Source organism: Parus major, chromosome 3, assembly GCF_001522545.3.
Source record: "Parus major isolate Abel chromosome 3, Parus_major1.1, whole genome shotgun sequence".
Classification (NCBI taxonomy): domain Eukaryota; kingdom Metazoa; phylum Chordata; class Aves; order Passeriformes; family Paridae; genus Parus; species Parus major.
The window spans coordinates 99,998,793-100,070,881 of record NC_031770.1 but is presented as its reverse complement, the minus strand read 5'-3'; the positions used below and the strand labels follow the sequence as shown (position 1 = coordinate 100,070,881).

The following is a 72,089-nucleotide window of genomic DNA, read 5'->3' as shown; positions in this document are numbered from 1 at the left end:
TCTTCCTCTAGCATGGGTTGAAATACTGATAACTTTGTAAAATGGCCTTACATGAAGGCAAAAAACAAATATCTAAGGGACATTGAGCATCATTTGGAGCATCAAGAAGACATTGGCCACTAAGATAAATATAAACTACTATAAATTCTTTGCCCCTTTGTGCAACACAACATATTTGAGAACTATGTTGAAAAAATGTTATACATTAGTAAATTGCTTAGATACTAACATCTCTTTGGAGATTTATAAATGAACAAACTACCTTAATTGTGTGGAATTTTCAACGTGTTCTGCCAGCATATTTCTAGTTAAAATGAAGAAACATGTACTCCTATAGTAATTTAATGGAAAGGATAGCAGGGATGACAATCTAAGAGAAAATATTATATAATCTGTGAAATATCAGTCTTCTAGGAAGAATAATATAAACATCATAGTCTCTTGGTAAAATAGTAGAAATCTTTCCATAGGCTAAGTAAGCATTACAAAGAAACTTATGCCTTCACAAACTTGTTCTGTTAAAAAAGTATGTTTGGTGTTTACATGGATTTGATTAGAAAGCAAAAACAACCATTTGCTGCTGAGGGAGATTTATCTTTCAGTGTTAGTAAACTGTTTGTTTGTCTCCAGCACAAGAAAGCAAGATAAAACATGGGGGTTTCGTTCTTTCTTTCCTTTTTTTTTTAAGCATCTCTTTAAACACTCCAATGATATGTATGTTATAAATACCGTGCATTTCCACTCTTCTGCTGCTACAAGCACTGTCTCCTGACTAGTAACTGAACTGATAAAAGTGGCAAAACCCCTGAGTGTCAGAGAGGTTATTGCATTCTTCTGTCACTCACAGCTTTATACTTCCAAGAATTTATTATTGTTACTTTATTTATAGATTTGCTTGTATAACCAGATTCAGAGACATAAACAATGGCTTTTGCCTTATTAGGAATAAATATTTTTAATTATATTTTTCTCTGTCAAACATGACTGGAAATCACTACTTTTGATAAGAAGTTGATGAAAAATACTATTATGTCCTTCCTCATGGTGTTATGGTTAAACTTAAGTCCTGGTTCAAAAGGAGATATTTACTGCTTTGAGCAGTCATAAAGCATGGTCATAAAGAAACATTAAAAAAAAATAAGCTTCAGTTAGCTCATCAGATTTGTTTAATAAAACTTGTGACATGAAGACCAAATTACCTGGGCTATGTTGACATCATCAATTTTGCAAGATCCAAGAATTTTGCACAATCCAAGAATTTAACAAAGCTTCGTTTGAGTTCCCTTAGGACTTAAATTCTGTTTTTTTCAAATACCCAGAAGCATTTCAGTCCTGTTTGTGGGCTAGCTGCTCAACAGATTCCTCACATTAAGGACTTTTCTGGATCCACAAATCACAAGTTTTCAATGGGATTCTTGTGGATGACAGCACTGAATTCTTCCTGTCAAAGCAAGATTTACCTAAACGTCCTTGGCATGAGTGACGAGTGAGCTGTTGCTGCACCATTAAATACAGGTTGGAACCAGGAGCTGGAAGACTAAGGTGATTAAGGTTTACTCCCAGCTGTGTCTGAAGCTTTCTAATCTGCTCCTTACACCTACCAAAAGTGCCCTAACTCCTAGTTTATAGACTTAGGGGAAAAGTAGAGACAGGTTTCTCTGCACCACTTCTACTGGAGCTGTTTCCTTCTGATTAGAATAACAGAAAAATTAATAGATCAAGAAAATGAGAGAATGTGTTTATCAAGTCTGTTGATGAGATCACTGCTGTGGTTTAGGAATGGTACTCCCCAATTGAGTGCACCCACCGAGACTCTCCCAAACCACATGCTGCTCTCACTCACTCCCTCTAACCCATGCCCTTCTTGCTTTGGCAGGATTTGGGAGCACAAGAGGCAAAAATCAAGGGTTGAGACAAGAACAATTTACTGGAAACAGCAGTGAAATTAGAAAACAACCAGTGACAGCCACAATATTAATAACTAAAGGAGAGAATTAGTCACGTGCAAAAATGCTCACTGCGGAGCCTGCAACAATAAATGTCTTTCCCCAAAACACTTTTTCTTGACTGAAAGGAGCCCCTGGTCCTTGGAAGGGAGAGTCCCTTTCCCCCACACCTGGTAGTGACTGTGAGGAAGTACTGAAAATCCATCAGGTCCTGGCCATAGACTCTCAGGGTACTGCAAAAACTTAACCCAGTCTTGGTCAGAACCAAGACAATCCCTTAATAGATCTGAAGTTGGTCTCTTCTTCTCAGGCTGTTTTCACTTGGCTATAGAAAATTAAGTGGTGTCTTGGAATAAACACTGAAAGACTAGAGGAAGGCAAGAATCATTGAATCCAGACCCCTTTTACTGTGGGAAGTGCCATCATATACCTCTGCTGGTATAACATAAAGATAATTACCAATGATAGAATCATAGAACTAGGGCCTGGGGAGAGGAACAACTTTCACTAGTCCAGATTGCTCAGAGTTCCATGCAGCCTGATCTTGAACACTTCCAGGGATGGGTCATCCTCAGCTCTTCTGGGAAGCCTGTTCCACTACTTCATCACACTCAGTAAAGAACTTTTTCCTAATATTTCATTTAATCCTACTCTCTTTCAGTTTTAATCCATTCACCTTTATCCTGTCATTACATGTTCTTGTGAATAGTCTCTCTCCGTCTTCCTTGTAGGCTGTCTTCAGGTAGTGGAAGGCTGCAATTAGGTCACCCCAAAATCTTGTCTTCTCCAGGATGAACAAACACAATTCTCTCAATCTTTTCTTCACAGGAGAGGGGGTCCTTCCCTATGATCATCTTGGTGGCCTCCTCTGGACTTCCTTCATCAAGTCCACGTCCCACCTGAGCTGGAGACCCCAGAGCTGGACACGGTACGCCAGGTGGAGTCTCACAGTCAGTCAAAATCCTAACCAAGTTTGGACAGTACAGTCATTAAACTTTTAGGTTTCCTCTTGAAAGTCACTTCAAATGAAAAAAGCAGCACCAGCTGAACTGCGTGTCTGTAGAAACAGAAAAGTTTGATTCAAAGGCTCTTGTTTCTTCTGATGTGCATAAATCATCTGATACCACTGAACAGATCACAAAAAATGTCATACTCTGATGGCAGGAATCTTTTCAGACTGCAATAAAAAGATCCGTGTGGCCATTATAAATTTATGTGGTATATTCCTCTTCAGTAAGATTTTGGACATCAGTCTCTATGAATTATGAATTTCAGGTAAAAACCCAGTTATACTAAAGCAAAGTCCTCTTAATCAGATATACATTGGTACAAATAATTGCTCCCCATGTGGTACTAAGCCTCAATATGTTAACATTTTTACTGGAGTTTCAAGTAGGGTTTATGTATACAAAAATTTAGAAACAAAATATATCATCTTCAAGAATGTAAACATGAAAGAATATCCCTTATATACAATAGTATTTAAACAACATGTGGAACTTCCAATGCCATATGGATTTCTTGAGATGCCTCATGCCTTTTCATGTAATATTCCACTCTGTCTTCAATCATTTATTCATCAATGAATACCTCCTATGCGTGTGGCTCTGCCTAGTGAATTGGTGGGAACCAGATATTACTTTTCTATTTATTTCAAACTAAAATAAACCTACTTTCTGGTTTGTCCTGTGAATTGATAACCTTATATCCTTACATAGAAATTATTTAGGTATTTTCTGTGGGCGATGTGGGTATAAGACAGGTGGTCAATATTTCGCCAATGCACAGGGTATGGATTGAAGTATTTATTTGCCAATCTGCTTGAGAAAAAGTTGTATTTGTCAATTGAACATGAATAGAAGCACATTTTTTGGACAAGGAAGATAACAGTATTCACTTGATCAAGAATATAAGTTTTTGTGTGCTTGCACACTTTGCTTTCTAGTCTTCATTTATTTGACAACCAATAGGACTGTGCACAACATGCACTATAATTCTTTAGAAACCCCATATGAAGTTTAATTCCAACTCCAAATGAGGCATTGATCATTTCAGCAGGAGGCAGATATGAGGAATACAGGTGTCTTGGCTAGCAATCTGCCCACATGGAATGCTAAATTAAAATTCCATTCTTAGTGAACCTTAATAGCAGTAGACATTATTTCCAGAGGTAGGTTTTCCTCTGGGACTTGACAATCGCTTGCCTCTGTTTGCTGACTAGAAAAGAAGGTTGCCACATAGCATACAGAGTGACTGCTTTACAAACCCCTACCACTGAGGGAAAAAGGTAGATAATACTAATTACATCTCATACTGACAAACTAACTTTTCAGAGAGCAAAGAGATAATGACAGAGCATTAGCTGCATTTTGTTACACCTGAGAGTGATTCGAAAATCAAAAATGGAGATTAATTGGACTAAATTTTTACCTAAAAGTAATGAAGGTAGATGAGGAGCTATCAAAGAACATCTCATCACAGGCTAAACTTAACTACTTTTTGCACATACTTTTACTGTATTTTTACTTTAGCACATCAACAAGATGTGGTAACTAACATACAAGTTAAAACATTCATTTTGAAATTTGAATAATAAATTCTCCTATCCCTGGTTCCTTCTCTGTTTTCCACCACATTATGATTTTTCTGCTCAGATTTGTTTGAAGAATAGAAATGTGTGGCAGAAAATTTCCTGTAAGACTTGCCCATGTACAGAAGAAGCCTTTGCACAAAAATATCTGTGAAGTGAATCAACAGAAAATTCTCTTGTGCACCTGAGACTGAATTTTGCATAATATTTGATGCAAAAAGAACAGGGAATGCTAATGGCAAATAGTAAATTCTGATCACTATAAATTTCACCTGAGAAGTTGCAAATAAGTCTTCCAGTTCTTATGTTTTAAGAAAGAATGTGTTCACTAAAGATCTGAACTGGTAACACAAGGGCTAGAGAAGCAAACTTGCTTTCTTTAAACAACTTCAGATTAATCCTGGCATAACTTTAGGGGGGAAAAGATTACTATGTATGCTGCAACTTAATATTTACTCCACTTTTATGTTAAAGCAAAAGCATTTATAAAATTGTTAATTTCTTTAATGCTCAATTAATTTAATTCATTTCTATCAATTAAATTTGATAAGGACAGGGATATAATTATATTATATAATATTTCATTGAAATCCTTTTCACTTTAGAATTTAATGTTTGAATGCTTAAATGGAAAAAATAAATACTGTGTCCTTATTACCATATTTTCACCATTTTAACAAAAATACTAACAAATTTCTCACAAATTTATAATTAGAAATCTCCAGGATCTGAGCCTGAAAGATTTTGAAGAAACAGCAGAAGGTTTTCCCTATAATTGGTGTATCTTCAGAAACATGACCTGACATGCAGTATATCTGCAGATATCCATAAATATATATTTGAGAAAAATCATTGATACTACAGTTAAACCCGAACACTGTTTCAAAGTTATCCATTTCGCTGATAATTTGCCTCAAATGTATTCATAATCAGGACTGCATCAATGGCTGCTGGTATAAATAAGCCAAATTGACTGTCATCATCACTTTGTGAAAGTAATTCTTATTTTTTTCTAATTATACTCCAGAGAAATAAGAATTAAACTTTATTGTCACTGAGATACTGCATGGAAATGCTAATGAAGTGGATCCTTGATGTATTTTATATTTTTATTGAAGCACCTTAAGAGAAAGAACAACCACTTTTTCTGAAAAGTTAAATAATTAAAATGTCAATATGATAGCTGTCTTCACTGAACATCAGACATTAACACTTCCTCAACATGAGAAGCAGCAGCTCACAAATCTCTTTTCAACTGAAATCACAGACATTCCTTCATTTTATGATCTCAAGGCTCTCATTTGCAAGAACAAGAGGTAGCAGCAAAGAAGGGATGTCAGCATGTGCATCTTTATTTTTACCTTGGGTGCTGGATGTTTTTGTCAGATCCAAGATACCAGAGCACCTTGATTAGACACATCACCTCTTAGGAAACCCCACAGCAATTCATACAGTTGTTTCTGCCTTGACCAGCGCAAGATCCCTTTATTGTATTATTCAAATTATAAATAAAGACAGTGTTGGTGACATTCCATAGTAAGTCTCAAAACAGTGCAAATGGGCCTTTCAGAACTGAGACAGAAAACTATTTTAAAATCTCATTGATGTGTCACTTATTCCTATTACAGAAAAGTTAGTCTAAATTCTTCACTGCTGGTAATACTTGGGAGTATCAAAAATCTTGTTGTTTTCAAAATGTTTACTTAATAAACATTGCTTTTCATAAAATTAAATCAGAGTGGCTTGGTTTTATTTTTTTCTAGTATATTTTAAAATAAAAACACAACAGCAGTCTGTCATTAATCTCTTGTCATGGCTAAGGTCCTCTGCTAAAGTATCAGACAATGACTATAAAGTTTTATACTTCAAACTTTTTATGCAGTGACATATGGCTAATTTATCATAGTTATATTTTTATTTATAAATAGCTTATGTATCTATTCTCTTATCACACTGTGAGGGGATATATTTAGTGTTATATCTTTGCAGCCATTTACTTTCTAAATTAAAATCTGAGAATTCCACATCAGGCCTCTCCCACATGAAATAGAGTTCATGTTTCCAAGAATCAATAAGTATACTGCAAAAAATATCAGTGTATAGAAAAGATAAAATTTTCTTAAAGATCTCTTTGTTTTCCAGAGTCCAATATTCACTTAATGAGGTTAGGTAATGCTACTTGTTGGAATAAAAATAATCTAGTGATGAAGATGATAATGACGTTAATAATATTTCCTCCAAATGCAGCTGTCCTTATAAAGTTTTATGGTACATCATTCTGAAGATTTTGATATTGGAAACTTGTGGCAATGAGCATTAGACATGAAAGTAAATTTAACTTTGTAAACATTCTATCTTTTAAATTTTTGTTATAAATATTTTCCCTTTCAGTGCACATCATAGCTATGGGTTACAACTATTAAAATAATTTGATCTTCTTTTTATATTTGGGTTTTGTTTTTCTCTTTCATTGTATGCCCTCAAGTGCAACAGAGCCTGGAAAATTCATCTTACAAACCTTAAGCAGTTATGCCAGTGGTTTGAGAAGAAACATAAGTTTAACTGTCCATGTGAATAGCACACTTATCTCTAACAGGACAGTGAAAGCCCTTACACATGCACATGTAGATATGTACTTTCAGGGGTGATGCCCAGCTAAAGGAAGATGTGAATAGACTGTGTGATGGCTGGAGGTCACAACCCATGTGAACAGTTCACAAACCAGCTGATTCACTCTATGTGTAGGCTCATTTTTTAAGTGCTTAATGAATTTAGAAATTATATCTCTAATTCTTATCTCAGAACAAGCAATATATATTCATGGAAAAAGTAAAAGGCAAGATTTTTCTTCCTAGGGCACTAATCTTTATAGGATGCTTTGCTGGTTATTACATTAAGGCAGAATACACACCTTTCCAAACAGCCAGTATTCAGTGCATGCATAATGTCTGAGATTACAGACAGAGTCAAAGATTAAAGAATGTACTAACACAGTTTCATTATACTGAACATCAAAATATTAACAAAAAAAATAAGCAGCTGTGGAAGAAGGAATGTCAAAGTTATAAAGCCCCAAGTGGCAAACACTAGATTTAGAGACTTAGCTTTTAAAAAAGAGATGTCAATAAAATGTAACTAAATAAATAACTAAATAAAATGTAACATTAGAACTCACCTGTGTTAGCAGTTGTCATCTGTCCTTTGTGCAAAAGCTGCACTGGTCTCAGAGTCCCCAGAAAACAAGACAAATTTATGGTGAGGTCTTGAACCACATGGATTTGTGAATGCTACAATTAATTCCAAACTCTTCATAGAATAATTGCCACAATTCCCATGCAGGACTCATAAGAAAGAAACTCTACTGGTATCTCCTGAGGGTTTCTGGAAAAAGTGAGCCTACCTGGAGTCAGCACCTTTCATAATGGCAAGACTTTCTCATTAACTGCAATTGTGTCTGTTGAAGTAATGCATTATTTCAGACAGGAGTTACATTTTTTAACAAAAATGTACTGTATGTGTATTACAAAAACATAATATCATCCGAGTTGTCTTCCTGAAGTGATTTTATAGGAATCTAAGAAGGAATGGAAGGCAAAAGGCATGTTAAAAAGTTTTAGTTGCTTTCTCAATCCACTGGGGGACCTGGTTGAATTTTGTGTCCTTGCCAAAATTCTCTGAAGCAAAACTACTGAAACAAAGAGAAAGGACTTAACTCATGCTTGTGGTGTAAGGCTCCAATCAATTAGCTAAAAGAGTTTTGAAAGTGGTTACATTGGTTCTAACACTCTGGTTAAAAATGCAGTGGGGAAATACTGACCAAGTATTTATTCTCAGCAGGTCAAAACAAGACAAAAATAAAGTTTGTAAAGTTTACTGCCAAGCTTTATAAAAATCAGGAAATTTTGGAAAAAGATTCAGTACAACATCCAATCAACACAAAACACTTTCCTCAGCACTAATGTGGCTCATTCAGCTTAGCAAGCTTTGAACCCGTTTGATGCTAAGTTACTCAAAATGTTCCAAGAAGAGAGAAAGACAGACAGACGGAAAAGATACAGAAAAGCACACATACAGCTACCAACTCCTGGGTTTCAGTGGTGTCCACATAGCAACTTCAAGAGGAAGGTAGGATCAAGACATGTGCTGTCCTCATGCTCAGCCTTAAATACCCCTTGGTCCTCAAGGGTACTTCTCCTAGGTGGGAACTCCCATCATTTGGCCACTCTGAGCTGGGTTAGGCAAGAGTGAAGCACTGCCTCTGGTGTGCCATGACTGGCAGCTCTGCCAGGCTGGAATATTGCCTCTGGGATGGGGGATGTGGGGCAGCTCACTGTCTCACCAGGGCAAGGCCCAACCTGCCCCCTCTCCCACACCCCAAAATGCCTGGAGACATCAAGGCTTTCAGTCTCAGACACATGGTTTATCATCAAGTTACATGTATGCACATTACTAACAATCAAGAATATTTTAAAGACATTTTAAAAAAAGATCTATTTATTTTGTAGAAGGGAACATAAACTATATCATGGAAACAACTGCAATAGAAGGTTAATAATAAACACCATTTCTGGTGTCCCTTCTCCAATTAATTTCCACTTTGAGTGTTGACCTTTTCAAAGTATTTATCTGCAAACATTATGGTTTTGTAACTATTGTTTTTCAACCTGGACTATTTATAATTACTTTTACAACTGAAAATTTTATTACAAGTAATATTTGTTGCTTTGCCTGGTTTTTGCATAAGGAATAATTTAAAAACAGATCCTATTTTTTTTTCTTTTTTTGTAGTTTTTTAGTATTAGATGAAGATCTGCATAAATAATTTCCAGACTATGGTTTATAATTAAATTATTTATTCTGACTGTGGTTTAACTGTTCTATATTCCTTTTTGCAATTTCTATAGTTTGGTTGTTAACCTAAGTGAGATAGCTTATGAGTAACTGAGCATTTTTAAATAGGAGAATGATAAAACCAAAGCCAAATAATGCACCAGTGGGATGACTTTTCATGTTAAATCTTATGAAATGTTTTGATTTTCTATTTCTGCATGAATTCCCAGTACCCATACAAAGGCTTCAAAATAAACAAATAAGTAACACTACCTGTACATCAGAGAACAAAATTCAACCAAATTTTTTTTTGTCTTTTCAAAGTATAAAAGTAATTCTTTGGAAACTTAACTTATAGTTAGATCTGTTATATATATATGTATATGTTCAATGTTGATGTTTTACTTATAGAATAAGACAGCAAAAATGTCTAGTGTTTCTTTAATGCTAGATATATTAGTAATAAACCACACAAATACATTATAAAATGTTTTATAATGCTAAAAATATTTCTCAAGCTAAAGCAACTGCTCTTAGAGAAAAGGTTAGATAAAACTTTTCATAGGTTACAGAATACAATATTATATATCAGTTAGCATAGGCCTCTTCATGGATATGTCTGTTAGCCCTTCTAGATGTATTTCTATATATATTCCTATGAATAACAAACATAATGTCACTTAACTTTTATTATCACTAGACAAAAAATGAAATTAAACTATTTAATCTAAAGTCAACACTACTCAACTACTTATATTTTCTTAAGTTTGCTTGCTTTAAGGCTTTTTATTTCATTTTTATGTGTTTATTTTTATGCAGACATGAATTTTCCTAAAAATCCCCAAAATCTAGAAACTAGAGGAAAAATATGGATTTGAACCAAGTCTGATCTAAATCCCAGGCAAACCCAGAACAATCTCACAGCCAGTCATGGTATGTATGAGAAACTTAACAATACCTACAAGTATTACTGGACAGTCCCAAGATGTGGAGGTCAGTCACACAGCAGATACGAGTTCTGATTTTGCAGTGCAAATCTACTTCTTGTTGGCAGCACAATAGTGATTGCTTCACACCTACTTCATTTTATCCTACATACTTGGAAATATTTTAATTCTTATCTACCCAAATAGTTAAAGTGTGCCTATGTGACTCAGGCAGAAAGGTCACAAGTCTCCTGCTCTATAAACAGGATCCCTCAGAACCTCAAAGTGCACGGATCTTGCCCTTCGACATATTTTTATGAGGAAGAGAGATGTCTGCCCTTCAAAGAGAAACGTTTGCCATGATTGTTAGGATAACTTTATCAGTTTCATGATACCTTCAAGCATAATTTCATAACTTTGTCCATGCTTGAGCTGCTTTAGTTGTTTCTGACGGAATGGGTTTCTGTACAGGATACCCACTTTGTGTGTTTACATTCCAAATTCCATTGAGCCTGACTTTGAAAGCTTACATTATATTTTTTCTTTCTGAAATCCCCAGGATGAACATATTATAGAACCTAGATTTATTTTTAAGCTTTTCCACTTTGTTATTTAGTTCCTTGTTATCTTTCAGTAGCACATTACAGTAAACATTTTGTGTTTTATCTGCTTAGATAAATTTCTACCTCCATACTGTTATTTATGTGTCATGTTTAATCAGCTGTGTTTCCTTCCCATCAGTACATTGTCTTAGTGGATTTGTTTAGACATTAGTTTATTTAGCATTCCATCATGTGTGACCCCAACATAGCAGAACCTAAAATGATATTAACATGTTCTGTGGGGGCTCTTAAGAATTCTGGAGTAGAGTCTGAAATGATGTTTTTTTCTCCAGAAGGAGAAGTGCATATTTTTTCTTTCTATTTCATTCAAATTAATTCAAAGGCTCTTCAGAGGGATCTGAACAGGCTGGAAGAGCCAAAGCAATCATGTGAGGCTCAACAAGGCCAAGTGCTGAGTCCCAAGCTTGAGTCACAGCAGCTCCTGCAGTGCTACAGGCTGGGGAAGTGGCTTTTCTGGAGCCACTTTCCAAAGTGGTCTCCAGAAAAGGACTCGGGTGTAGATAATATTTTAACAGAAGGTGAGCATGATATATTAGTAAAAGCCTGTCTGCACAAACCAGCCTTTGGAATAAGGTGATATTAAAGACTAAAGTCCCTGGAACTTTCCTGCAGGAGAGAGAATAAGGCAAAACAACATCCTTGTGTAGAGGATTAAAAATGTAAACCTGTGTGTATTAGCCAATGGTAACTTGCTTAACCCGCAGACCCTGTAGAACCCTATAAAAGGTGTGCTAAAGATAGAAATAAATGGCATTCACTTTTACTTCTGTGAAGGCTGGTGAATAAGCTGGTGGTCTCTTGGTCACTCAGGTGTTTTGTTCAACAGCAGCTGAACATGAGCCAGGTGTGCTCAAGAGGGCCAATGGCATCCTGGCTTGTATTAGCAATAGTGGGGCCAGTGGAGCAGGACAGTGATTATCACCCTGGGCTGGGCTCTGGTGAGGCTGCACCTTGAGTGCTGTGTCCAGTTCTGAGCCCCTCACTGCAAGAAAAAGTTTGAGGGGCTGGAGCGAGTCCAGAGAAAGGCAGTGGAGCTGGCAAAAGGTCTGAGGCACAAGTCTGATGAGGAGCAGCTGGAAGAGTTTAGCCTGGAGAAAAGGAGACTCAGGGGAGACCTTCTCACTCTTTAAAACTGCCTGAAAGGAGGTTGTAACTGGGGACAGGGGGGTGGGTCTGTTTCTCTCTCAAGTGAAAAGTGGTAGGACAAGAGTAAATGGTCTCAAACTTCCAGGGTAGATTGGATGTTAGGAAAGATTTCTTCACTGAAAGGGCTGTCAGGCATTGGGACAGGCTGCCCAGGTGAGTGGTTGAGTCATCATCCCCAGAGGTATTTGAAAGACCTGTAGATGTGACATTTGAGGACATAGTTTAGTTGAGAACCTGGCAGTGCTGGGTTAATTTTTTGGACTTGATGATCTTAGAGGTCTTTTCCAACTTAAAAGATTCTATGATTTTGTGATGCTATTTGTCATGCTTCTGGAGAAAACTTTTCATACTTTGGAAATACAGATTGATTTAGGTTGTTCTAGACTTTGTGTTTGACTTTTAGGCATTAGAATAATCTTGTAATCTTTTTTAAGCTTATTTCTAAGAAGAAGGTAATACTTTAAAGTCCATCTGAAAAGGAAAAGCAACAACTGCAAGCATATTCAGACCTTTTTGTCATTAGGAAAAAAAAAAGAACCATTGAAAACCCCAGAATCAGGAAGAAGGACTCCCAAATGAGAAGTGAGATAGAATGAACCTCTCAGGAGTCCAAGAAGTCCAAGGTCTACAGTTGACTGGAAGTTTATTAGATCTTTACCTATCATATAATTTCAGAAGATTTTTACACTGAACAGGTAACATAGAGATTTAATTTACTTTTATTAATAAGTAATATCATAGTTATGATCACAGTTCAAAAATTATCTCAGAGGTAGATGCATTCCATGGGCACAACAATAAAACATCATGATGTCTAGTTTGAAAGATGTCAAAGTGAACTTTATAGAAAGTAAGCAGTATGACAGAGAATCAATAAAATAAATTTACTGGTGCTTAGCAGGAGCTAAAAAGCACTATTCCATTTTTGCCTTCCAAATGTCAGGTCACCTTGAGCAAGGCATTCTCTGGGGCTGGGCTTTTAAACTGCCTGGGAATGGTACTCTAGTCTCTTACGCCTATGACAAAGATGACTATTCCAAAAGAAGTCATTATCCCCTTGAGAAATTCAAAAAAAGGACACCAGAATTTCAAAACTTGTCAGAATACAGCAATTCTCATTCAGCACCTAAATTGTTCAACTATTTTAAATAGATGTTGCACTTTTATATCTAAGATCTCCTCCAAATATAGATATTCATCCTGAAAACTGACAATTTGATAAAGTCAAGCAGGTTTTTTTTTTAACACGTACCCATTCAGCACAGAACATTTTTATCCTGCAGACTTTCTTCTGATATGCAATTGATAGGAAAAAAGGATGAGGTCTAATTTTTAGACTTAGAAAAATAATTGTATTGTTACAGTCCCAATCTCCCATTTTGAAACCTGGAATACTTAATTATACCAATATTAAAAAGGAATATATTGTTCTTTCTCATTCCTAAGCAATACACATGTATGAAAAATTGTACTGCAGAAGTGAAAACAAGTATAGAGCACAAACACAGCAATTTTAGATGCCAGAACAATTGGTAATATAAAAAACTCTATAGCTTGTGGTATGCTGTCAATAAGCTTGCTTTCTCCTTCTCCTACAATGGTGTTTTTCGAGATAGCTGGCCCTACCAGTCTCCAACTTTGTTAAACCCCAAAGAGTATTTATTTTTAGAATTGGAGACATCCAGTAAAGCTCATAGTTTTGATGACATCTTTTAAGAGCTGAATTTAATTTAATATTGATATTAATGAACAATATGATGGAAGAGTAAGTATAATTATTGAAATTTAAGAGCAAAACAGTGTTATAATTAAAATTATCTTGACAAACAGTAATAATGGCCTAAGAAAAATATGGTGAAATTAATCATTGACAGGTATATATTTTAGTTAGGCAATGTGAAATGGGAAGACCTGGCTAGGAAGCAGAAGTAGGAAAAGAGAGAGAACTATTGTGTTTCAGATTCTACACTGCAGTAGAAGAATGTTGTGGTGGAGAAATAAAAGTTACATTCAGATGGATGAACTGGTGTCTCATGTGGAAGACACCTAAATAAAGTTTGTTCTCTTCCCTCTCTCTCTCCCCACCTCCAGCTCCTCCCACCCCTCCTGTCCCTCCTGAAAGAGTTATTTCTGTTCATGCCATTCACTATTTTGTACTGGACTTACAATTTAAGGGTCTTTTGAGTACTTGAAAATTGGTCTTTTCAGGTGCTGTAAAGATCTTCTCAGCTGCTACAGACTGCAATTTTATAATGAATCTCTGACACACATCCATACAGATTAGACATTAGCATTGCACAGCTAACAGTTTGGAATAGAATTTAATAAGAGAGGGCAGACTATGAACTAATGATGTGCAGGACAATCTGACCAGCTGCTGGCTTGCACCCAGGTGAACTCTTCTATAGCCATTCTCTCTAGTCATTCAGGCTTGTACTTCCCTTTCCTTATCTTTGGCCCTTCCTCTAAAAATCGCTTAATAGATTTTGCAGAACTCCACATGACCTCTCAAAAATCACATAAATATGAGGATGCTTTCCAGTGAGACCCATGAGCGTCTTGTTTTGCTTGTCTTATCAGCTACAAAGTTAAGGTTGAATGTCATCAAGCCTATCCATGAATGAATGTGTTCCTCAATAGCCCAGAATTCAACAACACAAAACATTTCACCTTTCTTATTATCTATTATCTTCAGCCATTAGGATTTTATTTATTATTTTTCTTTACTGTTTTTTTTTGTCTTTTATTTCTGGTTTGTTTTTTTTTTTTAATGTTGATTCCTCACTAAGCAGAAATCCTTACAAACTCGATATCCTCAGGTTATAACAGTTGTTTCCTATTCCCTGGTAAGGATGCAATTCAGATTTTATTGATGTAGACAGATCCTCCTTAATTAGATGGGGTTTGAATAATTTCTGCAGTAACTGTCTATCAGGTTCCCTTTTAGTTACTATCTTTGAAGGTGATCAAAATGTCTGAGCATACTGATCTAATTGCACTTTCTTTGAGCAAAGGATGGAGTAGATGACTTCCTGATCAACCTTTCTACTAAATTAGTGTATGATTGAATTTATTTGTTTATTTTACAGTCTTGATTTTAGACATCTGTTATTTCTGCTGAGAAATGACTGTGTTTTTTATTGCCTCATGAACACTGCAATGAGGATCTCTCTCTCCAAAACAGCAGGTGTTTTTCCTTCCTTTCTTCCTTCTTTCCTGCCTTCCTCTTTTTCTTTTCTCTTCCATATAGCACAAATAATACTGAATAAAGTGTCTACAGTGTTGTTGTCTGATATAAGGTCCATTTCAATCTGTAATATTACTAATGCATGTATCTTAACCACACAAACAGATTCTGCATCCCAGTAACTTTTCAGCCAATCTGACTTATTCCAGAGCTGAATTTCCCTTCAGTAGGTGGAAATGTTTATGAATGTGCAGGCACAGAGAGCTGGTAACAACCTCATGACTGAATATTGTCTGCTTGCATCGTATAATCCCTTCCAGCAGACTCAATTTGCCTATGTGCAGCATTTGATGACACAGCCATGCTGTTTCTAAGCCCAGAGCTAATATGTTTTCTTTATATAGAACTCTATCAGGTAAACATATAAGATGACTAATTTAGTGCTGCTTTACTAGTGTGACTCAGCATTTACCAGGCAAGAAATTCTCATTAAAGCATTTAAACATTGTTTTATATGTGTGTGTGTGTGTGTATATATACATACATATTTAGATATATGACACAGTACCAATTAACTATCTATGCTTTTAAATAGAAGGATCCCTTTTTTGTTATTTAATACAAGAAAGATGCCTTTGCCAATAAGTAATGAAACACCAACACCCTCTTTTGGAACTTAAAAGGGTTTAGTCATATGAATTTCATAACTGGAAAAATAAAAGGTGGCTAGTTTTTTTGTGTATTAGTACAGATGTAATTGACTGTGTGCTCAGTACTGACTGTCTCCATCTCCAGGTGCACATAGCAACGTTAACAGTCTGAGTAATGACTGATATATAAATGTACACAAGCATTTTCACCTAACATTCATACTGCATAGCAGCATTGCAAAAAGAAAAACAAAAAACCAAAACAAACAAAAAAGACCTGTTGTTGCTGTAGGACACGAAATGATTCACACAGACACCACTTAATGTATGATAAGGAAAAAAGGGCAATTTATTCTGTGGCTTTAATATTTATGGATTCTTGACAATGACCAGGGATTGGATAGTTAGGTTACCACCTTCTCAATCATGCTGGTCGTGAGAAACATCCATCAAAAGATGTTTCTTTAATGGAATGTATAAGCATCTATGTTTATAGTTACTTTTCTGGGAAAATGGTTAGAAACTATGAAAACAAAACCAAAAAGTTTAATTTTCAGAGTGACAGATGTACAAGTCCTGGCAGATAATAAAGTGATCATGAGCCAGCAGTGTGCTACTGCAGCCGTGGAGGCCATCAGCATCCTGGGCTGCACCAGGCAGAGTCAGCAGTCTGAGAGAAGGGATTCTTCCCCTCTACTCAGCTCTGGTGACATACATGTGGAGTACTGTGTTCAGTTCTTGGTCTTCCAGTTCAGTAGTGACACAAAAATCCTGGAGTATGTCCAGCAAAACGTTAGGGAGATGACCAAGGGACTGAGGCATCTGACATATGAGAGGCTGGTAGAGCTGAGGTTGTTGAGCCAGGAGAAGAGAAGGCTCAGTGTGCACAAACAGCTAAGAAGGAAGATAAGAAGATGGAGCCAGGCTCCCAGTAGTATCCAGTGACAGGACAAATGGCAGTGGACAGAAACTGGAATACACAAAATTCTATTTAAAGAAAGGGGAAAAAAATAAAAAAAATCCCATGGTAGTGGTCAGACACTCAAACAACTTACCCAGAGGTTTCAGTGTCTGTTCTCAGGAATAATCAATGCCCATGAACAACTTGCTGTAGCTGACCCTACTCCCCTACTCTAAACAGCAGGGATTAATTAGATGATCTCTAGAGTCTTTTCAAGCCTTGACTGTTCTGCAAGTCTCATATACAAGTACATGCACAAGCATGCACTTTTTGCATATTCTCCATATAAATAAATATTATAGTAATGATCTCTCAGTGTGACTATAATGTTGCCAAACATTTTAGACATATATTTTATATTATTTTTATGAAAATTGCATGTCGTATTTGTCTACACAATGTTCTGACTAACAGGCATACACAAGGACAACATTTTCCAGGAGTAAGAACTTCCAGTACTTTCAAGTAAACAAAACTCATTGTCTGCTTTCAGGGCAGATAGAGGACACTGCTGGTGTCCTAGATTTACCTTACAGTTCTCAAATCTCCACAAAAACACACAAAAAGTATAGTCCACTGGGAAAAAAAAAAAAAAAAAGTGACAAATTCATTCTTTTATAAAAAAATAATGAAATCAGATATCTTTGCTCAGTGTTAGAAGTGGCCCCTAACACCAATCAGAGAGAAGAAAACACAAATAAACACCAGTCTCTCTCTCTCTCTCCTGCACCGTTCTTTATTTTACTTCAAAGACTATGGAGAAAATGGAATAAATCAGAGCCTGATGTTCAGCTTCTGACACTCTACTAGAATTTTCCTCCGCCTTCTAAGCTAGAGAATTTTATTTTTGTTAGGCAAGGTATTGCCACAACACAGTAGTAGCTTATACATGTTTCTTAATCTTGTAGGAAAGAGTAAATATCCTCTTGTACTCAAAATGTTAGGTCGTTTATCTGAATTTCTCTTTGCTTGCCTACATCACATTAGAGACATGTGGGCAGATGAAAGATTTTATTTTTCTTTTTTTCCAGGTTCTCTTCCCACATGGCTTTTCCTTCAAAAAAATTCCCTTTATATGTTGGAGCAAAAAGATAAATTGCTATAATTAAGCATCTCCTCTTCAGATTTTTCCCTCTTCTTTAATACATAATATGATTTTTATTCAGTGAAAGGATTTTCTTCAAAGACAAAAATCCAATGATGGGATATCACAAAGGCAGTGTGGCATTTTCCATGAGTAAAAATCAAGAATATATCCTTAAGCACTGTTAGCTTTTCTTTCTTTGGAAGAGTCCTTTCCTTAGGGGCAAGAAATAAGTTAATTGGATTTGTTCTATTCAGAACAGTGACAGTGCATTAAAGCCCAGTGGTTAAGATTTTCACTAAGAAAACAGAAGATATGGTTTACCTCAGGAGTGAGATCTCACCTCTTGTTTGTCAAAAGAAATACTCTGACCTGTAAACTACAGGATGAGGAACAGAAAGGGCAAGCAGAAGTGTTACCTGCTGTGTCTTATTTCTCCAGCTACAACTGAATTATTTGAGAATGATGACTGTGAGAGTCAGAGGATGGGTGACATGGGACAAATGACAGTGATTCCTATAGCTTAGTGAGCAAAACATTCAGCAGGGACATGACAGATCACAGCTGTAGGTTTTGCTCCTTGTATTACTGGTATGGTGCATTTCATTGCTTATTTTTATTATTATTTTTTGACAGAATGGCAAATGACAAAGCTAATGCCTCATTCCACAAACAGTAGTGTGGAGGTCAGGATGGCAGTGCACTGTATAATGCTATTGTGTTCACGTTTCAGGATCAAAAACTGTGTGAGGAAGCTGTTTCTAAAGATCAGATGTTAAAAGTTTACCCTCTCTGTTTGCCTGCTCTTTCAAAGTCTGCTGGATCATCCCTACTATTCAGATTTTTGTTTTATTAAGCTCTGCATTCACTGAAAGTTGTATTAAATCTAGATGAGTTGGTTTCTTCTCTGTTTGTTAAAGTACAGAATTGTTCCTTTAAATACATTTTGAAACTGCTGCATCTATTCCCATCCAGTGTTTCACAGGACTGTTGAGGTTGAAATGGACTTGAGGAGACCTTCCAGTCCAACCCCCTTAATCCAACAGGATCACTTAGAGCAGGTGACTCCGGACTACCCAGTGGGCTTTGAATATCCCCAAGGATAGAGATTCCACAACCTCTCTGGAAAACCTCTCCCAGTGCTCGGTCACTCCCACAGGCAAAAGAAAAGTGACTGTGATTGGGTTAAATCTCATGGGATTTTTTTTAATTTGCGTCTGTTTTATCTGGTCCTGTCAGTGGATAGCAGTGAGAAGAGCCTAGTTTCTGCATCTTCTTTCTCTCCTGCTGGTTATTTTCTTTAGCCTTCACTTATTCAGGTTAAACTATCACAGTTCTCTCAGCCTTTCCTTATAGGAGAGGTGCTCTCATACCTTTGTGACCTTTGTGGTCCTGCACTGGAACCACTTCAATAAGAACATATCTACTTTTACTGGGGAGCCAAGAACTGGACCCAGAACTCACCAGTGCTGAGCAGAGTGCAAGAATCACTTTCCTCTGCTGTCAGCATTCCACCTTCCAAGGGCTTGAGGTGAAAGACTCCTGGATCTTCCTTCTTCCAACAGCCACAGTTTCTTTCTTATATAACATATTATCTTGTATTATTTTCTCTATACTACAATTCAGAGGTAGAAACACAGGCAGAAAAGAGCATTATAAAAATAAATTTGTCTGTTTATGTGAACTCCTGACCTTTCTATTTGCCTGAGGAGACAGACCCTGTCACTTTGCATCAGTGATTATGTCTATACTGCTATTTTAACAGTGCCTGGGAGTGTGCATAGGCACTGGAAAATCCCTGTTATATCACTACTTCTTCAGGATGGATGTGGTACTGTCTAGGCCACCTTGTACTCTCCCAAACATTGTCCAGGCAGAATTCAAGTGGAAAAGAACAGTGTACGACCATTCTCATTACTTGGTTTACATACAGCTTAACTTCTTTTAGGGCTAAAAAAAATTGATAATAGAAAATGTAAGTTTAATGACAAAGAATTGTCTAATCACTTTTAATTTACTAATTGAGATATAGCCAATGTTTTGTTTGTTTGTTTCCAAACAAGTTTTTGGAAACAAAATCATAAAGGTCAGGGTGAAAAAATAAAAACAGAGTTTCACTCACATTTTACCCTTTTCAATACAAAATGTTACAGGATTGGCCAAAGTTTGGCATAATTCAACAATCTTGTTATCACCTGCAAGGTCAAAGACGTTGTAACCAGTCTAAATATTGACATACAATAAACTGCAAATGACTGGTGGTTTCTGCACCTGCTTCACTTGTAATAATTATTTTCTTTAAAGAAGCATAGTTAAAAACATACCAGAACAAAGAAATTAAAATTGTAAACCAAAATAAACACCATTTTTTATGCTCTTCTATATGCCTAGAATGTTTTTGCATAAAAGACTTGATCTTAAGTATATATTTGCCTAGAATATTATGGAAATAAACTAAAAATATAGGGAATATTTATATACAGCAAAAGAGAAACTTAGTCTGGGATGTTTATCACCATGTAAACTCTTCAGAAAGGGAATGTGAAGCCTCTGAGATTTGAAAAGATGTGAATATACCAAAAAAATACTTCTGATCGATATCAAGTTTATCAACTTGCCTCTGAACTTTTTCTGGTGTCTCAGTATTTAGCAATAATTCTTCTTAATCTCTTGGAACAGATGAAAATGGAAAGGTAATTGCTTCAAATAACAAAAATAAAAAGAATTCTGATGTAAACTTGTGTTTTCAGCTAGGTCTGCCTTAGCCATACACATTTCTTCATTCCATTAGGAAATTACTGGTTTTGCAAGTTTGTTCCTTTTCAAATTTCTCTTTAGTATGTCAGAGAGAACTTATGAGAATGTGTAGGGCACCAGTGAATCCATATTTCAGACTTTTTCTGATAATGCACTCACAATACTCCCTAGAATTTCAAAGCAACACAAACTACAGATTTCCATGAGAGATGGAAAACATTCAATAGTTTTATTTGCCAAACACAGCAAGCACATGCTCTTGTGTAGACCAGAGGGTAAATCAAAAATTATATAATGGACAGAGATAAAGATTTGAGTTTGTTTTATTCCCTCTGTCATTTACATATAAATCTATGTCTATGTAAAAGAATGCTTAAGTCACTGCTGAATATAGAAAAATACGATTACACAAGTGTGAGCTATATAACATCCATCTAACAGGAAAAGGTAAAAACACTGGCCAGAGAAAGCAGTTCTCTTTTCTTGAAGTGATTTGGCTCTGCAGAACTTGTATCCATATGAATAAACTATTACACTTCAAAGTATCATGGCATCAGACAGCAAGTGGCAATTGTTCCTGGCTCACAGAAACTCCGAGGGCATTCTAGGGTCTGCAGGTGAGAAAAATAGCTGTCTTCAGAAAAACAAACAAAAAAAAAAAAAAAACAAAAAAAAAACTACCTCAAAAGTACACAGAGTTTATGGTGTAAAGGAGAATTTGTTATAACAGTGTATTGGAAAATGGTCTGAGGGAATAGTGGAAATTGTCAGGCATCCTTACTTAGCAGATCATGGGAATCATAGAGAAGCATTTGAGTAAACTGTCCTCTTGAGAAGAAGTTTCCTCGTTGGTTTCCAAAGAGAAAGAAATCTGTCTTCTGAATTCCTTAACAGATGGTACAAAAACCTCTGAGTATCAAGCCCAAACACCTAAACTTCCTATCTATAAACTTCCTATACCTAAACTTCCCATCCACTGTTTTTCTAGGACCTGTACTATACTACTGATGTAGTAATTATCCAAGGAACATGCATTTCATTTCAGGAGACAAGGAGCAGCTCCCAAAACGATTTCATTAATGTCCTGTATCAAACTGAACTATACATGGTAGCTTTGTCTCAAATTCCATCTAGATAAGCAAATCAGTTTATATGTTTCCCTTTCCTATTAAAGTGATGAAATCAAAAATAGGGTTTCTTTTTTATATTTTATATCAGTAATAGCCTTTTGATGATACTTGTCATCCTGCAGTGAAGTGTAAACACAATAAATTTAAATGTAGTGTGAAGATAATCTAAACAAAAAGTGAAATAATATTCTCTTCTTCCATATCATCAGAAAGTCTATTGTTGCATGAGACAGGAATGCAATAACATCCCATACAATATTAAATATATGTATTTTAATATAGCTCAGAAGTTTACACAAATTGCATTTTTTGGTGATATAAAGCATGAACTCTTTGAGAAAATAATCATATTACTGAGAGAAGTTGTTTCGGGGGTGAATTTTCTGCAAAAATATTTTCCTTGCTAAAACATAAAACACTAAAGAAATGCAGGAATAATGAAAATTCTTTTTTCTGTCCTGTCAACTTCATGATACAATCCAATGTTCCAATGAAAGAAAATAGATGACTTCAGAATAATAAAGCAATGTTTAAAGCCCTAATCTATTAACAGTGGAAGTAGAAATCTATAAAAATCTAAAACATGGACTAGGAAAGGAATAAGGAGAAAGATGCATATAGGTATCTTGGGGACAAAAGATCACCTATTTCAGCTATTTGAATCTGCATATTTACATGTGTCACAACTCCTAAATAATTTTTTATTCCTTTCTACAAGAATGTCCTGGACTCTTCCTGAGCAAGACTTCTCTCTTTCTAACAACAGGGTATGCAAACTACGTTGTGTATTTGTGATTTGTAAGACATAAAAGTGAAATTACAATCTATTAAGCCAAATATTCATTTGCTATGCAAATCCTCATTTTCTTATGTGTTGATACAAAATACTTTTTTTTCCAGTTTCTTGACAATCACTCTTTTGCTGCTGCTGTTCTGTATCTTAACTTCATTTTACCTTCTTCTAAACATGTTTACCCATAGCTTGGAAAAATGTCAAATAGGAGTTTCAGTGCTTTCTCATCAGGTATTGAAAGAGTAAATTCAATTCCTAGGGACAGTGGCCACTGTTGAGTGGGAGCTAACAGTGTATCCACCCACTATATATTCTTTATTCAGATAACTTCCAGCTTTTTTTATAAGCCCTGAAAGAGCAATGCAACACTGACAGCAATCAAAATGGAACTTAACCTTCAATTCACAACTGTAAGGAAGAGTCAGGGATACTGTGGAATCAGTACAGTAAGGGAACTACAGGAACTGTGGGAAATATCAGTGTGTTTCTTGATGAATTCTCCTTGAATATGAATAATGTTGGTGATACCCCACAGCAAAATTGTTCCAATGATACGCCAACTCAAATGTGTAGTCAGCCATTCTTCCTAAGGAGAAGTGGATTGCCCAGGCTTCATCACTAATTCATTTCATTTTGCTCACAGACATAGAAAATCTTTCAAGTCTGCTATTCCAAAAGATCTGCATTACCCCATGTGTAGCTACAAACTCAAACTAAGAAATCTTTTCAGCTCTTTCTTCCCTTGTGTTAGCAATTTGTCTTTATGTACTCTGTCTTACTTTACTTTTTCCAACTTTAAACTATTTTATTAATATTAGTAGCCACATAATGCAATTTTGTTGATCTGCATAGAGTATATTTTCTTTGTCTCAAACAGGTGTACTACAGAATTTATTATATTTTATTTTGGTTATTTTTGCCTAAAAGATTTAGAGACAGAGTTGTATTATGTTTCTGCCTATATAGCTCATAATGTTTGCTTTCCTAAAACTAATGAATTCAAGAGAAGAACTGCATTTTTTCTACATTCTGATGTTTAATTTACATTTGATTTGTATAGTCCTTCAGCATCAAAGAGTGCACCAATACTTGCAATGTGTCACCTTAGCCATATAAATTTATCTTATTAGAATTGTAATACAGGTTAGTTTCTGTTGCAGCCTCGTACAACTATTGCTTTTTGCTCTTTCATTTCAAGATGCTCACAGCCAATGATCAGATTCATTCTGGTATATTGCTGAGGGATTTTTATGAGTTTTACATTAGGATTACAAAGAAATGATCAATTTCAAGACCAAGAGATGAATGGGGAATAAAGGATGATTTCTTTTACTCTCAAGTATTTGAGGAGAACAAAAAATCAGTTTTGGTAATACAATTCTGTTTGAGATATTTAGATATCTGGATACATGTAAGCAGGCACATAAGGATCTGGATTACCATTGCAGCCACAAAACTTGATTCAATGTTTTTAGTATCTATAATTGTCTGAGAAGACCCACAGTATCTCACTTGGCTTGCATGCAGATCCAGAAGGATGCAGGATACAGGATATCCTGTAGTTCTTGTCTCATGCTGTCATACATGTCAGCTATCACACGTTTCTGATTCTCTATGGCCCCCCAGCTGATGTTACAGGCCCAAGTTCAGGTGAGTCAATAGGATTTTACAGCAGGATCAAGACGAGCAGTTGTCCCTAGAATACAGGTCTGCAATCAACCACCAAGAACGGAACTCAATTGCTTGCATACAAGAATTTATGCCCTAAAGTAGCCAAGGTACACGGATACTGCAGTTTTGACAAAGGACTTAAAGAAGACTCAGGCTCTTGTGTCAGCTGGAGTCCTGGGAAATTGTTACAGGGTGTCACAAGGGTCACTGAATATTTACAGTTAGGCAAGGATTTGTGCCTCATATTGAACTGGGCTGAATTTCCTAAGTATAGTTCTTAACTCCTACTTTGAGCATAATTAGCAGGGTAATGTTGGATATTATGAATGACCCATTCTGGACTGCCCCTGGTCTCAATTCAGTTTTCTACACACAATTTTCTGGTGCTATTTGACTCATGCTCAGGAGTCTAATATGTATGCACAGAGGTAGTAGACATGACATGAGAAATACAGGGACATTGGTCCTCTCTCTAGGCATACAGCAGAGTCTAGGACATCTTAAATGACATTTAAGATGCCTCTTAAATACATTAGATGAAACCTGTTCATTGGTAGTGAGAATATTACTGAAATGGAAGAGAAAAAACAATCATTGTGCAAAGCTTCAACAGAAACTAACTACAATTCCAGAAAGGTAAATTCAAATAGCTAAGGTGGAATTAATGGCCAGCATTGTCACCAGTCTGGGAAATTGAAAGGAATTTTCTGCACCTGCAACACCTGAAAATTAGTTTTATTACTCTATAACTTTATATATAGAGGAAAAAAAAATTATAAGTCAAAGATGTTTGGATCAAATTCAGAATTCCAAGTATGATTAAGAAAGTGTACTGTATTGTGATTTTAATATCACTGCAGAAATTCGACATTATGAAAAAGGAAGCAGGTACAGAATTACAATCACTATTAAAGTCACATAGAATGGTTTCTCATATCCTGTAATAATAACATCTTAGTAAAATCTAAAAGTAATCTAAGTAAAAATTAGAATTTAATGTGGATTCATCTTCATTCAAATTGATTAATCAATTTGAAGAATTCTGAGAATTGTCAGGGCACCTTTCTGAAAACATGTAAGTTATGATTACTGATTAAAAAAAAGAATAAATAAATAAAGACTCATTGATTAAAACTAAAACATGCTTCTTTGTACAGATATTCCTTGGGTTTTGTTGGGAAAGCACATAGAGGCCATGTCTCATGACAGAAAGTGTACATTATTTTTTTAAAAATTCATATATTTGCACTCTCAATCCTGAAATTTATTCATCAAATATCTGCTTGGAAATACTTCCAGTTTTTAGATTAGTTGAAATTTAGGTCAGATTCTGTGGTGTGTTCTGTGTGAAAAACAGGGTAGTTTTAGATATCCCTTTCATTTTGAATGTCTGCTGTTGTGAGGTGCCTCAGGGAGGCAAAAATTTAGTTTCAGAGAAGCATTGTTAAAGTGAGAGGCATGGCTGTTAGCCAAGCTAGTGTGAATTTTGACCTCCTGTGCTGGACATGTGAGCCCTGGATGAAGTTACCCCACCACAAACCCCTTGGGAGGAGTGGCCCAGGAGTTCTGACTGGGTTTGAGTCCCTGGAGTTTCCCCCTTGTGTTTCTAGCGGTCCCTGACCCTGAACTCCACCCTCAAAGGTGGAGACCCTCAAAGGGTTCTGTCCCTCAAAACCCATCACCCTGCCTTTGTTCAGGGCTCTCTGTCTCTGGAGGACAGTTTGTTCCCATGCTGAATAAATGGTTTCATGAACAGAGGCCCCTCTGGTTTGTATTACATGCTGGTTCCCAGAAACTCTGGCTTCCCTGGACTTGATCCTGCAGTTGCAGATTGCAGCAGTCTGCCTACATGCCTGAGAAATCTGCAGTGCTTGCTGCTATTACACATCTTGGCTAACATTTCCAGGACTAAGAATGTGGTAAGTTTCTTAGAATACTCCTAAGGAGTCACCACATTAAAGTTCTCAGTATTTTTTCTCCATGCCTGACATTCTGCAGACCTCACACAGCACCATTGAGAATGAAAAACTCAAAGGGGAATCACAATTTGAAAATAAGACTACCAATTTAATTCCTCAGTAAATAGAGGAAGCAAGTCTCTATGACTATTACCTACTGTAAGTGGAACTTTCTTTCCTTAAAAAAAATAAAATAATTAAATTTGTTGTCTAGAGGTTGTGTGGACAATGTTTTAGAAATATGATTTGACCTACTTTTGCTCATATTAGAAATAGAAGTCAACATTACAGTGGTTCTTGATGAGGATTTGGAGAAGACAGAGTGAAGAGCTGGGCTTAGTCATCATATTGAATTCAATTCCACAATCTAACACATTCAAGCTATTGATAGAAGGCACCAAATACACAAGAAAAAGCAAAAATTATTTTTCCTAGGTGACATTTGAATGTAATCTCTTATTAATATAAATCTTAAAATATAGCTGGGTCATTAAATGAAAATTTAATAAAAAAATAATTATTCTTGTCTGTAACATAAAGCACATTTCTAAGGCAATTAGTTTATCTTTTTAGAGTTGCTACAGATAATTATTTTTATCCAATAATATTTAGCAAATTTTGGTTTTTGGGGGGTTTTTTTTTGCTTTTTTTGTTTGTTGTTTATAATTTTTGGAAGATCTCTTATTTTAGTATGTCTAGGTTTGGTCTTGTCTCTCCTTTTTCTGGCAATTTTCTCTCAACTCTCACTAGATTTCTTGACTTTTGGCTTTTTGTAAAGTAAGGCACCAGTGTTTCAGATTATGAAAAAAAATATTATTATATCATAATTTTTTTTTAAAAAAAAGCCTGTAGAGAAAACTACAGGTTCTTGGAGCATCTTCTTAGAACTGAATTACCTGTTAAAGACCTTTAGCTTCTTTGAGACCAGACCCAATGAAAGTGTTCATAAGACTCAAACCTTCTTGCTTTTCACTTCAGCTGCAAGCTATACTTCTCTGAAGTTACTTTTACTGGCCTAGATGTAAAAGAAAATGAACATATGAAAAATTAAAACACAAAGCTGTATCAAAACACTGAAATGTTAATATTGACAGAAAGTGAGATGGAGAGGGATAGGACTGCATCTGACAGACAGTCAGCTCGCTGCTTAGTGCTTCCAGGATCTGAGGGGGTGCTGCAGTCTGAACTAGAGCTACAATCAAGTAGCAAACTTGATTGAGTTTAAAAGAGTCTCATCATTAAACCAAACTACAAGAGCTGCATCATGAAGACACACATCCCTAAAGGGGAGAAGATATTGTCACGAAAAAAGAAGTGGCTGATGTGCTTTCAATTAAATAAAAATAAAAATAAAAAATAACCCCAAAATAAAACAACAAACAAACAAAAACAAACAAACAAAAACCTTAGGGGAATAGTCCACAAATGTAACAACATAATTATCAAATATAATACTGATGCCACCCGTGAGATTCACAGCAGCTTTGACATCTTTAATTTTGCTTGTGTTTTTAGTGCACTTCTGAGAACATCTGTATTTGTTTTTTATTCCCAATATAAAGTCCATCAGATATCCCACAACAACCTCTGTGCCCAGTTTCAATTACAATGAAAACCTGAAGACACTGTAATCTTATATTCTTTGCTCGAGAAATTTGGTGGAAAACGCTTTGACTTAAAGAGTAATTATATATTAGGGCCTACATTACTTTTCAGCTACAATATGGAGATTTTTTCCACCATCAAACATGAAGTGCTATACAACACATGGAATTTTAGGACTCAAATTACCAGCATTGTGGAGCAGAACACTGGTGTGTCTTATATTTTAAAAAAAATATAATTTATTACCTTTATACCATGAGGTTTTTCTGTTAGGCATTTATGGAATCTGTCTTCCTACTTACCTTTAGTTATCAGCACCACAAATAGAATCAAAATTAAATATTCTTACCATAATTTCATATAATTACATACTGAAGCAAATATAAAGATATGTATTTTTTAAAATAATCTGTTGTTCTCCCCACTAAGGCTCTCAACCAACTGTAGGAACTGGTACTGAGAGCTACACTGAACTAATCTGAAACATGGGATTCTTGGTGTTTGGGTTTTTTTCTATGTTTAGGCCTAAACAAGCCATGATGACTATAGAGAACAAGTGTATTAAATAGCAGTGCCTACACTGAGGAACATGTAGCTTTAATTTAAACATGAGAATGTTCATGTTTCATAAACTAACTTCAAGATGCACTCATAGGAAAAAAAAACCACCCATTTTAAATATTTGCTTTGAGTGAATAGACATAATTGAGTAGACAAAGCTTGGAGAAAAAGGCTTTCAGGTGTTACTGATACTACAGGCAAGTACAAACTCCCTCTTGCAGCTTACAGTTTATCAGTTACAGTTATCACCTTACTGCTTTATAGCAGTCCTCAGGCTCCACATCACTGGAAGCGAACCCAGGAGCAGCTCACATTAGTGGGGGAGAACTGAACCCTGAGTGCACCTTTCCCCACAGGACCTCACTCCATCCAGAACAAATGTGCATGATTCTTTGGAAAAAAACTAAACATGCTGTACCTTTTCCTCTCAGCAGTATCCCAGAATGTGAACTACATCCCACGTATTAAAAGGATTTTATCCTTTATAGACTCTATTAATGCCTTACTAAGAAAAAGATTTGATTAACTTGTGGTAAAGGACAAGCTTAAACAAAAAAGACAAAGAGGCAAGACTGTTCTGCTCTGAAACCTCAGATAAACTAATTTCCCTCTCAGCTTCTGAAAAATAGAATGGGAGTGATAATCAATAATGTTTCATGACCTTACAGAGATACTGTGTGCATCAATGCATGGCAATATGATGGAATCAAGTCTGTGAAGAAACTCCTAATGTCCTTATTTCTGAACTCTGCAGGAGTTTCATGGTCATAACTATCCTGAAAATTTCCATATCAAAATTACCATAAAGTTGTTGTGGTTGCTCTTGCTGTAGGCAGAGAAGGAGAAAAAAACTGAGGAAAAAAACATTGAAAGGCAATTTTCTGAGCCACTATCTCCCATTGCTATGCACTCAAGAAAGACTTCAAAAGGCTTGTGAATTAAGCACTCCATCCTCATGTTTTTGTAAGACATGTGCCTCCTAGGTCTGGGCCTTGCCCCATATGATGAAATTGCAGTGCCACAGTGATTCAACTTTGCAACTTTTACCGTGTTGTAGCACTTCTTGAACAAGCAGGATGAATGAGGAAAGGGGTTTGAAATTACAATGATTGTTCTATCTCCTTTATAATGTCCAGTAAATTCAGACCTATACAGCCAAGTGTGAAAACACTAGAACTGTAAAGCTGAAGACACTGAAAAGCTTCTGGCCATTCCCTGACTATTACTGAACTAGGAATGACTAAAATACCATAAAGCATAAATTATATGAAGTCTGCTGGATGCTAATAAATTCCTTTCTGTTTTGAGATGTTTTGAATTAATTGTGCCAACAAAAACTGTTCTTTGGCATATGACAGGTATCATTTATCTCATGCAGAACTTATCAAAGAGGGAAAGGTGGAAAAATGGGTATACCTGCTGCTCTGTTCATTCTGTCCAGAGACAGGCAGAGTGAATAAAGCACTGCAGAATTTGGCAATGTGTTCTTACAGTTATAATTAATGATGACTTTGAATGAAAAATCTATGGTGCACAGAGATCATAAGCTCAGAGAATCAGCAATGATGCTGTACATTCCCAAACAATACAATTTTTAGGCTTACTTCCCAACACAGAACATTTCCACACTGGCAATCCCAGCTATGTCCCGTAAATCAGTACAGATAATGTACTTCAAATTTTGGCAACTTTCCAGGAAGACTATGCAGCTCATTGCTGAAGAACATAAAATATAAATTGAATGTAAGACCTTGTTTTGAGGAGCTTAATGCTTTCCACTGCTGCTAGATGTACTCACACATTCCACCTGACCTTTCTTAGCTTTCACAGCATGAGGGACTAGATTGTATGTGCCACCTGCATTGTCCCTTTTATCCATCCCACCAGAAGTTTAGGTAGCTGAAAATTAGAGCAACATGAAGCTCCAGGGAATGAATTCACAAGCAATGATATTAAATTTTATTTCAATCTGATGGCCTGTGGAGCTGTGACACTTGGATTTCAGATAAAGCCTCATCAAAATGTCCTCACAGGGGGCTGGTCCAGGGAAGAGGCAAAGGACAAGGCTGATACCAGGTAATTCTAATTCTTTCCTTATTCCCTCTACAAGTGGTCTTCTAGGAGAGAATAATTTTTCTGGGGAAAGAAGAAGGAATTCTCAATTAGGACAAAAATATACAAGGTAGCTGAGTTTGCTGAGCCACCTGCATGAGCAGAAGAAACTTAGTTCAAGGTTTTGAGATGTAGATTTCCAAATTATCCAAATACTCTTAAAATTCATGAAGTGGGAGGTAGCAGATACTTTTGAGAAAGTCTTGGTTGCTAACGTTTGCTTTTATCCATGTACCCTTCTTCAAGTCAAGATTCTTCATACAGACTGACTGCATTCTATATTCACACCATGCAGAACACAAGTGGATTGTTTATATTTGAACCCTTTGACATCCTGTCTTGCGTTGCAGTGCAAGATATAACCAAAAGAATTCTATTAACATCTGTTAAAACCAGGTGGGGCAGTGTTCTTTATCTCTTCTATGACCCATCCTCTCTCCAGGGGGTTCTCTTCTGTCAATGGGCCATTGGGTCTCACTGCAGGACTGACAAAATTACATCATCCCATTGTGAGATGCTCCACCCAGGGGGAGGAGCCAAGCATTCCTACCTGGATATAATCTGAGACCTGGAACACCACAGGCAGCCTTTCTCCACTGGATTCCCAGAGGAAGACCAGACCCATCTACACCACTGGACCTTTGGAGGAAAGCTACACCCTTCTACATGATCACTGCTTCAACAGAACCACATCTGTCACTGCAGCCACCATTTAATCAGACTGCTACCAACACCCTGCCCAACAGTGTGTCAGGTTGTATTCTGGCTCTCTCAGTGGGCTGTTTGGGGTTTTTTTTTTGTTTGTTTTTTTTTAATATTACTGAATTTTAATTTAATTTTAATTTAAAGAACAGTTATTCCTATTCCCATATCTTTGCCTGAGAGCCCCTTGATTTCAAGATTGTAATAATTTTGGGGGGGGGGGGGGATTGTTTGCATTTTTTCCATTTCAGGGGAGGTTTCTACCTTCCTTAGCAGACACCTGGCTTTTCAAACCAAGACACATCCTAACCTACAGCTGAATTTTCTAATACTTAGAAATATTCCAGCCCCTGATTTCTGATTGTCAAGGCCCAAACCAATCCAAAATATCAACCTAGTCACTCAAATAAAATAATCTATTTATCTGCTTGAGGCCTCTGCATAGAGAGTTAGGTTCATAATTAAAGCAAGTTTCTGTTGTGTTTTTTACAGATATATCGCTGTTCTGTTAATGACATAACAACTGTGGTGGTATTTATTTGTTGACTCCACAAGTGAAAACAAATGCATCAAATGCAAACAAAGTGTATGAATTCTCACAATATCATCCACCAAAGAGAAATCTCTTTACAAGACAGGCAAGAGCAATGATATTTTTACACTCCTTCCCCAAAGGAGTTTTTCATTCAATACATATTTACTTAGAGATAAAGTTCAATGGTAATAGTTATTTTACAAATAGTGTCCTGCAGTTTATGATTATTGAAGTCAACTAGTCAGTAGAGGGCACTGAAGGGAACATTATAATAGATTTTATTGATATAATCACTGCTGTCACCAACTCCTGATGGCTTGAGGCTCAGTATAAATTAAGGTCTGCAGCCCCTTGTATTTTATTAATATTCAAGCTATTTACCTGCTGTGTGTGATGAGGTTCCTTGACAGATGTTATTCTTTATTTTCCTCTCCCTCTGTGCTTTGGGTTTTGTAGAAATATGAGTGATTTTTCTGGTGTTTGTTTTGTTTTGTTTTGTTTTGCCACTCTTTTGAAACTTTTCTTTTGGGTATCTGAGAAATTTATCACCATTTCTAGATGAATAGTTGCTACTGCTTATCCCTACATATATAGCTACCTATATTAATTTTAAAATGTTGGAGTACTTAATCAGTGACCTATGATTCTTCAAACATTGTTGAAACCAGACAATGAATAACTGCTCTTTTCCTTAGGGCAATTGTTATATTGCTTCAGACCAATGGTATGAAAACGATTTAATATTTTCTTTTGATCTCTTATGGTTTAGCACTGGTATTCCATTTAAGGAACAAGATCTGATATTCTGATATTTATGATGTTTTTCACTGTAGCAATTCTTGGTAATTCAAATGAATATTCATTCTCATTTGTTATTTTTTGAGAACCTAAATTACTTCCTGTAGTAATGAGCCTCACCATCTAGAGAGGCAATTAATTTCATTTCCCATCAATCCTGGTAACTGCAGTTATAGACTTGCGAAGATACTTCCTGTGACATTATATGTAATATGTATCATCATGTGTATCATGCTAAGCCTATTTCGAATGTAATAACTCATCCTCAGTGATCCTGTGTTTGTCATTATTTAACAATTGTGCAATAACAGTTACACATGAAGTTGAAGCTGCAGATACAAATCTGCAGCATTGATTTTATCTCATCTGCTAATACTAGAAAAGACATTTACAAAAGGTTGGGGGGTTTTTTGTTTTTTTGTTTTTTTGGTTTTTTTTTTTGGCACCAGTACATTTCCCACAATAGAAAAGGTATCACAGTTATATACCTTTGACTCTCCATGGAAATACATATCTCATACCTGTATGTATTGCTCACACACACACACACACACATATATTCATGTGTTACACAAATATGTACAGATACATTTATGTATCACACGTTACCCTGAAGTGACACAGGCTGAGCACACTCCGGTGGGAGCACAGGTCTGCCAAAAAGGACCTGGGATCCTCTGGGCACAAGCTGGAGCATAAAACCCAGGCAGCTCAATTTTCTGACTACAAACATGAGTCCAGCCAGGAGACAAAGGGAGGGAACCATCCTCTGCTCTACTTAGCGCTCATTAAACCACACCTGGAACAATGCCCCAGGTTTTGGTCCCTTGAAGAGATCTTGATAAACTTAAATGATGTTAATGAGTCTGAAGTACATGATTTATGAGCAGAGCTCAAAGCAGCAAAAGTGAAAGAGAGAGTGAAAAAGTGCATAGGGTGAGCTGAATAAAACCTCCAGGGCCACAAAAATGTTGAAATCGCCTGGAAAGTGGAACTGCTGACTTTTCCACAGTTCTAATACCATTCTACTCTGACTTTGAGGCATTTTCAGAAGTCTAAAATCAGTTTTCTTATAATCCCTGCCCTACTGGTGCTTTTTGAATTATTATTTCAGACTTTAATGCTAAATCAACACTCTCTTGAGTATCCAAGAAAAAGTTTCTGTAAATAAACACATTATTTTGAAAGTGATGAAAAGTTTGCTGAGTGGGAAAGGATTTTTTCAAAATTCTTACAATATTGTTTCAAATGCCATTCCTCATTTATCCATTAAAGGTTGCCACTGTATGTTTCAATATATCTTCAGTAAACAAAACACATAATCTGATTTACCATTGTCTGCAGTTGTCTTCTGTAAAACCAATGTTTTCATTGCTTGATTATTGGTCAGAGTAAGAGCATTTAGTTAATTAAGGAATAATATATTATTATATTATATAGGGGTTATGACTACATACTGATGCAGAATTGACTAAAACCATGAGTGTTCATTTTGGCTGAGGTAATATATAGGTTTCACACCCCAGAAGCATACCTAAGTGTCAGGAGTTTTATTAACATCAAGATGTATCAAGGCCCTGGGAAATTTATTTTTTTTTTCTCTCAAAATAATGAAAAGGGAAATTTGTAGGAGGAACAAAGCCACTCACTGAAAAAAATTAACCAATATGCACTTGCATATTGGATTTTCTCCTATTATCACTCTATCCACACCATCCCCTACGGAGACAGCAGCATGTTTTTAGCTACATGCCAGAATATCTGGCTAGAGAATTGTGAATGGAATATCTAGAAAATACTGTAAATTATTTTGAAAGAAGAGATTGGATATGAGTATAATTTTGGAAATGGGAAGTGGAATTTTTTCATTTTTTATTACTGGTGTGTGCTTTTAGATTCAGATTGTAGATTAGAATCCAAATACAGTTTTTTCACACTTCAGAATGCAATCACAGTTCTACTCTGTATAATTTTTCCAGTCTGTATTCTTAGTTATAAGTGGCATGCAGTTTTCCAAATTGAGTCTCTGCTTTACAAATATCATTTAAATGTCTCCTGCATATGTGTTAGAACACTTAATTTGCATAATAATTTTGGTAAACAGAAAACACTTTCAAATAAAACATCATTTACAATATTAAGTAAAAGAGATGCTGACATTGAAATTTCAAAGTACAATTAGTTTTGAAACCCATTGACTTCCCAAGCACAGTGGGGTTGTAAAGAGTGCAATTAAACCTTATTATGTATGACAAATAATGCCATTATTAACAGTATTTTTTAAAGAAAAAAGAGGTTGTCTGGTTGAATGAAAATCTAAAATCCTCCTGATATAATAAAAGCTACTGTCAAGCTCTGCACACAAGATAAGTTATGTCTGAAAAGACATGAAGGTGTCAAGCAGAGGGCTGAGGGTGAGGAGTGCCCTGCCTGTCACATAAGGCACAGGGACAGCCAAGATCTGAGCCTCCACGTGGTTGCCACAGCTCAGCTAAAGAAGCTCTGCAGAGGAAGTTTAGCTCTGTGGTCTGATGGCTAATTTGTGAGGACCACAGCTTAATGAATATTATATACACAAAGAAATGCCCATTACATACACTGAACTGCAGGACCAGAAATTTTGACTTCTTTTGTCTTCTTGATGCCACAGACTTGTGGGAAAGACTTGTTATTCTTGGTTATTGTTACAGATTTTTAAACTGGCATACTGTATGTATTATTATTGCACATAAACTAGACTGCTCATTTGCAAGACAAGAAAATGGACTAACTTCAGAACCATTTAAGTCTGCCATGTTCTGAGGTTCTCTGCTGCATACTGAAATGCCCAAGTAAGTTGCTGACTAAACAGCCCTATGCTTAGTTTTCTACTTTCAAAAGCAGTTTTGTGGGGTGGTTTTGCAGAGCTATTTCCTCTTCAGTTTAATTCAAGACATATGTGCTTTTTTGGCCCTCTTTACTAGAGAGAATTAGACTGTCCTGGTTCTCTGCAGCAGACCAACTAAAGACCCACTAAGTCTCCATGGAACTGATTAAATCCACCTTAGAATGAGCCATTTTTGTGTTCCATCACAGAGAGCCTGCAACCCAAAGAGTTCAGAGTGTCAAAGTTGCCAACAGCTTTTAAATACGTACATGTCAACATGCAAAAATAAATTAATGAAGTTGAAGAATATACATTTGCAATATATGTAGCAGACTCTTCAGTTTTCCCTGATTCCAATATATTCTATCCCTGCTATGCTTTTCTGGCATTTTAGGCCATTAGCAGAGAATTTTCCATATCTGTATTTACTTGTTTTGATCAGATCGTGAGAGCCAAGATATATTTCAGGAGAGGACATTAGGGAAATTAGGGAGGAAATACAGCCTTTTTCAGCAGGTGGAGTGATACAATTTTTCCTAGAGATCTTTAGGAAGGGAAAGATCTCACCCTTTGTGAGTGTACTGAAACATTTGGTATGGCAATTCTCATCAGGAGAGGTAGCAATATTTCTTGAGGACATGACATTTTCTGGTGCCTGTGATTATTGCATATATTTAGGTTATATAGGTTATATATATTTAGTTCCACTCTGTTCTCCTGACAAACACCTAGAACTTCCTTAGGATATCAATAAGGCTTTAGTATGTGGACATTTGTATTTCCATTTCCACTTTACTTATTTATCAATTGCCTTGTGACATTCTCTTAAATGAGTTTAGTGGTTGCTTACACATACTGTGAAACATTGCTATTATGCAAGTGCATGCATTCATATAGCAGGTATTTAATCACATTTTAATATATATATATATATATTCTAAGAGTCACAGGAGCATCCTTTATGCTAATAGACTGTTTAAAACAAACAAGACATTCATAAAATTGTTGGAAGGTATAGCCCAACATTTTTAAAGGATTTTCAGGGCTGGTGCACAATATACTTCTAAGTAGTCTTTGCACTATGAAACAGTAATTACAACCTAGTTTGAAGTGTCAATGCTTAATAAAAACAAAGGGTGAAGATTAAAGTATATCTGGCATGGACACCCCAATTTCGTGATGGCAACTCTACCTACCTTTTTGAACTATTTATCAGAAGAGTGAACTCTTATTCCCTTCTGTGTAATGGGTTTGTCTGAGAGCAGGTGGAAGCAAAATATGTCCCTCAACTGTTGCATTCTTGAACAGGAGCTTTTGGACTTCCTGTAGTCAGAGTTAATAAACACACAAAATTGAACAGATTAATGTAGTAGTTCAGAGCATCTGATACTATTTAATGATGGAATGCCTAAGCTGTGAAAATAGTAATTTCAGTTACTTAGGGTAATGAAATGTATCTTTACAGATGTGCCTGATAGATTTTCTGTCTATGAACATCAAATTGAGAATTTAGACAATAATTCTCATTACAGCTTCATTCCTCATTTCAAAGACAGTTTCTCATTAATTCACTCTCCTTTCCAGAAGTAACAAAATAACAGACATGGTTTCTCTGGATATACAGTTTAATTTCTAGTAAACTAACTGGCCTGATTCACACATTGTATTATAGCTAGCTTTACTCCAAGCCCTGAGTACTGGTTCACATACCTGTGAACAGAGTAACAATGAGAGGCATTTTAAAGTCACAAGAGAGACATCACCAAGACTGGTTACCTTAAGTGGAAATTGTAAAAAACACTCTGTCCTCTACTTGAACCTTTGAATGGGTCTAAATACCTGCAAACAGTTCTTTTTTAAAGAAGTAAAAGGAATGGCAAGCATGCCCTGAAGAGAAGGAGAAAAGACTTGGAATGTGTTCAGCCAACGTGGTGCTGCTTTCTCAGCCTCAAAATAACCCATTTGGATACATGAAATGTCTCCTGGTCACTCTGAACTCAGGGCAACACTTTTAAAGCAGATGTTTATTCTTAGGTTTCAAAGTAGTACTTTTGCACATTACTGCCAACCGACGATATGGTAATTTTAAGTTTCTCATTCCCCTAATGAAAGGTAGTCCTAGAATTTACTTCATTACGCTTTTGATGAAGACACTTTCATAAAGTATGCCTTAAGATAATTACAATTGAACAAAGTGTTCCCCAGGTAAATAGTCTATAATTAGTGCAAATTATCCCATGCATGTATTTTATTTTAGGATTGGTTGGTTTGGTTCCTCAACACGTAAAGGCATTCTGAATAATTACCAATGCAATCTGCATGATACACTATAATTTCCTACTAGGGACAGAGTGTTTATTTATACTGATAATGTCTGATCATCTAAGGAAATTCTGTCATGGCATCATAATCAGTCTTGGTGTTGACAGAAAAGAACTCTGCTCTGCAATATTTAGGAGATAAAAGAAAGCTAAATTAACCGTACAATATACTACTTTTATAGACTGGTTAAAGCCTAATAACCTGAACATATGAGTGCATATATGAGAAGTTAACTCAGTAATGAAACATATTTCTACATATTATACCACATCATAAACTGTAAATTATATTTAATAATGAAGTCCAAAACATTTAGGACTCATTTAATATATCCTGGAAAAGTAGAATTAATTATATAAACTTAAACACACATATTTAACTACTTTGTTTTCTATAAATCTTTTGATACTATACATTAATTTTCACAGATATGTGGATAATAACTTCTCCAACTCTAAAAACTGTGAATTCACTGACTTGCAGTGAATGTGGGGTGCACCACTTAAATGTTTCAGAAAGATGTATTTTTTCATGCAATTATTTTTTTTATTTGTAAAAATCATGGGTTAAAATTCCAGAACTATGATATGAAAACTGTTGCATTTCCTTGACAAAGGCTTGAAGACTGCAGAATTTAGTCCTGTTGTTATGAATGTAATCTACCATTGAAGTATAAAGGTATGGCCTTACACTGGGTTAAGGGTGTATATCTGGTACATAAAGCAATTACATATACTTTTTATAGAAAAACTATATGTAATAATCCAATTCATAAGACATTCTCCATGAAAACTTAGGTATAAATATAGCCCTGCACTAGTTAACTTGTTTGATAATTTTTTCTTTAAGTACCTCCTTTGAAAAAAATGCAATTCCATATTTATAGCTGTACGTCCGTTTCTCCTTGTATTCAACATTCTCCAAGTTTGGCTTTTTTCAAAATTAAAGTGATCTGACTTCTTTCATTTTCCTTTCCCTTTATGGCCAACATTTGGTGTTTCAGTACAAAGATATGTAGTAGAGCAGAAACATGAGTATATTACATAATTTGTTTCATGTTTACATTCATGTAAATGTGTTTTGTATTTTTGGTACACAGTGATGAAATCTCCTGGGGTTTTTTTTCAGTTTAGAATATATTTGAAGTGTATATGGTCACTACTGGTCACCTCCTATGCTTTGGTTCACATCACACAATGAGTCTTGAGCACCATGATCTGGATGAAATCACAAGGAACTGAACCCCTGGGTGTTTGGCCCACAGAAATGGCCTAGAATTAGTCTGAATCAAATACCTTCTAAAATATGTGCAAAGTCACTGAGATCACTCTGTAAATCCACTCCTATTTGTCTACACCACTTGAAAATTAATATCTAGTGAAGCCCTGTTCAATGATTAGAACTTTTAACTGTAACTTAAATATAAATAGATAACTGGTGAGTTAATTAAGTGCAGGCACAGGTAAGTGCCTGACCACAACATACAAATACCTTGGCTGTGGCTCAAGAATACTTGAAGTATAAATAAGTATAGATACTTAGACAATTTGCTGTTGCTCCATTCACTGTTGTAGCATAAATATATTTCTTAGGTTCAGCTGCAAAGCTTCTAAATAACAGCATTATCACCTTGTTCCTCAAGAAGCCTTCCCACAGTTTTCCCACAGTCCAGCTCTGCTGAATCTTCTGGATGCTGATCAGCTTGAGGACCACCTCAGCATGGATGGCAACCCTCCTGAGGCTGAGGTGGCAGCACCTGCAAAAAAGAAAGGTATATTTTCTCCTTCCTACCCTATATTTTCTTCTGAACTTATGACAGGGTTATCAGGCACTAAGTAAAAACAGGGAGGAGAAAGTGAGTGACAACACATAATAAAAATATTGACTAAGTGTCACAAGCTGAGAGACTGGGAGATATGATGGAAAGAAAGGAGAATCTGCTAAAGTAAAGAGAAGGAGGAAACTGGAATTAAAAAAAAAAAAAACGACATTTAGGCCTTCTTTTCAAGGATGCAATAAATTAATTGACCTGTTAATTGACCCCACCTCAAAAAATATTCCTTTTTATTTTTTCTTCATCTGAAGCAAACTTTTTCATTTCAGTATAAACTCTGTCTCATTTTATCAGAGCATTTAAACATTTACAGCTGTTGTATCTTCCAAAGGGACCGTTCTGACCCCCTTCTGTATGAATTTATCTTTCATGGTGTGAAGCAGAGGGTTTTTTGATAATTCCTTTTATATTGTTACAAAGTATGAAAGTCTTAACACAGTAAAGAATAACATTTAATTTTTAATGCTTAAAAAAAGAGAAAGAAATGAACAGCCAATCTCTACTATCTAGTGCTAAAGCTACAGATGTCTTAGGCCAAAACAAAAGATACAGTAGAATATACCCATGGGTAAATCATGTATTTAGTTTTACACTGAAATTCAACTTTTCTAAATGTAAAATTCTGGTTTTAATCCTTCCAGCTGGCTCTTGTGGTTCCTTTGACAATTCCTGACTCAAAAAGTTTTAAGATATATTTCTTCATCTATTACTACTTTTCTTCTAGACAATTTTGAATAATTAGTAATCCTTTTTTGGTACATTTACCAAAAGTGGACTCTAAGTAAATAGTTATTTTGAAAGTGCATATAAAGGTATAATTGCCTTACAATTTATATCTGAAGTTTCCCAATTTATTCATGAAATAAGAGAAGCACACATGGACACACTGAAAATCCATGTTCCATGAATTATCACATTATCATGTGGCTTTTTCATCCTTCTTGAAGTCATTACTTTTCAGAGCAATGGTAAACCTCTCATGCTACAAATATTACCTTTTTCTTATTTCTGTGTGCATGATTTTGTATTTATTTGAATTAAAGCACAAATCCTCAGGCCAGTTTCCTCCTCCACCTGTTTTTGTGAAATTTATAAAACCTGTATCTCTGATCTGGTCATAAAGGTACCAAACTGAAAAAAATGCAAACCTATCCAAAGGAATTATACAAGAAGTAGCCTTGTTAAAGGAAGATTTCCTATTTGTGTTTTATCCTAATTGACTGTTTCTATTCAGAAATCCCTGTTTTCATCTGCCCATATTGTTTTGGTTTTAGATCTGTTCTTTGTCTGGATTCCTGCTATAAATTTTGAATACCCTTCCTTCTTTGACAGTATGAAGCATTTCATTTTTATGGGAAAACAAGAAAGCTAATCCTGTTCTTTCATTAAAATTGATTTACTAATGTGAATATCACAAAACAACCATTTTTTTGCGGGAGCTGGACTGTATTTTTCAAACACTGACAAAAACATTGAAGAGCAGGTGATTGGTGTCTGCTTAGCCAAATGATATTTTTCAGACACATGTCTAAAGCATATAGGAATTTTAAAAGTCGGTCTTAATGACTCTGAGAGAATAATAAGAAGAACTAACCTCCAAACATCCAGTTTTTAGTAGTTGACTTGTAATGCTTTCCTCTAATCTCTGCTTTTTATCTAGTGTTGGCTCTCAAAAGAGAATAAGGATTCTTAAATGCTTGACTTACTAGAAGGTAAATTTTTTGTTCTATGTGGGGATTATTAAAATCAGCAAAGGAATAGAAATTTTGCATGATCTTTGATTAAATTGCATGATTACAAACAGAAGAAAAATAAAAACAATTATATACTTCAGGCAAAAATTTATTTGTATTAAATTAGTGCCATTTACATATTAAACACTGTTCTATAAGCTAAGATTTTAGATTGTGTTTCAAAGCAAAACCTCCTGATTAGGTTTTTTCTGTTCCTGACCCCAAAATATGCTTAAGTTGTATGATAGAGTTTAGAAGTATTATCAAAATGGAAAGGGTTTTATTCCACCTTTGTCTCAAGGTGAAATAAAAGATATTAGTCAGGATCACAACATCATGGATTGAAGTACTGTAAAAGCACACAAAATTTGTAGTATAAACCCAAAAATACGAGAGTGCACAAAGAACTGCACTTAGAAGTTTGTAAAAATTACAGTTTTGAAAACAGGTTGGGACTAATTAGAACCTAAGTTAAAGCTTGTCTTACCTATTTTCAAAGCTATTAGAACTACTACATTATTAAAATATTAGACAATTAAAACTAATATAATTAGTTTTAGAACTTCATCTCAGGTAAAAAATTGCCCTTATGAAAACATGGCATCTAATTTTTGCTTTTCCATTTAAAGTTTTGTATTTTTACACTGGAAGCAAATTGGGTGTTCTAATCACTCAAATCCTAATCCAGTGGGGTATCACATTTAGATTTTCAGATCTGATTCGTAATCTTTTGACCAAAATACATAAAAGACACATAGTTTCATACAAGGCTCCCAGTTTGAGAAAGTCTGTTGCTGTGGTATAAATGTATTGTAGAATTTGCATATGGTTGCACAGCTACACAGTAGTCATAATATCATAAATGTAATTATTTGTGTAGAAGCACGACTGGAAAAGCAATAAATGAAATAATACTGTAAACTTTTAATAAAACACCTTTTAAAATGGCACTGTTATTTCAGTCCCATGCATCAGTTCAGATTTTTATCTGAAGTCTAACTATTTCTGATTATCCAGATTTACTCTTTGACACATTTACTGATGCAAGGCAGACACAGGCAGACACTGTATAATTCAGTGTTAGGCACAGCAAGGCCAGTTGCTCATTTCTTGTTCTTTAGGCATCTAAGGTAAGAAAATACATGACTTTGTTTTGCAAGCAGTCCAAATTCAGTACCCTGGGAAACTTACTGCATATTCTTTAGACAATGCACAGCCCCAGCCCATAATGCTCAAATGAATATAAAGATCTACACAGCAAGACCACCCGTCAGGAGAACTGAACACAATCATGAGGATGATAATTAAGTAGGAAACAACAGATTTTTTTCATCTCTAGCCTTGAGATTAAGTGGACCGCCATAAATTGCATTGCATTAAAAGCAGTTAATTTCTTTTACCTCTCATAACAGGATGGTGCCATCCACAGTATGGGATGGAAACGATCCCTGGCTCATGTTAAGCTCATAATGTGTGTTCATGGTACCTTGTCCAAGAGAAAACTTCAGCAGGAATCCTACTGAGAAATGAAAGGTTTAGTCAGTCATGTGGCAGAGCTCAGCCTTCCTCCCTCATCCTTTTGAGCTCTCCTGTGTAATTTGTCTCAGTTGTACACACACACCTCTAGCTCAAAGAACACAGTAAAGCTTTTTACCTGCTCAGACTACTAGAGCAGCTTTCAGACGTCTGGATTAACCAAAATGATACCAGGCCAGGCTGTAGAAATAGAAATACTTGCAATTAGAATTGATTTAGTGGTATGTGTTGTCTTCTGCACAATCCATTCATCTTCTGTTACTACTTTGAAGCTAGTTACATTCTCTGCACTTTGCACTCTCCTTTCAGAAGTGCTTCCCCTTGGTCAGCTGAGTTTCTACTTCTTGCTTGCCTTGAATTGAAATCTTTTGAATTTTTAAATAAAGCCAGAATGGTGCCTACAAGTCATCTTGTTCCTGGATTACAGTCAAATACACATGTTTTTAGGAGTAATAAGTGAACTTCATGAAAAGTCTTTAAGAAATATTTTATTTAGCATCAGTAATAAAATTCCACTCTAAAATATTGTTAAATAACAATCACACTGCTAAAATCCTCCAGATACATTTTGTCTCTTAAGTCTATATATTAATCTAAGATAAATTAGATAAAATTTCTTTGCAGAATTCAAGAATACCCATACAGAGAAGGCTCTTTCTAGAACTTTCTTGGTTTTCTCACTGTATCTCTTCCCCTGAATACAACAATGCAGGGATTATTTTGTCTCCACTGGCAGGATTCATCAGGATAAATATAGACATTGATGTCTGAACTACTTGTCTAGACTTTGGATAATGTCAATGGAAAGAAACAAATACTCTTTGCTTGTGATTCATTTCACACTAAAATAAAAGTCTAAAATAAGTCAGATGAATCATGTTCCAAGACAACCTCCTTCTCTCCATTACTTATAAAAGGACATCAGTCAACTAGCTCAGATAAAGAGAGCTACATCTGCTCTAATGAATCTCACTCCAGACATTTTCTGGGTTGGTACACTGCCAGTCAATCCAGTCCTCCACGTTGTAGGAGGTATGGGAGCAGGAAATAAAAACCTTACCCTGAAAGGGAAAACTGTTGTCTGTGTCTGATGGTGGCTAAACCTCTCTATCCCAAAAGGTGCCATATGCAGCACTTTTAAAAAGGTAGTCCTACAGCTACTGCAGGAAGCTGTTCTACCACTAAAGGATAAACGAAGACCATTCTTCTATCCAATCAGTCCTCACAGATCTTCTCTTCTGTATTCTTTTTGGGGCTCTGACACCACAATTCAAAAGCTGTTGTGACTTCTATGGTTTCCTGCTCATTTTGTGTGAAGGAAATCAGAAATAAGCATCTGCAACAGCTGAAAATGAGAAGCAATGCAAATTATTTTCACAAGGCCTTCAGGCCATAGCAAAAGGTGGCTACAGTTTCCTAACACTTTTTTACTTTTTTTAGTTTTCACAACTGCAATATTAATAATGTCATAGTGAAATTTCAACCATCATTTTCTAAGAAAGCTTGATTCTAAATTTTTGTGGTTGGGATTTTAGCCTTGGTTTTCAGTCATCTAAAAAGACCTTCCTTGTTGCATTTATTTTATTGTTCTGTAACAAAAAAAAAAATTGAGAGCATTGGATAACTAGCTCTTATTTGCCTCAAAATGTGTCATTGTAGCTTACTATCAATCTGTCAGATAAGTAATCACTATTCATAAAACATCATCAAATATGACTATTCATAACATCACTATTCATAAAAATGCCATCAATTATCAGGTATTGTTTAGCACTTTTGGGGCCTAGTTTTCAGAAGTGATGAGCATTTCTGTGCTTGGAGGAGCCAGCCTTTTGTGTGATTGTGTGCTATAAAAGTCACATCATGATACTGAAAGGGAACTGAAACATAAAGTTGTTAAAAGGTAAGCAACTAACTTTGTACTGAAATTTCTGTGATTTTCCAGAAAGATTTGTAGGTCCTAAGAGAAACCTTTCCAGTGCATTTAACAACAGACATGACTAATGCAACTAGTGTAATATCTTAATGAGCTTTTGAGAAGTAAAATCAGCTCTTTAAAATTTGTCCATATATCACTAAGCATTTTATCTTAAGTTGCAAACAAAAAACCCTGTGATTATTTTAATTAACCTTTCTGTGACAGCATATAGAAGTGGATGGAATAGATAGTTAATGTTAATCAATCCTCAAAAATGTGTTTTGATCAATATTAGACTGATTTATGTATTATTAATACCTTGTGACAAGAACAGGGAAAAGAAATTTTCATCAACCTCAACAGGTGTTTTCTCTTTATTTCACTTGGACAAGTTTTTCACATGAGAAGGTACAACACTGGAGTCAGTCAAGCTGCTCATCCCAAGTTAATTATGTTCTTAAGCACTTTGCTTTTTCAGAGTGTCTGTGATAAGTAAAGTGCAGCCTCAGTCCTTGGTGCACAGGAATAACCCACTGATTTTTGGACTTTCTCATAATAATAGCCATAATAACATGCACACAGCAGAAACAAGCTGTAAATTGAGGCAAAAGTTTCCTGAATGACCTTGATTATGATCTGCATTCTCCTCATCTCATAGCCATTTTAATTAGCAGGGTAACTGCAGAAATGCACTCTCTGAGGCTAGGAAAGCTGAATCTCAGGAAAATAGATAAAATCCTATGTATGCAGAATTTGAAGCTATCACAAGTTCTAAAATACACTCTACCACCATGTCTGATCCATTGAATGGTCACAGGAGGATCAATTTCTGCATCAACTAAACAGCCCCTTTCTTTCACTTTGTGCCCTGTATCTGTTTTGCTAACATATATATAGATACTCTCTCCTCCTAGTAACTTTCTGAGAAATTAAAAATCCAAAGTTCAGGTGCTTTCTCTAATTAGTTTAGAGCTTGTCTGAACAAATTCCCTTTTCTTATCTACCCTAATGGCTGTGACTCGCAGCTTAACATGACTCTTTTCCCTTCAAATATAATATCAATACAAGCAGTTCCTGTTTCTATCAGTTTATCCTGCTCTTTCTAGTTCTCATGTCAAACATCACTTTTCCTTGGCATGTCTTTCTACACTTCTCTTACGAATCTCTAGGGTCCTGTAACCAATTGAAAATCTATTTCCTTCAAGCAGTGATTCAATTTTCTAAGTCTGCCTCTAATATACCTTTGACAATGTTCTCATTATGTTTTTATTAATCCTGCTGATGGCCATCTGCCATAGCTATAATTATGAATTCAAATGTGTCTTTCCATTTTTAAGAGGTCCAGAAATAAAACCTCTACTTACTCTAGAAATCAACTTCTCAGTGATGGGCTTCAGGCATGACAGTTCCTGAAATTGAAAATGAATTAAATTAGAAAACATATAGATCTCTTAGAAGGCCATATTTATTCCTGTAAACTGACAAAACCTGTTAACATATAAAAATTATTAATTGCCAGTTTTAAGTGTTATTCCTTATAAAATGTGCAAATACCTTCTTTTATATTTTTTGTACGATTCCTAAGGTTAATATTTTTTGAGCTATTTTTCTCATCCCCTAGGCATAAGGACTGCTGGTGTTACTGTAGTCAGGTGTGGTGGGATGATATAAAGTGCTTTCCACCAGACTGAATGCTTCTCAGAAACAAAACTTTAGTTGCTCATATTTAATTTACCATTTATCTCTCTCACAGGCTTTTCCTCATCCTTAGTTTATTTTTTTATTATTTTCCCCTGCCTTTATTTTTTCTCATCCCCCTGAACAATGTCCTTTCCTCTTTAAATTTCTTAATCTAATTTCTTAATATACATCTTGGCTAAAAATTACAATTAATTTCCAGTCATTATACACTACATTCCAATTTTTTTCTCCCATAAGTTTCCTAATAAGCTACAAAATCATGCATGTGAATCCTCTTAGAGACCAGAGATATCATTAAGGTATGCAATTAGACACTGCAAGATTATGTATGTTAATTAGTTTCAACCATGTTGAGAGGGAATTGTCCAGGCCTCAGAATAACAATATTTTGGTGACTTATATTAACGTACAAAGAGCATTTTGGTGAATTATAGTAATACTGTAAGAAGAGCAAAGATTTAGAGAAGCTGAGTTAATACAAATTAAAATATTTCCACATGGAATATGGATGCTTGATGGTAAGTAGGATATACAATAATCATTGCTATAAAATAAAGCAAAGATTGTAGAAATGCATTAAGACTGGAAAACAAATGTACAAAGCTAAAGACTATCTAGCTAAACAACTGAGTCAGCACATAAGAGATTTATCTTAAGCCTTAATAAGAAGTACTGTGGTAATTGATGTATTTCTTCATACAATTTGGTGTTTTAATTCTACTGCAGGAGAGCTTCCATAATAGCAGATCAGAATTTATGCCATAAACCCCAGAAAATTTTACTCATGAAAATGTAACAGATATTAAGATGGCCAAGAGATTAAACAACCATAAACATCTGAGTTACTTGTGTGACTTTTTTTAAAGCACAGAATTAACAAAACAATGTGCTGCTCTACCTCTTCTCTCTTTCCAGAGAGGGGAACTAGCTGACACTTGCAACAAGATACTATTCCACTCTCCCAAGAATGTAAAAAGAGATCCCCAAGGCATTTGCTAGTGAGTAACGTAATAGAAATCAGCTCTAGTTCCTCAGATTTTTAAAATTGTTCTGTACTTCAGGCACACAAAGGACTGTTGATGCACATAAATTTTTCTTAATCTGTTGACCCTGGTGAACTTAAGCTACTTCACATTCTTCTGAATTTATTTTAAACTCTAAAAAGATAATAAAATCAAAAGTTATCAACTGGAAGAATAAATTAGTAAAATATGAATCTGGTTTAATTTAATTTATTTTTTTCCTTTTCAGCTACTTTTCTACTTTGGATATTCTTTGTTCATATTTAGTAATGCCTACTGAATTTGGCTCCCTTTCTTCAGCATCAAACCCTTCCATCATATTCTCCTTATGTTCACTGCCAAACCCTGAGTCCCATGAGCCATTCAGTAAAAAAGGAATTGCCATTCCTTGAGGGCTTTCCTGGTGGGTTTTGTTTTATTTTCCTTACTAGCACCATCATATTAATTGTAATAAGTTTATAGCAGTTTTCAGGATTTCTGTTACAACAGCTTTAAAGTAATTTATTGTTGGATGTAACAAATGTCATAGCTCACTGCTTACTCTTGACAGAAATCATGCATAACCTTTATAATGCTGTTGAGACAGGCAGTGTTTACAGTGCTTTTCCTGCCTCCACCTTTGCCAGCTTTAGGGTTCTTTTCTTGCATTTATAGCCCACAGCTCCCAACCTCAACTGTAATGTGAAGTAATATCTGCATTTTTATCATCAGATAACCTATACAGTGTGGTTTGTAACTTTTAGATTTAATGAATGCACAAGGCATCATCAGATTTTGTATGATAATATATTTTCATTAATTTTGAACTATAGGGAGAGGGAAAATAAATTTATGGTAAATATATATTTTTATTTTTCACTATAGATGTGCATTTTTTTTATTTTCATGTCTGCTTTTAGTCATGGCCTTTTTTAATCTACTCAAGTAATCAAATTGAAACAATTTTGTTTTATCTGATTTTGAGAGGTTCCGCTGTTGGAGGTGCTTTTCCTTTTCCTTGGGAAGTACTAAATCACCTATAAACATGCAGATACTCAGCCTCCTGGTCCAAAATATCTAATAACTGGTAGAAAAAAAAATGCTACTGCATGAAATTGGAGAGCTACTTGCCTGACGGCTTTTTCCTGTTTGAGGAAAGTTAGTGAGAAAAGTGTCTTGGCATATTTCAGAAGGATATTTATCTTTTGAAAATAACTATTGATTTTTAGTTTGTAATTTGAAACTAATTAAATAGATCTGAGTTTCTGAGTCAAGTTCTCATAGGTTAATGGGAAAAAGGATGTTTCATTGACTAAGCTGCTAAGTGTTGCTTGAGAAAATGTATTATTTTCTTTGTTGTAGTAAACATTGCATTTATGACCTTGGAAATTCAGAACTAGAGTTGTAAAGTAATGTAGTCACTTAAGGATGTAGTTAAGAGCTAGGAATGGTGATTTGTTCATTTTTTGCACCACTGAAGAGCAATTAAGGCTCAATCTAACTGTTAGTTGGAATTAATCTCCATGCTGTAACTCACCTACAGAGGTATCTATCCAGTAAAGCAGTCAAAACTTTGGCAGTAGAACATTCTATTCTGATTCAGCTTTGTCCTTGGCCAATTCTTACTCTTCCAGACTATTCCTAAATGCACTTGGAGCATTCAAAGGATTAGGGAATAAGTTTCCAAAGGCAATTTGGATGGATAAATAATGTTTGGAGGCAAAAAGACTAAGCCAGCAAAGAACACGCCCCTACACCCTGCAGGCCTTACATTAATTTACTATCAGATAGATATAGCCCTTTCTTCCTGGAGATGTACTCAAGTTGGCAAATGTTGCCAAAGAGAATATAATTATGCAGAAATAACAGGTTAATGAAACTCTCTGGCTCCCAGATCAGAATGGCTTCTTCTCTGGTTGTCTTGGCAGGAGAGCAGAGCCAGCTACAATCTGTACACCACATCCATGTAACCCTATTCCAGGCAAAAGTAATTCTGCCTGAGGGTAACTGAGCTTCTCCAGCTGGCAGGAGTGTGACACTGTACCTTCAAGGCCTATGGAGTTACTGAGCTAGATCATCAAATGATTCAATACTTCTGAATATATGCCATCTTGTTTGAAAGAACAGGTTTAAAAACTGCATCATTTTTATTTAATTCAGTGTTCACCTAACCTAAAATTTCCCACACTGATGACTGTTTATGTCTTCATCCTATAGTTTCTACAGCCAGTTTCTACTATAACTGGCATATTAAGTGTTCACATGCTTCAAATTACTGCAAACATAGCAAATCATCAGCTTTGCATTTGATCTTCCAGAAACATTTTCAAAATGAACTTTCTCTCTTCAGAGGATACAACATTCCCTCTCCTGCATCTGAGTTTAAGGTGGCACTTTCCAGATTTTTCGAAGAATAAAATACAGCCAACTTGAAAAATAAGATAGTTTTCCTCCCATGGAAAAATCGCTGTCTACTGATCATAATTTAAGGTGATAACTTAAACTAATACTCCCAAGACAGTTGAATCAGAATTGAATTCTTATTTCAATGTAGTTTACCTCAATTAAGAACAAAAAAGTCCAATATAATTTGAAAGGCAGAAAATTATATTAGGCAGGCTCTAAAACACACTTCAGTTACAGAGTTGATCATTAATAAATGAAATATATAATAATGAAAGTCCTTCATTAAAAGAGTACCCACAAATTTGTTCTTTTTTTTCTCCGTTAGGGTGCTCTGAACTCCTGCTTTATTGGCCTTCTTCAATATGTTCCAAGTGGTGATAGCCCAGAGATAATGTGATTAAGCAGTTCTAAAACTTTAAGAGCCAGTGAAATTCCACCTACTGAAAAAAACATATATTTTGGAGAATGTTTCAAAGAAATTCAGTAATATTATAATGTGTCTTAGGAGCCATAACAAATAGTGTTGGAAAATGTCTGTAGACACAAGCTCAGCATCTGTAAAAGCTGTCAGTAGTAAACTGTAATCCTACATTCTGACCAGTGATATTCATTTGAAAAGAGCAAGACTAAATAAGGACATTTTCTTTAATAATCCTTTCAGCAGTAATTCAAATATACATAAAAGTCCATCATATATTACACATAAAATGCATGTTAAACTACTTATTTTCACTGAGATTTTACTGGTTGTTCCAAAACTAATGGCATACAGGTTCATTATAACAGTGATTCCTTTACATCTAAAAATTTTGAGCTTACCTAAAGTATGATATTTGGAATGTAAAACTTCTTTTTTCTGTCTTTGGGAACTTGATGTGGAGATGAATGTAGACATCCAGTCCTGGTCACCAATTGCGTAAAAGTGAGAAAAACCCCACAAAAGGAGAATAAAGGAAATGTTGAATTCATACAAATTTTTTTTAAGCTTGTAGTGATTCATGAAGTTCCTTATCAAAGCCAAATGGTACGTCTAGAACTCAGGGTCAGGAAATATTTCAGGCCAATCAAACTTTTCAGAACGGAAACTTTGGGTGGCTGTGTCTCTGTGGGGCACTGAAGCAGCATCAGAGCTGTTTTCAACTGCTCTCAAAAAGAAAAAGATACAAACTATCGTGTAGCATAGTAATTTCTAGTTGATGAGATTATTTTTGAACATGGAAATTGAACTCAGCTATACAGTGACCAGAGAATCAGGAATTTCATAGTGCACAGATAATGGTTTTTTTTTCCACAGATAATCTTGCTCTATATGTCTGTCTGCTCCTATGAGCAGATATAAGTTTTAACTGTCATTTTGATGTTACTTAGAACATCAAAAATGCCATATTACATCCCATAGCTGTGAGTAACTTTGACTCCAAATATTATTACATGTTCTTTGTAAAGCCTCAGTAGTATGGAAATATATTCTCTTACACAAAACAAGTCACACTATAATTTTATAAGCTTTTGGAAAACAAGGGTATATTGGCAAAAAATTGGAATTTTTTTTTTCTATGGGAAAATTTGAAACCACATTTTTGAAATCATACTCTTGAAAGAAAAAATATTTAATTTAGAAGGGTCTTACAGCATAATATACAGCAAAATAACAACATTTATGAAATCCATCAAATATGATCACCCTTTGGTGTAGCATCCTTTGGCTCTTTTCCAATGTGGCTAGCTGGTTTGTCTCTTCTCAAAAGATAAAATCAGCAAAAAATATCCAAAACTTCAATAGTAGAATTGTTTTTACATCATAAAATATTAACTGAAATTCTTCTTGTGCCACCACCACGTACTTCCAAAACAGCTACCTACACCTCAAAACTATGGCAGTGGAGACTTTATCTGGGCACGAAGTGGGCAGGCAGCTGGTGGGGCTGGGTGGGTGTGCCTGAAACTGCTCTTTCACACCAGATGGAGCAGCCACATCCAGACAGCATCTGCAGACCCCAGGCTGCTCCTGGATGTTCACTGAGCATGGTGTCTGGGCTGGCAGAGATACCACAGCTCTCAGATCCATGCCCTAGTCATTTAGTTGACTAGACACACACAGCTATGGGGCAGAAAAAAAACAAAGACAAGTAAAGTGAATAATACAACAAATAAAAAAAGAAAAAAGGCAGGTGTTCCACCTTATCCAGTCCCTGACATCAGGCATTTCATTCACTGATGAACTCATAAAAATCTTCAATTACATTGAAATTATCTGAGTTGGGTCACCCTGCCTTTGATAACAAATTAAATATTTATATATATATATATATATGTATGTATGTATGTATATGTATATGTATATGTATATGTATATGTATATGTATATGTATATGTATATGTGTATATGTGTATATGTGTATATGTGTATATGTGTATATATATATATGTGTGTGTGTATATATATATATATTCCAAGATGAGTCACGGAGGCCTGAACCTTCTATCCCTTGTCTTAAATCAGGCAGGAGCCTTGTTCAGCAGGGTTGGTGCCTGGCTCACAACTGCTCAATGAACCCAGTTTGACACATCCTTGAATCTCTGATCTTTGAAAACTACATATTGTGAGGAAAATAATTGTTAAACTGACGCTGTTGTGCCTACAGAGTCCTTGAAGAACAACTGGCTTTTATACAAAGAAAAGAAGGATTTTTTTCTGCCATTAGTATCTTAAAATTATTCTTGGCAAGTCAGCTTTGTCCAAGATATCAAATTATTTACATGTCGTTTAAGCCCCTCTGTTCAAAATTAGATAAATTGAAGAAATAAATTGTACTCAATATACAAAGTCTAAGCTAAGTATTTTTTTCTCATAATGGGAAGCTTCTCTTTAATAGTCTCAATTTTTCTGTTATTTTTCAGATCCATCCTATATAGAAATAAGTTAAAATAACCAGTTTTCTCATTTCCCTCTCTCTATACAAAATCTGTTCATTAAGAAAGATTATGGACTATTAATTTGATGATTCTGAAGTTCTACAAAATGGAATGGTGTAAATGGACATAAGGAAGAACTTTTGTCCTCCTTTAATGTAAATACATTTTGTTGTGAAAATTATCTTCTAAGAACTGCAGTCTTTGAACATGTGAATGACTTTTCCTAGCTTTGAAAAGATTTCACAATAATTTTAACAATGCCTTTATATCTTAAAAGTAATAGATTTCCCAGTATATTTCTGGTTAAGTAATTTTTGAATTAAAATGATATAACCAGAGGAGAATTTTTCAGTTTTCTGTTTCTATGACATTCATTTTGACCTTTCACATTTACACTGAATATTTCCTTTTCAGTCATGAAGTACCCTTCTTGCGAACACTAGAAATCATTCTACTCATTACCAGTTCAAAGTAGGCACATTTTCCAAAAACATCTAGCTGGAGGAGAATGTTAGTCCAATTACTGTATTGGAATACATTTCAATTGCAAGATGCAATCTAACCAGTCTTACACCAATTTTCAATGGATGGGTTTTATTCGCCAGTAAACCTTGAAAAAGTCTTCAAAATTTAAGTCAATGACAACAAGGAAGCTTTTGTGAGATGAGATGTTTCTCAAGGTATCTTGATGGCTGTTTTATTCTTCTGCACAGCACAATGATTTTCACGACAACTTCTGTTTCCTCTGAAATCTATACTCAATCTGTATAGAGTTTATATGCTGTGATAATACGCTATAGGATAATGTTTTGTTTCGTTTCTCCTTATTATCCTTTGTAAGGAAAACAAATGCATGTGTTGTTTTCAAAACTTTATTATAAGAAAAAATATCTTCTAAAGCTATTTTTGCACCAATGGAGAAAAGCATAAGCTTTAAAAGATAGATGTATTTTTCAAGATAGAGTACATTTTTTTCTACATCTTGTTCCAGTTCATTAGCCTTCAGCCATTTATTTTTCAGTCTCACTTGTATTTCCTCAGATTCACTATTAAAGAGAATCATGATAAATAAAAGATACTCCATGGGCCTTTCTGCTACTTAGTGCAGTGCTTGGTATAATGTTTTCTGGATAAAATTTGCTTTGTGTGTGACTTGATAATTTACTTAAGTAAGTGTAAAGAAAATACTTCATGTACATTAAACACCTGACTACTCAGAAGTAAAACTTCTCAGTTATCCCTTTTTAACCCATTTAGAACATGACATCCCTCACTAAAATTGTTTAGAAAATATGTGACATGAAAAATACATATGTGTTGGCTGACTTTAAGACCTGAAATAATTTCATTATCAATGACTGGAAAATAATGGGAACAACTAGTGGAGATTCTACCCTTCACAACTGGAAGTATTCCCACCTATGTTTGACAGTTCAGTTGGTCAGGCTCTGGCTTAAGACTTGTGATTATTTTCATTGTCATCATCATTTAGTATAACCGTAGAAAGGCTATTTATCCCCTCTATGTTCCTTAGTTTCTAGTCTGTCTTGTCTGTTAAGCTTGTCAGTTTTGGGGGCTTTTACAAGACTTTAGGGAACTTTATATACTCCCAGTATACTGTTAATAGTAATAGATAATATCTTCCAGAAGTTCTGAAGGAAAGTAGGGAAAGATTTATGAATGGCATTGTGTTATCTGTGGTTTCATGTTCAGCAGGAAAAAATTGTGCCCACGTGGAGAGAGGAGCCCACAATGGAGCAGGGCTGCTGGCAGGACCTGTGACCAGAGCATCCACGCTGGAGCAGCCTGTTCCTGAAGGACTGCACCCCACAGGAGGGACCTGGAGCAGGGGAGGAGTGTGGGGCATCCTCCCTGGAGGAAAAAGGAGCAGCAGAGACAGTGTGTGATGATCTGATGGCAGCCTCCATTCCCTGTCCCCCTGTGCCCCTGTGAGGGAACAGGGAGAGAAACTGAGTGAAAAACAAGGAAGGGGGGAGTGAGGGGAAGGTGAGTTTAAGATTTGAGTTTATTATAATGATTTGCAATAAATTCAGTTTCCTCAAGTGGAGTCTATTTGGCCTGTGACAGTCACTGGTGAATGATCTCTCCCTGCCCTTAATTCAATATAAAACACATAGACTTTAGTTGTATTTTCTCTCCCCTTCCCAGCTGAGGAGGACAGTGATAGAACAGCTTTGGGGGACAGGGGTGGGGGGCACCTGTCATCCAGACAAGGTCAAACCAACACAAGAGTATTCTTTTTATTGCCAGCATTTTTAATGTTAATTTTTCCAAAAAAAAAAGAAAATCACATTTTTCAAGTTAGATCACTTCCTTGTAATTTTTGTTGCAGTATGCAAATTAAAATTCATCACAAAATCATCTAAATACATCTTCCTTAAAACAGCATGCCTATTTCAAATCTAATGCAAGTATGTCTCCATATACCACTGAAATACATTATCCTTCTGTCTTATGTTGAGTAGATGCTTAACTCTCCTAGAAGTAACATGAAGCACTTTAGAATAAGAAGTAGTTAAAATTTTTGTTAGCCTAATTTCAAGGAGCATGAAATTAGGCTAACAAAATTAATCTGCTTCTCATGAGCATAGAGAAGCAGATTAATATTTTTTCAAAAGATTTTGTCTAGCACAAACTCAATTCCAAAGATGACATGTTATGATAACTATAAAAATTAGAACCTTCACCATTTCCTTTCTTATAGATGATTCAATCCTACCTAATTAACTTTTTTTTCCTTCATCTTCTCAATCACATGTAAGAGTATGTTCAATGTATTCACCTACTCACAAGTACTGACAAAAGTTCAAAAGTGTATTCCAGGCAAGCCAGAATTAAATTTATTGGTTTTCTTCTCAAAGATATTTGTTCCTTTTCTAGCATTAACTTGCAGCAGTCTTGGCATCTGTTGTTCATTTATTTGTTTGTTTATTTATTTAAAATTATTACTTACATTACTTACATTACTTACATTTATTGTCTGTTTTTTCATAAACTTCAAAACTTCTGTTTTGACTTTTAGTCCAGCCATTAAAAGCCAGATTCAGGCAAAAAACTCAAGACAGAATGGTTACCTGAAGTAAGAAAAATTTAAAAAGGAAGGTGAAATTACAGTTCCCTTCAATTCACTGTCAAGGTTCTTAGGAAGAGTGTTGAATTAAAGATTTTCCTGAAAGTGAAAATATAAGCCCCTAATGTAATTTTGCTGTGTACAGACAATACCACTATAGATTAAAGGCAAACCTCGCTTATCCTTCAAATACCTAATGAAAACACATTTCAGTGACAGAAATTTCTGCAAATCAGTACTGTATAATATTACAAGCTCTGCATTTAGTAATATGTGTGCTAAACTGCAGAAAATAATGGTTATATTAAAGTACAGGCCAATAAAAGTTGGAGCCTTTGCCTCTAAGTTCTAACAATGAAGGTTATAAGTATTTTTAAATATAAGAAGTTTCAGTTTTGTGATTTCCATGCAAGCTGGTTGATAAAAGACATGAACCAAGGTTTGCCTTCCACCTGTTTCACATAACCTCGAAATCTTCCCACACAGAGAGATGAGCAGTAATTTCTTCAGCCTTCCCAATGGCTTGGCAAAGTTAACCTTCTTTCCTGGATTGCCATCAAAATTCCTTGTTATCTACGGGTTTAGACTACAAGGGGTGACACAGAAACAGTATGTTTTATGTTGGAGAATGGAGAAAATATTTCAACAACAACCTTATGAGTATGAGAAATGGAAGTTATAGTTACATATATAATTTTCTTTTCCACAGTGCTCAAAAATGCTGCACACTAAATGTTTACATAGTGAATTCCAATCAAAAATTGTGAATGATGAAGCTATATATGAAGGGACTTTCATGACACCATGATATGATACAATTACAGAAGGTGCCTCTCTCTAAATTAAAGTACAAACAAGATCTACCAGAATAAACAGTATGGATTTTATTTAACAGTAAATGTGATGTAGAGAGATAGAAATATGGGGGGATGGGAGAAACGAAAGAGTGTGAGAAAGAGAAATAAGTGCAAAAATTTTACCACCACATGGATCCCTGCAGCAGGGTCCTCCTTTACCCTGGTCTCCAGTGGTGGAGGTCCCAGTGTACCACAGGGATGTTCTGCTGGATGTACCACTCCTATACAGTCCAAGTCCTAGTTAGCCATGGGATGTAGATCCCATTCCCACAACTTGGACTGCCACGAGTTTCCTTTCCCACAGTTTACCACTGTGCAAATTTTCCATCCAGATCGGTACTATTTTAAGTTCCCTCAGGCTGCACAGTAGAATTTTATCCAATATGCTAATTCCAAATCTTCACCTTCATCAGGCCTGGAATTAATGTCTTCCTGTTTTGCCATCTATATTTATCTCAAGTTCCTTTTATGGTGGCTTATCTTATGGGAACTTCCTTCTTGAGACATGCAATTGAATTCTTCAACTCCTCGCTGTCCTGGGGTGACTTTATGAGTGACCTGGGGTGACTCACACAGCCCCATTATAATTTTCAGAGTTATATGGAGTTCTGGAAGAATATTTACACAGGATTTTGTAGAAAGATGCTCTACTTAAATTAAAAGGGAAAAGGAAAAAGGAAGAGGTAAAAACATATTATCAAAACTAGAAGATATTCTCTTATGCAAATCTTGCTAAATACATTTAGTAAGGCATCTCTAAAAGCATCATAAAATGTGAAAAGTGAATCTGAAAATGAAATTAGATAAAAATATTACTTTAAAAAAAAGCACTTATTGTAGATGGAAAACAAAGATAAGTTTAAAGTGTATATTTTATTTAAATGACAGAAAAAAGTATGGAGGTATCTAAAAATGCAGAAAAATAATCTGTATAAAATTCTACTTCTCTTTGCAAGGAAGCAGCTGACATTTTTAGTAAAGTGCTTGAAGTAATGTAGTTTTAATATACTGCAATACATTTTGAAAAAGTTTTCAGTTTGATAACAAAAATTGTCATACTGCCTTTGAAAAAATTCCCCCACTTTGCAGACTAGAACCTTTCTGTTTAAACAAAACGATTTTGCACCACGTCATGTCTGTACAAATGATGTGAATAAGTTGGACTAGCTAGAAGAGCAAGTGGTTTCACTTATCATGGTTTAGGGCTTTGAGTTTCTCTCAACATTTTTCTCTCATGCTATAAATAGTTGAATAGAAAATATATTTAAGATAATAATCATGACAGTTGTGTCCACTTACAGGAGAAGAAACAATGCAGCACTGAAATACAGGAAATTCTTCTTAAACATGAGAGAAAAGATATTTCTTATTTAAATGTGGTTGGCACAGGTTGGCCAGGGAATTTGTGGAGTCTTTATCCTTGGGATTATTCAAAATTCAGCTGAACATAGTACTGGGCAGCAAGTTTTAGCTGATCCTATTTTCAGCAGAAGGATCAGACTAGTCTGGTGCTTTCCAATCTCAGCTGCTCTGTACTCCAGCAGAGTGGCTTTGGATATGATAACATGGAAAAGCCTCAGAACAGGTGGTATTTTTGGAGGTCTAGCCAAAAGAAGCATAAAGATTGATTATCCTAAAATACCCTCTACTGCTGAGTTGGAATTATAAAAATCTATGGGAATGTACACACTGCTGAAGAATGTCCATGAAGTTTCTTTCTAGACCACTCCAAGTGTTGACAATAGTAAATAAAGGGCTTGCATCTTTCTCCTGGCCAAGAGTGAAATTGTCAGGAGAGAGAGGAGAACCATCACATCCAGTTCCTTCAGCAGGTTTCTTTATTGCAAAGCTGTACTAGCCAAGTAACAAGGCAGCCTGGTTTTGAGCTAGCTCCATCCTGTGCCAACCATCAAGAAGCCCCACTAAAGATCCACAGCAATTTTTTTGCATATAGGGTTAGAAGAGTAAGGCATAATTGTCCACCTTAACTGCAGGAGCAATATAGCTGAACTGTACCTTTGTCTATTTTTGTGTTTCTTGAGGGTGAGGGATCCCAATTTGTATTTTCAGGAATCTAAACTATTTTCTCTTTTCAATTGGATCAGTAATCCACTAACCTTGTGACTGTCTCTTAAAGAGCCTCAAAGCTGTGCATGTGTATTTGCACACTGTACTGCTCTGCTGCAAGTCACATATGCTGGAAGCTTTGCCATTCCAGTCCTTGTCTTTACTGATCCCATTTAACCATTCTGACTCAGCAGATCAAAGCCAGCATCTTCTAACTTCTTGGGCCACAAAAGAGCTTCACCCTCCTCATGCAGGGTCTCAAAGCACCTATTCATCTCATTTTATCTATTTCTAAGGTCTTTCCTTGAGCATGGGGTCTCAAAGGCACCTATTCATCTCATTTTATCTATTTCTAAGGTCTTTCCCTAGCCCAAGTTTTAGACATTGAGGCTGGAGAGTTTCCTTTGCTTTCATCTGGTGAGTGTTCCACCTCTTTGACCCCACTGACAGTTTCTCTTGAAGTCAGCCAACCCAAGTCTCTTTTGGGTTTCAGCTGGTTTTATTAAATGTATCACCTGAACACACACACACACAAATAAATGGCGGAAGAGGGGGTAGGAGAGCACATGGTTCTGAGTACTACATATAGGGAAAACCTAGGCACTCTGCACTAGAATGAGATTTATGACTTTCTGGGGCATACCCCTTATTTTGAAAAATTTAAATTCCTGCTTTATACTTAATTTTCATTAACTTTAATTTTGTAGAAGATGTTAATGAATTAAAATTTTGTAATCTCACAGTATATTACAGGGATAATTTCATTAAAAAAAAAGAATGGCACAATAAAAAAAACATGGAAAGTCTCTTACTGAAAAATGTACACTGAAAGTTCAATGCTGAAATATATTTCAACAATTTTACTCAAAGTTCCACATATGATATCAATTGATCTTTTATAAATCTTAGATAAATAAAACAAAGGAAATCCCACAAAAAAGAATATACAGATATGTTTTTCTTTTAAGAAATTAAAATAAAGGAACATTCATCAGGCTTGGCAGAATCCTTTTATACAAATTAAAAATGGACTTAAGATTATCATTTTCCTTCTCACACCAGATAATAAAAAAAAAATTCAATCTGAAGTAAAATTTACAAAAGGATATATGTACCTTGAAACTGTATTTTTCTGCTGAAGATAAGCAGAAAGACTGCAGTCTATAATATAGTCAAAATCAAAGGTTTTTGCAATAGTGCTTGAACATGGATAACCATCTGCGTGATTTAAATGTCTAATTTTCTAATAGAAATCTGCCTATCTTTCTTATTCATTTTTCTGCCCATATTCAATAACTAAAGTACATTTTAGGGCACAAGAAATAAATATGCAACTCCAAAAACATTAAGAAAATTATTTTGTTTTCAGGCAGTTAGGGACAGTCATATCTAGCAAACGAGAAGATAGAGTTGTAAATTAATTAAAGATATTTTAAAGTATCAGTGAAATCTTTGTACCAGTATGGTGTTTATTTCGTCTTTTACGTGTGCTTTGCTTTAATATAAGCTTATTTCTAAAGTGAAGCAGAAGTCAAGCTCCTGTGTTACTGCCTATATTTTTTGGCATAAACCTCAGAAAGTGAGAATTGAGTATCTGAAAAGGGTGGGGTGGGAGTGGAGACAGGGACAGGTGGGGAATCAAGGAAAGGAGCATAACTGAGTAAATCAGATACTGAAGCAGAACTTTGGGAAACTGGGTCCTATTCCCAATTCTGCTGCAAGGCTGCTTGGTGTCTTAAAGCAAATTACTTCACTCTAAGCTTTGGTTTCTTACTCCACAAACTGCAGATGCTGTCTTGCAATCATGTGTTGAGATTTATAGAAGGAAAAAGTATTACTCTGGTATCGATAATCTTTTCTCACAAGACCCTTATTGCAGCCATGTGCCAGTGGATGCCAGTTGATTGACTGGTGGGTTCTACCTCTTTACTGTCAACAACAGAGCACAGAGATACCCAAACAACACAGAGATACCCAAACAACAACATGAAAGAAATATCCATTGTCAAAGTCATAAATCACTGCTGCAAAATATTTAATAATACTTGATGCAAATTCTGCTCTGTAAATGAGCCATCTTAACATGTGTTATGCAGAAAATCAAATGAGTTATTACTGAATATTTGTTTCATCCTTAGAAATCAGAGACAGATGGGGAAAACATTATCACCATCAGATGCTGAAAAACTGCAGAATTCCCCAAATCCTTGGAATGAGTTTCCCATACAGCACAATTGCAGGATTATTTTTTAAAGAGAATGAAAAAATTTAGACATAAATTTTTTTGTCCATTATTTCAGTTCTCCTTGCACACATTGTATTCCTATTGAGATATAATTCAGGTAGTGCTGACAGTTTTGACACAATTCATTCATAGAGAACTCCTAATTGCATATAAAATAGACTGGAAGCTGCCTCAAGAAATTACATGATTATTCCTCTAGTCCACGACAAGATTCTTACACAACAGATGTTTGCTGAACTTGTTCTTAAAGACATGCCACAGTGGAGAGTCCAAAAGTTCCTGTGCACTTTAGTGGCCCTTTGATAGAAGAATAAACTCTTTATGCAGAACTTACATGACAAAAAGTGGGGATGTCAAGTCAAAATGGGAACACAAGGTTAATAAATAGAGGAACAGGTAAGAAAAAATTTACTTTATTAATTGATTAATATTGTAAAATTGTTAGGTAAACTTGCCTGAAATGTAAAGTATTAACTAAATATATGTGCAAGCAGTACAAGCAGAAGAGTATATTTGTATTTATTCATTTACAATGGACCATTTTCACTAAAAGAGAAAGAACAAACTTTAATTAAAAAATCTGCTTTTATTTTCCCCTAAGGGAAGAAGCCTGTTTTACATTACATGTGGAAAAATATATTAAAATAAATATTTTTACTGTAAATGTCATGCATCTCAGTACATTTTAATTTCATGAATTCCAAATCACTCTGACATCTTAGACTATTAATGTACGGTAAAATATTTGTTTTAGCAAGAATCAAGAGGCTTACACTTGACGAGAAAATCTGTGGAGTGGAAATATGAGAAGCATTGCATAAATAAGCAAATGGTACGAGAGACAACAAGATGATGAAACAGTAGCACATTTCATTTTTAACTTTGCCGATTATGAGTAAGATACCAGGTATATTAATCTTTTAAAGCTGTTCCTCACTCATCTCCAGGAATGATTTATGTCATCAGATCTCAATGACATGTTCTATGATTGAATGCACTTTGTTTGGCACAAGGAGGATGTTCTCTATCTATCCACAAGAAACTTAGGAGAACTAGAGATGATACATGTTGGGACTCACATCAGCTCCTCTCTACCTTAGCAATTGAACCTTGTCATCCACTATGAGAGAGGGAATAATTGACATCTGGACCCAGAGGGCAGTGAGCAAGTGGCTGTGAACAGCACAGTGAATCAGGACTTGCCTCTGAAAAGGGGGATCTGCAAGTCTGGCCCAAGGAGTATTTTTTGAATTGACTTTACAGAATTTTCAATTCAATAGAAACTAAGGAGCAAAAACCAGGACTCTGAGCTGACCTCAAAACCCAAAAGCCACAAGAGCCAGACTTCTTTCTGCTTCTTTCCTTCTAGCCTCTGTAATCTTGTTAACCCCATCAGTTCTGTTGCAGCTCCAGCAGACTGCATGGAAGATGCCTTCTACTTGTCTAGACTTGCAGCTGCAGCGTGATCCCAAAAGATCTGCTTGAATTCCTCAGGTCAAGCAAAATGTATGACCTATATGTCTTCTTCTCAGTAATTGCTCTAGTGAGCATCAGAGAGAAATTCATGATGCTCTGAAACAGCCAAAACAGCAAGCACTAAGAGCTCAAATGTCCCTACAATTTGTTCCTTTTACCCACTGATATCCACTTAGCTTGGATGTTTCTTGAGCACCAGACTTTCAGGAGCCTTTTTAGGTGTCTTATTCTCATTTTCCTGAAGGTAAGATGGTGTTGCAAAGCCTGGGCCACCCAAGGGGCTTTTGCAGATGCTGCTCAAATGCACTTAACTGGGCCCAGGTGACCAGAAGTGAGATAAAAAGACAGTGTCTTGCTGTGCTTTGTAGTTTCCCAGAGTCTCCAGGGTACCCTGTGGCACTCACCTGCCCTTCAGCACCCACCATGGTTAACCCTCTCCTCCCATCCTTCAGTCAGTTTTAGGTGAGCACTGACTCTTCATGTCATAGAACAGGATCATAATGACCATTGGGTTGGAAGGGACTTTTAAAGACCATCTTGTTCTTACCCCCTGCTGTGGGCAGGAATGTCTTTCACTACATCAGGTAGCTCAGAGTCACTGATGTTTATCTTGTCTGGTATTTTTATACAGGTGGAACAGGGGAAAAATGTTTGTCAGCTCTGGGTGGAAGGTACTGTGCATAGAAGAGTGTCAGATGAACCTGGGACAGAAAATCGAACCACTACCTGTTGCAATCACTGGTGTGAGAGAAATTAGATTGTTTTTCAAGCACTTGTATAATTTTGTCTTGCTCAACTCTCCTGTTTAGTCCTTTTTTTAAAATATTACTTCTATGACCATTTAGTTAGGCCCCAAGTTATGTGTGTGTGGGATGTTGCTCATAAATATTTAAAGATCTAATTGCTTGCTAGAGATGAATTCCTTTCCAGCTACAGCACTAAACAACACAAAGCTGTCACAATGTGAAAACCTCCTACACTGTAATACTGTTCTGTCATGGCCATTATTGTACCTTGTCTTCCTGTATCATACCAAATCTTTCAAAACCCAAGATTTATGTGATTTCACGGTATAAGATGCTATATATGTTAGAAATTTTAAAACACTTGTTTTAGACAATCTGGTAGAATATGTCTCTACAAGAACTTCAAAGGGAAAAAATGGAAAAAAAGTATGTTCTGATAAACCAAACATGCTACCAAAGCCAAGAAACAGCATATTAAAAAGCACAGAGAGGATTTATATAACCCACACTTCTTGTTATATATCGTTTCTTGAAATTAAAGTAATTATGTTGTTACAGTCAGCAATTAAAATGAACATAAAATTGTTTAGAAGCCAGTGGAAACTCTCCAGGTACAACGATTAATGGGTCCTGAAATATATTTACCTGTCATAAGTGCTTACAGCACAAGGATGAATTAAAGACACACTTATACTGGAATTAAAAATAGACAAAACAACCTCACACTCTCCTCCAGTTGCAAGCTTAAATATGAGAAATACAGTAATCAAATGTCAAATATTTTACAAAACTAAAAAATAATGGGCATTCTGTTCCTATCTATTTATAAACAATATTTGATGGGGGGGTAAAGGGGGAGACACACTACTTAATTTTCCACAGAGGCAACAAATTCATTTTAAGCACAAGGGGCTTTTTCCATATAGTGTAGTGGATATGTGTAATGCTATTACCAAGAAAAGAATACATTACAAAACTGCACCAATATCATTGGAACAACTTCTATTTCTGCTTTTGAAACAGAACTAATTCTATTAGCAATTTTTTTTTTAAAATTTGAAATATACTCCACTCTATTATTTTATATACTTGGAAATCTCTGTGGGTTAGTTTTCTTGGCTTGTTTTGTCCTCTTACAGTAGAATTCAGTTCACAGTAGCCACTTACCTAGGCTAGTGTTATCCACTAGTTTTCAAATCTTTCTTTCTAATGATGGTGTAGAGAAAGAGTGTGTCTTGATTTCATCCTAAAATTTGTGCTGAAGACACATCTGATGGGTACCTGTGACAACAGTGATATGGTTACAATTAGGAAACATCAATCTCATTGTGTGACACCCTTTAAGACAGGGTTTCTCTGTGACTGACTACAGGACACAGATGAATATGCAGAAACTAAAACTATACCTTGAAATTCCCTCTCCATCCTCCCTTTGGACAAGCCCAGCAGTACAACACAACCCCTCTGAGCTCTCAGATGAGCAATGCAGCCTACCTTTCTTGTCTATGTTACAGACTGGTTTGCTCCACAAGAATACTGACTCAAAAAGGGCTGATTTTTAGGAAAAAAAAAAAAAAGTATTTCCAGTATTTGTGCCCCCTATTTGGCAAAGAGATGCACAAAGAGAAGTGTAATGGCATAAAATTTCTCTTTAAAAAATTCTGGGTTAAAAAGTTGTTCATTTTTAAAAGCAAAACAACTCTTTGACTCACTTTTGCAAAAACCTTGATGTAATTACATACAGAATAGAAGTCTAAAGAGCAGTGGATTTTAGGGGGATCAGATGCAGGAAGGGCACAGTGGCCAGGGCTGTGGGGTAGGGTCTCACCTTTTATCATCCAGATAGATGCAGCAGTAATGACATCAGACCTTGACACGGTTTGTTACATTTTAAAAGAGAAGCTATAGGCTACACATATAAAAAAACCCAAAAAAACCAGTAATATTTTAGTTTCTTCACTAACTTCTTTAGTATATTTATTTTTGTACATTCATTAAATATTTATTTTTGATCTGTATCAATTTTACCTATGTGTACCTCATCTTCTCTGGCAGAAGAACAGTACAGTACATCAAGCTATTTTTATCTGTTATTTGGCCTGAAACAATGTGGCCACTGAGCAAAGAAACACATTACAGATTCTGTGTGAGAAGTACACACATGACATTCACAGATGCAACATTAAGATGTGGCATTAATATAATATTGGACAATTAAAAACCCCAGAAATTATTTGGGCTACACACTGTCCTTCAGCAAGAAATATTTATTTTAGAAATGCATCCAAACACTAAAACAACTTAAATAGGATGTGAAGGTTTGTGGAAAGGGATGGTCATTGAACAAGTACAGTCAATATTTCCTGAAATATAGTGAAATATTTGTCAATGTGCAGCTCACAATTAAAAGCACAGGTTTGTACCTGCAAAGCTTTAAAAAGTCCCACAACAGGAGACGCAGCTAATCCTCCTAATCTACACTGCTATGAAACTGATTTCCAGATGAGTTCCAAGCTAATAAATGAAATTTGGTGGGATTGATACCAGTTGTTCTTTCCAGATCTGCTTAAATTGAGGAACCTGCACTTACACTTAAGCCAGGGGAAAACAATCCATTCATAGCACTGTGGAAAGTCAGTGTGCTCTTCTGTGAACATCAGCTATGCTAAGACAAAATCAATCTAAACCTTCCTTTTGGGGAATAAGGAGATAAATGTAGACTCTACTCACTATCTCTACTCTGTCTATCAATAAATCTCTTCTCTCAGAGAAGCTGTACCTGGCACTGAAAATGGGAACTGAGAATATTCCATACTGCAAGCCCCATTGTGACTATTTCCATCACTCACATTCACGCTGCCACATAAATTACAGAGAATAAAACTGAGTCCAGCTCCCACAGATTTTGGCCTGAACTCCATGAAGTGGGGATGATACAGCTGGTTGTGCTGGTCAGCCAAAGAAGGGAGTCACCTTTGCTTGTCCAGTTGACCCCAGAAAGATGTGTTTCACACACAATACCATGGTACCAATATCCAGCACAAATGTATTTTCAGAATACAAGAGATAGGATCCTTTTTTCAGAACATGCCATGTTTTATCTGAGGAATAGCAAGTGGACATTTCACAAGTGGTACAGGTGGTCAGGAATGCCCAAAGTCAAATCTTTCTGGGTGCCTAATCAAAAGAAAGATCAGATCATATTAGTGTGTTCTAAACTGTGCTATTTTCTCCCTTTTTCTTCTCATACTGTATTAATTAACCCAGGAAAGTGCATTAGACAGTGGGGTTATTTTTTTTGTAGCATGCTGCCTTTTTTTGCCAACCACCACTCCAAACACTTCATACTCAGCTGGAGCAAGCCAAAAGCTTCTTCCTTGAGCATTCCACCAACTCCACCTGGTGAGGAAACTGAAGGAAAGCTCCTTCAAATAATAAATATCAGAATCCTTTTAAGTAAATATATGTTTGACTTTTGTTTGGGAAATTATATTGTGAATGTCAATGAGTCATTGTGAAGCTTAAACAAATTAAGATTGTGTTACTGTAAAAATCCTTCTGCTTCTGCTTCTAGTAAAATTATTAAGAGTAAACACATCATGGACTGTGTCAGAAACATTCAAAATTATCTAAATTACTCAAAGGAACAGAAAGCAAAAAAATCTTAATCTAAATCTTCCTTCTTTTTATTATCGTACCACTCTAATTCATTTTACTGGTGCTTCTATAATCTGCAATGATTGTCAGTCAGTGAATAGTCAAATAATTTCAAATAAACAACACAAATTTTCAAATTGTCATTTTGCATCCCAGTGGAACTCTCTAAATAACAATATATATCTTATATATAGGGAAATATGTCAGCAGGATGAACAGTCAATAAACAAAAATGTACTTAATAATAATTGGTGAGAATAATATGTGCACTGCAGATCTAATTCACAGTATTGCACATCTTGAGAATCAACTGATGGCTATGACTGAATACATTACAACAACAACAACAAAATACATCACAATAATAACAACATGAATACACTAGGAGGGAAATGGAAAAAAACCCATTGGACCAGGAAATCTAGGGTAGTCTTCCTATTTCCAGTTCAGAGGTAGGATTGGTATGTGGAAACTGTTGGCTCCTAGTGTCCTGCTCAACCTATCTTTACTACCCAGTTTTGAACACATTTTTTCCTTTAATTTACTCCCATAATATTTTTTTAATATAATACTTCCTATATCTTGGAACCTGGTGATAAAGTGAATTTTATATAGAACATGGTATAACATGAACTTAAGGCCAAATTTTGTTTCTGTTATTATTCTGGTTTGTATTGTTGTAATTATCTCAATGGGTCTATCTACAGCAAATGAACCTGTGGGCTAGAAGCTAAGGAGCTGTGTAATGTACTAAATAATTTCACCCAACTTTGATTTTATTTATTAAACTAATTAACATTGGAAAATGTCATTTTTCAGTGGAAAAAATCCTTTCCACAATATCAATTAGTTCAATGCTTGAAGGGCTCCCTAAGCTTGTCTATTAAAAGCAACTTCAAACAGGAAATTGTAACTTCTTATCCTTGCTCATAGTAGAAAACTTAAAATACAAAGAAGATTTACATTAGAATTTATCACAATTGTCTGATGGTAATCAAACAGCAAAGGTCTGACATGACCTATCTGAAAATGCCATGTGGCTTTTGTCACCAAAGATCTTTAACTGGAAGAGTATTTTCCAGGGATAGTCCTGTCTTGGGGTAGGAGGTAGATTGGATGATTCACCAAAAGCCCCATCGAGCTCTCTTTAATGAGAGAAAAAGGAAGAAACAAGTTGCATCATCTATTATATGATATTAGCCACTATAAAAACTATGAGGAGCAAAATAAAGAGATAACAAACTCTCAAAATAATCCTGCTAAGAGGAACTTGTTGTGCAGAAAGCCCTGTCAACCTTAAAGGGAAAGATAGGCTAATAAAAAATAAAAATAGAATCAGCAAAAATTTGATCATAATGGAATGGTTGGATAGATTTACTATCATGAATTTAAATTAAAACATGATAAAGTGTTATAAGCAGAAACTCTCACTGGAAAGTGTACTGAATTTCACCTGCTTTATCCATGCATAAGCAGATTTTGACCTCACCTCTTGCATTTCTTACAAGGCTGATATAAAGCTTTGTATGTGACAGCATTTAGGTCATGAAAAAATAGAAAAGTAATAAAAGTGTGGGAAGACAGCTTCTCTCAAGGATGCATATTCACAGCTCAAAACATAGAAAGTAATTGCTGGTTGAGCCTGGCCTTGTATTTTTAACTTTAGAATGAAGCAAGAAAACAGGAAAAGGTATTTTGTGTTTGATGAACACTTATTTCCCACTTAAAACTCTCACAACTATCAGCAAACCTAAAACGATGATAATGTGTATAAAACTTTCTTTGCTGAGAGAACTTCCTAAGAACCTCCATGATTTTCACAAGATCTTTGTATTTATTTTTAGCAAACCTATATCACAGTTGTTTTTTTGTTTCCCCTCCACAGAAAGACAGACCTTCACTCATTGGACATGTGTTTAAAGCCTTGAAGAAAAAAATTTAGGTCTTTATGAGAGAATTTCTTGACAGACATCTACTTGGTCAGACCCATCAGCCAGAAAAAGCAATCATATCTACTTTAACAGCTGGAGACATGCTGTTACAAATTTAGGATTTTCTTCACTCCCACTGGAGAGGTAAAGTGGAGGAAGTTTCTTTGAAATAAATTATAAAGTTTCTGTAATTTTCCAGCTACTCTTTTCCTTCATTATTTATCTGCTTTTCCTGTCCTTTCGATCTCAGCTGGACCCTGAAAGACAAACAGACAACCTAACCTTTAAGAAAATGCTGCAAAGAATAGTGCCCAATTAATCATTGTCTGGTGTGACATAATATTTTGTAGGAAGCTGGAAAAAGTTCTACATATCGTATTTAGAGACATAATCCTTCTTTGATGAAGAAAAAGTCTTTACTTCCTACTATGTCATTTTATACTTCACAGATTCCCTTATAATTTGTGACTATTAAAAAGACAGATGGGCAACTGAGTCTTTCAAAAAGTCTGGGATGCATATTAATCTCCATGCAAGGCATTTTAGGAATTATTTATTCAAAATTAGGTGGAGAACCTAGAAAAATGGCCTGTCTCTTATGGAAGAACAGTCTTGTCAATGAGAAATTTAGCATTTCTTATAGATACCAACCATTGTAGAATACATTTTAGAGGTGACCTGGATGTGGAGCCAGACAGGAAGATAAAGATATGCTCTGTCATCCACTTACCCAGCTTTGTGCACAGAACCCTATAAGGAGGTGGTTTGTTTTCCCACAGAAGAAATAGAAACTATATCTCACTGAAGATTTATTTCTCCTTTACCTTGCACTATTTACTTTTCCTGCTATGTATACACTGAAAGTGCCTTGTTGTCCAGCCAGATTTTTCAGATCTCCTCTTGGATTTTTATGACCCACGGCTGATGCTGTCCCAAATGCAAGTTCAGCAGAAAAATTTATTACTTCCATTGCTTGGTGGCATGTAAGGGTACTTACATTCTGTTTTGTGGGCAACTTGCAATGTTTTCTGAATGAGGGCACACTCCATAAAGCTAATCTGAAAGTATGATTTTTTCTTAAGGAACCTCTAGAAGGTGTTAGTACCTGTCTACTTGGTACCTGCTGGCAGCTCATTCCACTGCCATGATTTTGGCCTCTGCATATTTTTCCACCTTGGGGCAGGGTGGAAACTGGTCACGAAACTCTGAAGTGGAATTTTTTTGTAGGAGCATGTCTTTTTAATGAACACTTTTGTTTTAAACCCTTTTCAAGGAAATAGTATAGTCAGAGCCTTCTAATTTGCATTTATCTGTTTTCTGCTAGTACAAAGCCTCATTCAGAAGCACCTAAGAATGAAGCTTGACAGAAGGGCCCAAGGCCCATTTCACAGCACTGTAATATGTAAATTTTCCTTTGGTTACATCGTAATATTTCCATATTTTAAGGGATATTTCATCACTACCTATTGTACCTGCAACACTCTAGAGTAATGCTATACATATTTTATTAACAGAAACTTCTGTTAAATATAGATTTACAACATTTTTGGGGGGTTTTTGACATATTTGGAAATCAGTTATCTTAATAGACTGCAAATAGTATTCTCAACATTTGTAAATAGATATATTCAAAACCACCTATCAGGAAATTGCTATAGACATTGTTATTTGTCAATATGACCTTTGGAAATTATTTGGAAATAATTATTTTCCTGTTTTGAGCTGGTAATGATTAAATGTGTTTGCTTTTCGAATTAATATTTTTGCATTGTAAGTAATTTGTAATGCACACTTCTTAATGTGCACGTTGCCTAATTTTAAGAAAACACAGCTGCACTGGTGTCTAAAAGACTGTCTTGCAGTTCACCACAGTGAGGACTCTGACTTGAACAATGTTCTTTTTACTAGTGTGCTTCATTATTTGCTTTTGTTTTTCTTTTTTTTTTTTCCCCTCCAGCAGTTTTCCCAACACATGAGAAAAGAAGGTGCTGTGGTTACCAAGGAATTGCATCCTTCTCTAGGTAAGTGCAGGTGGAGGGTGTCCCAGCCACAAGTACTGCAGGAGTTCTGCCAGCAGGCTACTGCAGCACACTGCCTGCTCTGAATGCTTTTGCTCTCCCTCAGCTGTTTATCAGGAGAATCACTTTAGTTTAGTGTCAGTGTTTCATAAGTTCACTCATTTTAGCTGAAAGGGGCAGCTCCTTCACTCTCTGCAGCACCTGAAATTTCAGGCTGTGCATTTTCTGTGCTCTGCTACCTTTTATGTAAATCCTTCTATTGGGAATATGTTTTGAGTTAAACTATAATTTGCCTCTGCTTAGTTGCAATGCACTTCTTGAATAGAATTGGGAAAGCTTTTTCAGGCTAGAGCAATCATCCATGCACCATTCTCTATTTGGCCTTCAATTACCTGTTTGTTTTTATTCTGCTAACTTGTCCAAGTACTTTGTGTGACTGCACACTCTACAAACCTTTTATTTTTCTGCACTACTTGCATTTATGCAAACTCTTATCCTTCAACTAACTGTTTGTGTCCTCAATGTTATGAATTTCTTTTCTTCTCTTGTCTGTCTCGTCTGACATAATGGTCTTTAGGCTATAATTAACCTAGAGGTAGGGCATTTTTCATCACAGTTTTCTCCATACCTTCACAATTTTGCATTTGCATACTATTATCACAATTTTATACTTTTAAATTTTCTTCTCCACAGATTTTGATGTCTTGCCCCCTTTATCATCATGTTTTCTTTGTGCTTCTCAATAAATTATCTTTGTGCTTATTCCCCTTGTGCTTTACATACAGATACAACTTTTTTTCTGTTTTGTCCTGTGTCAGCAGCTTTCAGAGAAATTACTGTGAGAGCTGCACATTCTTATTCAGGATCTCACCATTAATTTATGCTGAAATATTTGGTCTTTTTGTTTTTTTACACTGGTCAATCATTTCTATATCTTGTCCACAAATAGGAATACTTTTTTCCCCTGGATTCTTTCTTATTGTTTTTAAAAAGCTGTCTATTGCACACACATATCATATTTTGGACTAAAAATGCTTTCACTATTCTTCTGTGCAGCACCAGCCATCCCTCCACACAGGCTGCTGACAGAGGAGACATTTTTGATTGTTGTTTACTATGCTTTCCCCAGACTAGGCAATAAGACATGCAATCACACAAGTATGTTTTAAAAAGTGTGGTTCATATTCCTTCACTCACACTCAG

At 35.6% G+C, this 72,089-nt stretch overlaps 1 long non-coding RNA gene across 1 annotated transcript; it reads right to left on the bottom strand.

Moving 5' to 3' along the window:
• Positions 1–20,940: 20,940 nt before the first annotated feature.
• On the bottom strand, positions 20,941–50,786 carry LOC107201394. Its single transcript, XR_001520177.3, has 8 exons — positions 50,702–50,786; positions 46,139–46,183; positions 42,975–43,036; positions 42,721–42,839; positions 39,383–39,509; positions 36,628–36,754; positions 27,149–27,267; positions 20,941–21,311 (listed from the first exon to the last, which is right to left on the bottom strand). It is a non-coding gene; the product is annotated as an uncharacterized LOC107201394 (long non-coding RNA).
• Positions 50,787–72,089: the final 21,303 nt, after the last annotated feature.